The sequence below is a fragment of the Zeus faber genome, assembly GCF_960531495.2.
Source record: "Zeus faber genome assembly, chromosome: 3".
In the NCBI taxonomy this organism is placed as follows: Eukaryota; Metazoa; Chordata; class Actinopteri; order Zeiformes; family Zeidae; genus Zeus; species Zeus faber.
The window spans coordinates 16982784-17054872 of record NC_137190.1 but is presented as its reverse complement, the minus strand read 5'-3'; the positions used below and the strand labels follow the sequence as shown (position 1 = coordinate 17054872).

General features: G+C 44.9%; 1 protein-coding gene across 1 annotated transcript; it reads right to left on the bottom strand.

Moving 5' to 3' along the window:
- Positions 1-17702: 17702 nt before the first annotated feature.
- Positions 17703-70021, bottom strand: kiaa1549lb (KIAA1549-like b; the record flags this gene model as incomplete). The annotated part of the gene is made up of 22 exons (XM_079997248.1): positions 17703-17987; positions 19755-19906; positions 20589-20728; positions 21187-21284; positions 21369-21752; positions 24568-24700; positions 26724-26950; positions 28105-28226; positions 29801-29928; positions 34070-34260; positions 37815-37850; positions 38216-38379; positions 39746-39917; positions 40586-40737; positions 44171-44230; positions 49000-49168; positions 49694-49827; positions 51850-52069; positions 56393-56508; positions 56644-57138; positions 61306-61635; positions 69967-70021. The coding sequence occupies 22 exons, from the start codon at positions 70019-70021 to the stop codon at positions 17703-17705; spliced, it is 3963 nt and encodes a 1320-aa protein (XP_079853374.1).
- Between the last annotated feature and the right edge of the window lie 2068 nt (positions 70022-72089).

Here is a 72089-nt window from a genome sequence, read left to right as displayed (position 1 = left end):
CAATTTGACAATTTGTGTTTGTTCAAATAGTCATTTCAATATGGAATCGATTAACCATTCAGCTCGAGCAGCGTTATACTTTCCGGTCCCCGCCGGCTCCTGTGGCCAAAGAATAATAACCTGAGCAGCGTCGTCCTAAGGGAGCTACAACAGACTCGGTCCCCACAAAAAGGAAATGCCCCAACACTGTCTGAACTCGGGTGGAGGGTCCACACGTGTCAAGCGGTATCAGAGTTAAAAAAAAAAAAAATACAAGTTATTGATTGTAAGCATTTGGCCTCGGCGCCATCAATCTTCATTCCTCCAGGAAGCTTTGTGCTGAGGGAAGATCAATCCCCTAAAAGAGGGGAGGCCAATAATCTGGCGTTGATCCGAGGTGGACCAGCATGGCAAAGAAGACTGGGACACTGCAACCTCTTGCATTTTTATGCTTACGCAAATCTCGTCGCAAGTTTGGGAAAATCTCAACCAACCGGCCTGCAGGTCGGCTGGAGCAGGGTTATTACACTCAAGAGCAACATTACAGCCCTGATCTGCTGTGGAATCTGCTAAGGACTGTGGTTCCACTCGTCCAATCCCTCCATCTTTCATCCATGTGCCGATGTCAATTTTAAAAACCGGCAAAACTGCTTCATCTGACACTTTCCAACATCCCACCACTGCTGTTTAGAGCTCAAATCTGTCTTTTAAAATGGTATAATTCAAAAGGGGCTGTATAAGCACATTAAGTGGAGCACAGTCCAAGAGAGTGGTTATAAAACCGAGCTGGTGCAGGACAAAATCTTCTCAAAACGCTAAAACAATAAAAACTTGTTGTCCTGTGTACGCACCCATGCATCTTGTGTCTGATTCTTAGGTAAAAACTCTCCAGACATTATGGAAACCATGTGAGCGAACGCACGATGCCATTCAGCGAAAGGAAAGGTTCCCCGTCATTTTAATAGGGCCCAGGTTGAAAAATAACGAACTTACCCTTCAGGCCAGGCGTGATTCCTGGGATTTCTATATTTAGAATGGCCGCCTTAAATCCATTCTTTATGTGACCACTCTCTCTATCTAGAGTAGAAGAGACTCATTATAAAGAATATTTTACCTTTTCAAATTGCGCCTTTATTTGCACCATTTCTTCTCCCCAGCGTGATACTGGCATAGAATAATGTAAAATAAATCGCGAGCCCTCCGCTGTTTTTTAATGATCACTAATAATGACTTCCCCACTCCGTTCCCTCCGCCATTAGACTTAATCCTCAGCACATCCCGTCCGGTTCCGCTCCCTCCTCCTCCTGCCTCCCCCCTTCACTCTGTTATCACCCTCTTCCCCCGTTCCTCTTTCACCCAGAAGTTCTAGGAAAGTCTAGGAAATGTCACAGTCACATGCAAATGCCCAAAGTCCCACTTTTAAGGTGCTGTTATGGACAAGTTTCCTCATGTCTATTCATTCAGCTTGTCATGATCTCCGCCTTCTTCTACTTTCCCCTCCCTCTCCTTACCTGTCCCATTAGTCCAACTCCATTCACCTGCGCACACAGCTGTTCCCGATCTGTAATCTAACTACTATATATGCCTCTTTCACCAGTCACCCATTGCCAGATTGTCTTCGATGCTTGCACCAGACTCTCCAGCGTTCTCTGGACTGATTCCCCGCTACCGACTCTGCCTCGCTCCGACCACGTATCCTGCCTGCTCGTTATCGAGCCTGCCTGTCCCCGACGACGTATCCTGCCTGCTCCCTGCCTGTCTTCCATCTGCTCTACAAATAAAAGACATTACCAAATATCCCTGACTGTCTTTGCTGCAATTGGGTCCTAACCACACCCGTTACAGTACAATCTGGCCAACAATGGACCCAGCACACAACCCCAAGTTGCTGGCACGCCTGGGACGGGTGGAGTCACAGCTCCAACACCAGGAGGCTGTCCGAGCCTCCACCTCAGCGGACGCTCGGCTAGCAGCAGCTAGCCAGGAGCAAGGGCTCGCCACGCTAGCCGCCCAGGACCAGCAGCTCGCATTCGCTCTCGGTCAGTTCATCCCGCCGCCCGCTTCCCCGGACCCACCTCCACCAGTACCCAGACTGGGTACCCCCTGGAGCCCCGGGTGGGGGTTCCAGAACGCTACGCTGGAGACGCAGACGGCTGTAGTCCGTTCATCACGAACTGTTCCATCCTCTTCGCTCTGCAGCCCCACACCTTCGCCTCCGAGGATGCCAGGGTGGCGTTCGCCGTAAATCACCTGACGGGCAGCGCTCGGCTATGGGGAAAGGCCGAGTGGGAACGACGCACACCAGCCTGCTCCTCCTTCCACGCCTTCGCTGCCGAGCTCCGCAAGGTGTTCGGGTTTACATCACGGGGTCCCGATGCTACTGGTGGTCTCCTGGGTCTCAGTCAAGGGTCCCGCTCCGTGGTCGATTACGCGATCGACTTCCGCACCCAGGCTCGACTGAGCGAGTGGAACCCGGCAGCCCAGATTGACGCATTCCTGATGGGATTAGCAGAGTACGTGAAGGAAGAGCCAGTTTCCCACGACCTGCCCACCTCTCTCGATGGCATCATTGAGCTTGCTTCCCGTATCGACCGACGCATGCAGGCCCGGCAGCGAGAGCGGCGTCGAAGCCAAGTGGAGCGCCGCCCAGCAACCTGTCTCCCAGGTTCCTCCGGGCCGCCAGCTCTTCCGGCCCGTTAACCCACGAGTGAGGCCCCTCCCATGCAGGTTGGCCGGGCCAGCCTCACCCCGGAGGAGAAGGAGAGACGCCGGGTGGGGAACCGTTGTCTCTACTGCGGTCTAGCTGGACACTACATCTCCGGGTGTCTGGTAAAAGGCCGGGCTCACCAGTGAGGGAGGAGGTCCTGGTGAGCCACACCTCCAAACCCTCCTGAAACCCATGCCCCCTGTGTCAGGCTCAGCTGCTGCTGCCCCAATGCTCACATTCCCTCGCCATACTTATTGACTCTTAACATCATCGACGATAACCTAGCACGGCAGCTGGGTATTGGTCGAGTTCTCCTGCCTTCTCCGGTTCCTGCCACTGCCCTGGATGGCCGCCTCCTGGGGACAGTCACCCATCAGACGGTGCCGATCCGCATGCTCCTGTCCGGCAACCACCACGAGACGATGCAGTTCTGCATCCTGCACTAACCTCGTCACCCCCTCCTCCTGGGGTTCCCCTGGCTCCGGCGTCACAACACCTCGACTGGACCACAGGGGCTATTCTAGGATGGGGTCCTGCGTGCCATCAGGTCTGCCTGAAGCAAGCCGCCGCACCTCAGCCACCCACCAGCTCCAGCTCTGCACCTGACATGTTGGGGGTCCCCGCCAAGTACCTCAACTTCAGGGAGGTCTTCAGCAAGGCCAAGGGGACATCCCTTCCTCCGCACAGGCCATACGATATTGCCATCGACCTCCAGCCCGGCTCCACCCCCCCCCCAGAGGCCGCCTGTACTCCCTGTCCGCCCCGGAGAGAGAGGCCATGGACACCTATATTTACGATGCTCTGGCGGTGGGCATCATCCGTCCCTCCTCATCCCCGGTGGTGGCTGGCTTCTTCTTCCTGGAGAAGAAGGACAAGTCGCTTCGCCCCTGTATTGACTATCGCGGTCTCAACGACATTACGGTCAAGAACCGCTATCCCCTCATCTCATCAGCATTCGAACTCCTGGAGGGGACCACGGTGTTTACCAAGCTCGACCTATGCAACGCCTACCATCTGGTCCGGGTTCGAGAGGGAGACGAATGGAAGACGGCGTTCAACACTCCCTCCGGTCACTACGAATAACTGGTGATTCCCTTTGGTCTCACCAACGCCCCTGCGGTCTTCCAGGCCCTGGTCAATGACGTGCTCAGGGACATGCTCAAAGAATTCGTCTTTGTGTACCTCAACGACATCCTGATTTTCTCCCGATCCCAAGCTGAGCACGTCCACCACGTCCAGACGGTCCTGCAGCGCCTCCTGGAGAACTCACTCTTTGTGAAGGCGGAGAAGTGTGAGTTTCCCGTCCGTCTCCTTCCTGGGGTATGTCGTGGGGAGGGGGACCATCCAGATGGACTCCACCAAGGTCTCCGCCGTCACCACCTGGCCCGCCCCGGACACCCGCAAACAACTCCAGCGCTTCCTCGGTTTTGCCAACTTCTATCGGAGGTTCATCCGAGGCTACAGCACGGTGGCTGCCCCCCTCACAGCCCTAACCTCCTCCAAGGTGCCGTTTCTGTGGTCCGCCGCCGCCAACGGCACCTTCCTGGCCCTGAAGGCACGGTTCACTTCAGCTCCCATTCTGGTATTGCCTGACCCCGAACGGCAGTTCGTGGTTGAAGTGGACGCCTCCGACTTGGGAGTCGGAGCTGTTCTCTCCCAGAGAACCGCCTCCGACCAGAAGCTTCATCCCTGCACCTTCTTCTCCAGGCGTTTGACCCCGGCCGAGAGGAACTACGACATCGGGAATAGGGAGCTTCTCGCCGTGAAATTAGCCCTGGAGGAGTGGCGACACTGGCTAGAGGGAACCCAGCTGCCGTTCCTGGTGTGTACTGACCACAAGAACCTGGAGTATATTCAGTCCGCCAGGAGACTGAACTCCCGTCAGGCCCGTTGGGCCTTACCAGGTTCAATTTCTCCCTCTCCTATCGGCCAGGGTCACGCAATGTCAAACCTGACGCCCTGTCCCGGCAGGGCGTCAGGTTTGAACTCCAGGAGGAGGAGGAAGACGCTGCTGACCCTGACACCATTCTACCGTCCTCCCGTCTAGTTGCCACACTCACCTGGGAGGTGGAAGAGAAGGTCAGAGCCGCCGCCCAGGACCAACCTGGACCCAGCGCATGTCCGCCCGACCGTCTGTTCGTCCTCCCTGACCTCCGAGGTCTGAGGTTCTTCAGTGGGCCCACAACTCCCGACTCACCTGCCACCCGGGGATCCAGCAGACGAAGGAGGTCGTCCAGCGTCGCTTCTGGTGGCTCTCCCTGGGTGAGGACGCCCGAGGGTTCGTCAATGCCTGCACCACCTGTAACCAGCACAAACCCTCTCTTCTTGCTCCTGCCGGTCTCCTACACCCACTGCCGGTTCCTCATCGCCCCTGGTCTCACATCTCCTTGGACTTCGTCACCGGTCTGCCACCGTCTAGCGGCAACACTACTATCCTGACCGTGGTGGACCAGTTCAGCAAGATGGCTCACTTCGTGCCTCTACCGAAGCTCCCGTCGGCCAATGGCACCGCCAAGCTACTGTTGTATCATGTCTTCCGCCTCCATGGCATCCCGGTAGATGTGGTATCCGACCGGGGTCCCCAGTTCGCCTCGGTCTTCTGGAGGGAGTTCTGTTCGCTCCTGGGGGGCCACCGTCAGCCTGTCCTCAGGGTACCACCCCCAGTCCAACGGCCAAACGGAGCGGAAGAACCAGGAGATGGAGATGGCCCTGCGCTGCATGACGTCTCAACACCCGTCTTCCTGGTCTGAGCAGCTTTTGTGGGTGGAATATGCCCACAACACCCTGACCAGTTTGGCCACAGGCCTCTCCCCCTTCCAGTGTGCCTACGGCTTCCAACCGCCTCTGTTCCCGGCCCTTGAGAGGGAGGCTTCCTGCCCGTCCGTCCAGGCCTTCATTCGCCGCTGTCGCAGGACCTGGACCCGGGCCCGGGCCGCCCTCCTCCGAGCCGCTGGCTGCAACGACTCTGCCGCCAAGCGTCGCCACTCCCAGGCCCCGGAGTACCAGCCGGGCCAGAAGTTCTGGCTCTCCACCCGGGACCTCCCCCTGAAGGTGGACGCTAAGAAGCTGGCTCCTCGGTTCATCGGCCCATTCAAGATCGAGAAGGTCGTCAACCCGGTGGCAGTGCAGCTCAAGCTCCCCAGGTCCATGCGAGTCCATCCCACCTTCCACATGTCCAAGGTCAAGCCAGTCCGGGAGAGTGCTCTGGTCCCCTTGGCGCCTCCCCCGTCTACTCCGCGCTTCATTGACGGGGGTCCTGCCTTCTCTGTCCGCCATCTCCTACGTTCCCGCCGTCTCCTACGTTTCCGCCGGCGTGAAAGAGGCCTGCAGTACCTGGTGGATTGGGAGGGTTACGGCCCGGAGGAGAGGTCCTGGGTTCCTGCGAGGCAGATTCTGGACCACACCCTCATCAGGAAGTTCCATCAGCGCCATCCTGACCAGCCCTCCAGACCGGGTCAACCCTCCCGACCGCAGACCCCACCACCTCTATTGTTGTCTAATGTTTCAGAGGCGGAGGATGTCGACCCTGGGGGTCCCTGCTCCGATGAGGACGTGGCCCATTTAGTGGAGGACGAGGAGATGGACGGGGTCTCCGACGTGTACTAGCGTTCTCCGGACTGATTCCCCGCTACCGACTCTGCCTCGCTCCGACCACGTATCCTGCATGCTCCCTGCCTGTCTTCTGTCTGCTCTACAAATAAAAGACATTACCAAATATCCCTGCCTGTCTTTGTGCTGCAATTGGGTCCTAACCACACCCGTTACACAGTTGCCATTATCCTGTGTGTTTTTTTTCGGGATACAGAAACAGGTCTGACTGTAACATCATTATAAACAGTATATCAGGCACACAAAATAACACGCCAAACACGCTCTCAGCGTATTTTCCTCTCTCACATAGATGTTCCTCCGTGCTCTTATTTGCAACGACCCCGCGCCGTCTCATTTCTCCTGATAAATTAAACCCCCACCCCTCCTGTTAAAAGGCTGTGATGAATATCATCATCATCATGAATATTAGTATGGGAACGCTGGAACGAGAGTTTCAGAGAGGGAGAGAGAAAATGAGTTATTGTTGAGAGAAGGAAGCAGGGACATTTTGCATCCTCCCGGCCAGCGGTGCTTTGATGCCGCAGAGACTAGAATGGTTGTGTAAAAGGAAAAAAAGGTATTTTACCATAAAAAAACAAAGGTTGACATTCGAGGAAATATCGCTGAAATCGCCCTTTTATATAGCCTCGGACATTCAATACTGTGTGGGCGGTCATTTTGTACCAGAAACCCCACAGATGTACAACATGTGAGAAAACAAAAGCACCTCAAATTCAATTCAATTGAAATGCTAATTTATACCAATTCTCCATGTTCAGATGCCTTGGGTGGAGGACGCCACGATGTCCGGGCACGATCAGATGAAAGAAACCAGATTTCTGATGAAGGACAGTTGTAAATCGGTCAAATTTGTAGGGGTTATAAATTATTCTGGAGGATTGCATAATGTTGATGAGCGAGTGGAACCCGGCAGCCCAGATTGACGCATTCCTGATGGGGACGCAAGTCATTGCTCAATAATAATCTTTGCTGCTTGCAAGGATGAAATGCAGGAATTTCTATTTGTCTGTGTGTGCGCGTGTGTGTGTGTGTGTGTGTGCGCTCATCTGTTTTGAATCTAGTCATTCCAAAGCAAAAGAGGGGAAGTCTTGGGGCATTATGGGTATTTCTTCTTGTATTTTTTTCATGCAAATTAGCCTCTGCAGCACACCTAAACATGATGAAGTGCGTGATTATGGCCATGAGGAAGCCCCGTTTGTCCTTCCCCCTCGACCGAGTCGCAGCAGAGTCAACATCCAACGGCGGACGGCTCGTAAATGACCGAGTAAGGGGTCATTAACGAGACGCAGCGCGTGACGTGGGCGAGGTTATGTGTCAGAAAGAGATCTTCCGGCGGTTCCGTCTCTTTAGGTGACAACCGGGGGGGCTGCCGGAGAAATCCTCAAATTACCCGAAAGGATGCGAGTGCATTCCAGTGTGGAATTCAATTTAAATTGGGAAATCGGGAATTTAATGGAAGCCTTTTGCTCCTACATTTAATATCATTCAAATATTTACAAATGCAGCAGACGACAAATATAACGCAATAGATCATCGTTTACAAATATTCAAACAACTCGTGTAACGTGTCATCCATGGACTGCGTTGACTGGGGCCTGTATTGGCGCTGCATGGTTTGTACTACGGCTTTTATTTTTTGTTTATACCTTTTTGTTTTCCTGTGAATTTCTTATTACAACCGTGGCGAAGCTGGAGGGAAAATTGCCATTGGAGCGGACGGACGGCCAATCCGTCACCGCCGCGGACGCTCAACCTCCGAGAGCTTCAAGGCGGTTTGATGCTCCACAGCGTACGGGGGAGGCAGCGAGACAATCAATAAAAATTGAAAGCCCGCCACCCCGTGGGACATTTTTATTTACAGCTAGTTTGGGCTGAAAAGAAAGTTGAGCCGAACAGCGGTCGCTCAGATAATCTCCGCGTCTCGTTCTGCTCTTGTTCAAAGGCGCTTTTTGATAACGAAACCGCCGGCACCGCTGGGAAAAAGTTGGACGTCATTAAAAAACGATGTCTCATTCTGGGCCGCGGCACCTGACGCGCATGTGGGCCAAACGCGGCCCACGCTTCGGTGCAGACCGGCCCTTTGAAAACATCGGAGGCCGGCAATGAGGCGCAGCCACATTCATTCCAGCGTCTGACACACGACGGACGCGGAGGCAGCGTGCTTTTAAGAATAATGAAATGACACGTTTCGATTAAATTTCTTGTTTTTGTCTTTTTCCTTACGAGCGCAGCCACATCCTCAACAATGAGAGTTGCTCGTTGAATATGTTTAAGTCGGTAACTTAAGTTGAAATCAAGGCGTCCTCGGCTCCGGTTCCGGTCTCGAAGACGGTGGGAGTCAGACGCTGGAAGCAGGTCCCGCTGCTTATAAAGTTGGTGCGCTCCGACGCGTGCTTTTCCTCCCTTGACCGCCCTTGCGTTTGACCATTGTGCTAATTGTTTAATCTGGGAGCTGTCACCAGCTCAGGCAGCTGTACCTTAATTACGCACTTGCTAAGTAGCATTTATTAGGAGATAATGGACCCTCTGTTTGAGACCACGTCTAATTACTGCTGCTCATTTAGGGTTCCAGCCGTCTACACAAAATGGAAGACGGGACAATGTCAAAAACGACTTGGACAAGACTAAAGTATTGAGATAATATAATCAGTTCTATCACACTGATGCATATGTCTTAACAACACAATAAACGGCTAAAAAACAAACAATCCTTAATAAACAGCAGCAAATGAACAGCGGACCATCATCATTATCCATCGACTCAGTAGTGTGAAGTTGTCAGAAACTATTTATCACCTTTGCCTCTTGACGCTGCAGGTCTTTTGGGCTTTTGTTCCCCCGTGAGTTATGCAGAGTGCGCCATTATATTTTATTCATCCTCATCAACAATTCATGACTTGAACGGCAAATTATATACAAAATAGAAAAACACAAAGCCGCCCCTTGGCGAAATTGAGCTGGAGCAGTGTTTTCAAGTTATGCACAAACCTATTTTTAGACAATTGAGTAGAAAAGATATCGCAGCAAAACATTTGTTATGCCGCATCAAGATTTAAAGCTGATGGCAGCTCTGAAATCCTTTGGACCATAGAACAGGTACATGCAGCGTATCACAGGGGTTCCCAACCCCGGGTGCCAGACCCCCACCGGGGGTCGCCAGAGCGCACAAGGCCTTGGACAAATTGAGGCGTATGTTTCCTCGTGGTGAAATATTGATGTAAAAAATCAACATAACGCATAAATACAGAAATTGTAACAACCTCCATGACTATATGTGCTAATGTATTGTTAGCCTCCAAAACCCCTGCTCCCTCGACTACGCAAATAGAACCAATTCAGACAAAAATGACCAGAGTGCTAATAAATATATTAAGAAAAATATAGATTGCATGCTGCACATAAGTGTGTCTCAGATTGAGTCAGGTTTGATTTAAAACAGGCACTACAATGTATAAAGTACTACATTTAAGTCCTGCAAGATCGTGTACAATCAAAGATTAGAGTTCTGTAGAAACTCTGTAGAATTCAGTTTTTAACTCAATTTTACTGCCAAATAAAGAGCAAAAAACAAGTGCTAACCATAGTGAAAGATATGAGCAGGGGAGAGTAGGAAAGGCTAAAGACTATTGAAGGATTCATGAAAGGAAGACAGAGGCTGTTGCAATGAATGTGGGTTTAGGCGTTTATAGTGCGTGTGTGTGCGTGCACGCCCGCACGCACACGCCAGTGAATGCATTTGAATACGTCCTTGTCCTGAGATGAGGTTTGTCGTGGATGTGATTGGGGGCGAACCTGTGGAGCCTGAATGCGTGGTCATTAAGTGCCAAAGTCAGTGAGGATGCAGGGATGACAGGGGCTTTGTGAGCAGATGGGAGAAGGTCGCCAGGGTCCGTCGGGGGGGGGGGGGGGGGGGCGGCCTTTCTACGCAGTTAATTTTGGAAGCAAATAAAAAAAAGAAGAAAGAAGAATGAAAATCAAAAAGGAGAAAATAACATCATCTGCGGTTGGCGTGGGTAGTTGGAATATGTGTTTGTGTGTGTGTGTGTGTGTGTGTGTGTGGTGGGGGCGTCAAAGTGAAGTGTGGGAACTAGAGTCATTATCCAGAAATATCATTTTGGTTTCCAGTTGATGGAAGTGAAATCTACCGTGCAGAGCCTTATTCCAAATGAGTTCTTGGCGTGGCGGGACACACGGAACGTGTTATCACAAATTTGCCCGGAGGAAGTTGCCATCGGTGACTGAGCTCCAGTTGAACGATTCGGTTGCTGGCAATAAATTGGAATGAATAAACCCCCCCAAAAAATGGACCGTTACCGTTATTCTTATCACTGGAACTTATCACCGTCAAAACTGGACTGATAACTATTGCGCGGTCGCTCCCTGGGCAAAGAGGCGTCGCGGTGCAATCGGCCCTCAGAGCGCTCGTAACTGTAAAACTAAAAACCGCCCCTCTAATTTGCTCTTCAGTCCCGTCAATGACCATTTCATTTGAGCCCCAGCTGCGAGTGCAGGGGTAACGTCATTCCCGGAGCCTTTCCTGCCGGGGCCGACCGAGCATTTAATTTGCTAAAATAGGTCCTTCAACCCCTTTGCTTAAAGAGGCAGTGATCACTGGAGCAGCTGTGATGGATGGCTCAGCTCAACGGCCCTGCCTAGTGTACGTTATTACAGTCTGAGAGCGCCGGGTATAAATCCTTCCCGTTCGTAGCCGTAGCCCCGGCTCCGAATTGTCGGAGTGCAATTTGATTTACGCTGATTATACTCAAATTACACAAGAAACAAACGTTGAGGTTGTCAACTGATTCATCTTTCCCAGTAAGTTGTATCACGCCAACACAGGTTTACTGATTCTTACTGCCAATGCAGCCAGGCGCCAAATATTACCAATGAAGGAAAATTCATGTTTAGTTGTACTTCAGTCGTTGGCAGGCACAATTCTTGCTGGCCAATCACCCGCAAAGAGGCTTCTCGACACGTTACGCTTAGACCAGGGCTGGAGGATAAATCAGCCTCATATTGTGACTTGAACTAAAATGAGCATGTTATGAGGTCTGAAATTTAACCGGGCATTTTCTTTTTATTTCACTTTAATTTACCGTGGAGCTTGATGATAAACATCCAGACCTTTGGATTTTCTGCGCGGTGCTTTGAATTCACGAGCAGATACTGTGATTAATCGTGTAAAATTGCTGATGATTGGAAAATAGCGGCCAAAGCAGAGGTGAAGAACTCGCAAGAATCCAGCCGTATTTCTTTTACTCCAGCTTAATCAGTTTATTAGAAAGGGAAAAGTCTTTGTTTTGCAGTGAAATAACAGCAGATTTGATATTCGCAGGTGTCTCTGCCGCCGTAATGGCTCCATGAAGTTCTGCAGGAGGTCAAAGACGATGTCACGCATTGAAGAAAAATATTCAGAATGTTACTTGGAACGTGAGTGAGTACCACGGAAATGAGATGTAGAAGTAAGAAAGAGAAAATCAACGACTTAAGTGAGCGAGGCAGCGGCGGCGGCGCCTAAAACGGACGGAGCAAAAGAGGAAGAGAAAAGACGAGGTTCAGAGGCCATTCAACCGCCAGAGCGGCAGCCAACATTTCTAAGGTCAGCGCCGTACGCTGCGAGGAGTAAAAATAAGTTCTTATTTATAAATGTCCATTCTAGAATGCACAGTATGGGATTACATATTCCGAAACTGCTGCCGAGCTGAGGTACAGAATGTACACGTTGAAGACGTGACTCAACCAAACCAAAATAACTAAAAAAATAAATAAATAAAGGCCTGGGACACAAACTCAAACCCCGCCCAACATATAGTCCTATTTATACCATAATATATGGTATTAAAAATAAAGAGTTGCACAACATCCATAATATGAATGTATGTACAGTGGTATTTGCTTACTGCTCATTTTGAGGTTTAGGTTTTGCCCTTCTGTTACTACTTAATTTGGGTTCATGGTCTATGGGTTTTTGTAAAAAAAATAAATAAATAAATAAAAATGTGGCTTAGGCTTAATGTTTTACTCTCATGTTTGCTTTAGTGTTCCGGTTCACTGCTAGTGTTTTAGGTGTAACCTAATTGGAGAGGGCTGGCGCCTAGGGACATCAAATGTTGGACGTGAGGCACCGGAATTAGGGAGAGAGAGGGCGGCAGATTCCACATAAAAGAACTTTATTCTGACATGAACGTCCCCTTGAACTTTGTCAAGCGCTGGGTCTGTATCAATTACACCGACAGAGGAAGGAGTACGGCATAAGAGATCAGTTCCATGTATGTGCTCATCTCAGTCCTCTCAATTATCAAACTCAAATTCTCATTGGCTCTGAACAAAGTGAGAGTGATATTCAAACACAAACATCACATCAGTTAAACACTGGTATTAGTCATACATGGAACTAAAGAAACATGTGGCAATACCAAACTGATAAACCTTAAAGAATAACTCACTTTAGACACCTAACAAGCATAAGGGGAGCCAGGTCTGGCTGGCGGCGCAAAGAGAGCAATGGTTCCTCCTCCTAGTTATAAGAACACCGGTTCAGGGCAGACGGATTCTCTCTCTCTCTCTCTCTCTCTCTCTCTCTCTCTCACTCTCTCTCTCTCTCACTCTCGTTTTTCTGTTTTTTTTTAGATTATATATTTTGTTGCTTCCAGTTAATTATTTTACAATTATAATACAATTATTTATTGCATATTTGCAAATGTTCTATATATTGCCATTTTCTTTACTTTATTATTGTCAATCTGTCTATCCATGCATACAAATGCAATGCCCAACCATAACCCTTAATGATAACTACTGTATGTTGTCGAGCACAACAAGTCTAAATTGATATTGTACATGTAATGTCATTGTATAATACAATACACAACATTGATCATTAAGGTTCAAAACCCAAATCCAGACCCTAACAATGTAAATAAAACCTGATCCTGCACATAACTGTCAAGCAGTAGACACATGCAGATCACAGCCCAAAATGGCATGAAAAGTGTCCTACCTGCACCATATCGCCTACTTCAACAAGTCCGTCGGCTCATCGAAACGCATCTCTCAAGCCTTCCGGTGCGATTCAGATTACATGACTCGCTGTGGTATTCGGGCCCTTCAGTTTATTTTTCATTCTTGACATTGGTGAAAATTACGTTTTTCCTCTCCCTCATGATATCTTTGTGCAACGTTCTGTCAAAGTTACTAAGAACAAGGCTGGCTTTTGGACTGGAGTCAACATTCCAAGTCAACTTGGATCACCAGCACCACTTTCCACTGGATTTTTGGGGAAACATGCCATAGATATGAGGCACATTTGCTGAACCAAAGCCATTTCCTTTGCCTTTGTGTGGTTCTCTCATAAAGTGTATAAAAAAGTGGAGGAGCCCTATATATTTTGGCAGTGGGGCGGAGTCTTGCGTGATGGGGGCGTGGTGAAGAAAGAGACACGCCCACCCCTGTGGAGCGAGAGACCTGTCAATCAAGGTAACCCCTCAGTGGAATGATCATTTTCGTTAAGCTCAGACATCCATTAATTTATAGTTTGAAGAGGTTTTTTTTCCCCACTGACATTTTCTGGAGCAGCACCTAGTGGCCATTAGCTGAACTGCGGTTCAAAGCACTTCCACATTGGCTTCAACACCTTGTGTGCCCCTTGGTTTGACCTCATTTCTGCCTATTATTATTATTATTATTATTATTATCAATAATAATAATAATAATATTTATATCAGTTCCATCTACTGTGAGGATTCATCATGTTGTTACATTAACCCCTCGGGAGATAGGGGTTAAGGTAGGGGATAGGTAATTCTGAAGTGAGTTGTATGTATTGCTTTACCACGCATGCCAATTTGACATTATATCATTCAGCAGACTGTCACAGTCACAGCCAGCTTAACATTCTCCAGAAACAAGCAGCACTAGAAGAGTTACAGAGAAATTCTTATATATATTTCTTTGTAATGAAAGTATGTTAGATAGTAATGGGAAAGGACAAGAGGACAGACAGGTCAGTGACTGAGAAGAGGGTCCGTGTCCAGACGTTAGACGCCAGGTCTAGGGAGGAACCTAGGTCCGAAGAGATGGACCCAACCAGGGCAGGTACGGTAGACTCTGCTTGGTAAAAAAAACGCGATAAAAATAAGTCTGGAGAAGTGGCATCTCAGGTAGATTACCAGGGCGATAATGCTCCAATACCTTATTGTTTAAGAATGGATAAACGGCCAGAATGCCGTGAGCTTGGGGTTGGAGATGGCACATAAGGTTCAACCGAGTCAGATAAACCCGAAGGTGCCAGACCGTGCTGCATTCTAAAGGTAAGCTGTAGGACTTTGAAGTCACAACTGAAATGAACCGGGAGCTGGTGCAAAGCGGCCACGATAGGAGTTTTATGGGTAAACTTGAGTTTTATTCAGGATTGTGGCCGCCGCGTTCTGCACCAAATGGAGGTGTTTAATGCTCGTCATGGCGAGTGGCAAGGCCAGAGAGCAGCGCATTACAATAGTCCGGACATGATGTTACAAATGTGAAACTAAATTATGGCCACTCGCAGTTTTAATCATTTTACAGGAAGCAAAATCAATTCTTGGAACCAGAGACAAATTAATGGGCGAGGTGGGGGGGGGGGGGGGGGGGTGGTTACACGTTTTATTGAGTTAAATTCCTCTTTCTCTCTTTCAGAAACATTTCTGAGCGGCATCAAGTAATTGCAAAGTAGCGAATGAGAATGAGACGAAAATGGGGAGACCATTCAGGAAAAGACAAGAAAAGACATGAATAGATTAAGATCACTTTATATGTCAGTTTCTAGAATAAATATTGGGTCAAACAGTCCTTAAAACCAACGCCAAATCATAATTAAATTTTATCTCGTTCCCATGTTTCGTTTCTTGATGCTGCGTCCACCATCCTAATGTGGACCCTCCATGTTTTGCTCCCAAACTATGAAGGAACTTTTTCCCGGTCCATATTTACACACACCGGTCATCAACACACACCGCGGCTTGAGGACAGAACCCTTTTGAAGAGCGGGAGTTTTGTCTACGGTAACTGTCGACGCGTTTCTTGGAAATTCGACTTGACCATCCTGATCCTCAGCGTCTGCAGGATTTTTTGTGCAGATGTACAGTGTGAGGCTTCCTGTTCCCCCTGCGGTGCATATATCTCAGTCTGTCACTTCAGCCACTGCATGAGGAGATAAGTTAATGACTTAACATATCCAAATATCATTTGGTGAGTTACGTTTGGTGAGTTATATATATATATATACACATATATATATATATATATAGCGAATGATATATATATATTTATATATATATAGCGAATGATATATATATATATACATATATATATATATATATATATATAAAGCGAATGATATATATACACACTGTATATAGTTTTAAAGAAAATCATGATCAAACTTTTAAGAAGGGTGACTAAAGTATTATAAAAAGAAAGCGCGGGCTTGGCACCTTAAGGGGTGGATGGTACACGGGGGCAACAGACAGCGTGGGCAGGACTCGGACGACAGACGGAGTAAAGTGCGTCTCGAATAGCTCTCGGAGAAAATCAATGTACAGTACAATCAGCGGGAATCAACACATAAGTCAACAATCACAATGTACATTTTCACCGCCAGCTCAGAGTTCGACCATGTGCCCGGAGCGTCTCGGAACACCGAGTGAAACGACCGCGTGAGGTTATGGCAAAGTAAAAGCATCGAGTAGAAATGTACATGTCTGAAGGCGCATTTGTGGTGGTGACAGATTTCCGTTTTCCTTCCCAATTTGTGTGGATTTTCACATGAAACCGGGGAAATTCAAAGGTAAAGTTTAATATATAATGATACTTTTACTTACACATTTATTTAGACGTTGACTCGGTAAAAAGAAAAATATATCAAAAAAATGATTGAAAATTATTTTCACAATACATTTTGTAAATGTGGAGTGGAGTTAGGGAGATTTGTCTCTTCATACAGTATATGCCTTGTGCATTCAACGTGAAAATAACAAAATCAACCAAAAACAAGAACTATGGGGCCAAAACTTCCTTAGTCAATCCTTAAAAAAACAAAACTGGTCCCTCACTATAATCGGTCTTCATTTTGTATTTCTGAAATATTTCTGTCTCATCTACTAAAGCAACCTATCTAATAAACAATAAAAATGTATATAAAAATTACTGTTTTAACAGTGATTTAGTTCAGTTCATGTTCAAACGGCTTTTGTCGTTTTTTCCAACTCTGTCCCCTTAAGGCTGAGTGTCTATATTAATATTATAGTCTATAACCATCCAGCAAGCCCCATTTGAAATGATTATACTCAAAGAACCATAAAATCACAGTGTGGTGTGGGCACGGTGCAGCCACACCTGTCATGGGTCTAGGTCATTGGGCCCAGGATCAGGGTGGCTGTACGCCTGTTGCTCGTTACAATAATCATCGAGCAACGGGTAAAACATGCATCCCCCACACACACGGGACAGGAGCCCCATGATGTCCATCTGCTCCGGGCTTGTTCCACTTAGTCCACGCGCTACAATAAACTGGTGTGTTTTCAACTCCATGGCCTGTGTCCCCGTGTCGGAGGTCCCTGAAAACACCGCTCGGCTGGCATCTGGCAGGCGGAACTGCCACACTCAGCCGTTCACATTTTATTTTGTGGACACTGGAGATAATTATGCTTCCATGAATTTTCAACTTTATTGACATTATCGCCCCTGCAGGGTGCTGCATGGTCGTGTATGGGTTTTGTTTTTAGCTGTCATTTCAATCTTACATCAAGTTATTTGATGGAAGGTGAATGAAAAGACTCTTCTATGGTTATGGAAGTATTAATGTCACCAACCAGGACCTGAATAGCTGGCTGACTGCACACTGAAAGGGCTACGTAAACCCATTGTGGTGCTCACAATTTAAATGCAATTAAAAACATGAAAGACACAGGGCATTCTAACACTGATATATTACTGTATTCTTTGCTTAACTTCCTGTTGTGAATAATTTGGTCCTAAGTACAAACAATACCCAAATCACCCAAATACCCAAATTGTATTGATTCACATAGTTGAAAAAGAAAATAATCATCTTTATCGTGACAATATTCCCCGGTGAGCTCATTGACTACTGACATATTTAATATGACGTGTTAAATATAATTCCTTAAGACATCGTTGATAGAAGATGACTGACAGCGTCATTCCAACAACCATCAGCCTTTAAACCGAGAATTTAAAAGACCGATAGTGCAGTGAGCGAGCAGAAAAAGGAAATGACTTAGTAAAGGAGAACATTGATCAGTCCTATAATACATACATCAAAAAGCAGTCCGGTCTGGTGGAGTTCCACCCGTTTTTGGGCAACACACCTGCAACCCCCCATCTGACCAGCAGGGGGCAGAGTGGCTCACATGTGGAACTCGAACATGTCGCTCTGCTTCTTGGCCAGCTTGGCCACCTCTTGGCGGATGGCCTGGACCAGTGCGGAGGTGGAGAGGCTGCTGAGGGGGACGCTGTCCATGTCCGTGCCGCCGCGTGGGGGGCTTTGCTTGGATGCGGGGGCCATGAGGGCCATCGGGGCCGGCGGGGGCAGCGGCTCCGGGCCCTGGTTGTACTGCAGCGGGAGCCGGGCGGGGCTGCCCGCCGGGTAGCGGGGGCGGGGGAAGGCCTCCACGTACCCCGGAAGGGGATCCTGAGAAGAAAGACCAAACAAAAACAAACAGTAGTAGAGGCATTAGGAAATAATTAAAGTAGGTTATCACACACTATCACCGCATTGAAGGGGTAGCTGCCAATAATTGCCTTTTTTCTCAATTTGTAAGATGATAATTGCATCATTCGCACATTAATTAGATTAAATTAAATCATTAAATGGGTGACAGTGAAAATAATGTGTATACAAAGACAGACTTGAAAATGTTCTGAAATGGAATGAAAATGACGAGGTGTGTGTGTATGTCTGCGTGTGTGTGTGTGTGTGTGTGTGTGTGTGTGTGTGTGTGAGAGAGGGGAGGGGTGTTGATAATCTAGGATTTCTAAATGACTCTTGATTCAAACAAATAGTTTGAATTCCAATAAATGGAGCAATTAATTTTATAAAGTGGATATAAAAGATTTGTAGCTGTGTAATTAATACTATAATTATAATAATAAAAAAATATGTATAATAATAATAATAATAATAATAATAATAATAATAATACTTCAAAATCACACTTTAAAAAAGTGAAAGGAAAACACAGTGGGTGTTCATTTAGGAAAATGTGCTCAACTACCCCGGTATTTTGCTGAGTCCACTCAACGGCGGCCATAAACTCAGTTCAGCAAATGGTTTCTAAATGAGCCTGGTTCTGTGTGAAGGCATCTGGCTGAAACAGGCAGACAGACAGGGATAAAGACAACATTCCATACAAACAAGGAGAATCCAGTGCGGGGAGGGGGGCTGCGCATGAGGGGAGTTATACTTGTTAGAGCAGATCTGACAGACGAGATGTTTTTATGGACGACGGCGGAGGAGAAGTTCAGCACAAACAAGGTCCGACACCCCATCCTGCTCAAGGGTCGAAACGATCACGTTTTGGACGAGAACAAAGTGCTTTCGGATTTTAGGTCTTCCGCAAATGTAACTGAGATTTTTTTTTTCAAAGCAAGTTCAAAACACATTCATTTAGCATATTGTGTCATTTGTGAGTTTTGTCCATATAGGACTATAAAATCGAGTTGCAGGGCAGTTAATAGTCTTACAGCCTGAGCATTTTCCTGATGATAGTTCACTTTTTAGATTTTTTAAATAATGTTTCCTGTTTTGGAAAATTGGAACGATATGGTGAGAAGAGAAGCCTACCTCAAAATGATCTCCTGGTCCCGCTGACAATTATGATAAGACATACCTACAGTGATTTAAATTGTATTGTGTTAATGCCATTAGAAAAGGCGGAAGTGTCATTGATTCAGATACAAAATATGGCAAAATGATGTGTAGGACCATTGTTAGGAGCGTTTTAAGTTGCGTTTCACACCATATCGGTCGAATTTTCCAAAACCGGGAAATAAAGAAAATTTCTGATTCAAAAATCTAAAAATGTGAGATATCACCGTCAGGGCCCAGGGGTAAAGTAAAAACATGTGTGCTGACTAGTAAATAAAACTAAATTTGCCACCTGTATCATCCTTAAAATGTTTCCATCTTTTATTTGCAGTCGTGTGATTATAAGCATGTTTCATGTTTGTATGCCATCGTTCTGTGTATGTGACACAGCGAGACGGACGGGGGCCTAGTTTACTTTTTCAACCTTTCGTTCTGTGAAAGCATATTGAGATAGTTTGTCATGAAATAGTCTTCAAATATCAACTTTTTTTCTCCCTCTAACTTGTGTTCCTATCCCTTGAGGAGGACCGGCGGGGGGGGGGGGGGTGGTTTCCTCAGCGGGCGTGGCTCCAGGGAGCCCGGTTCTCTTACAGATTCTGCCCACTGCGACGGCACGTCCTCGGGCTCGGGAGGGTAGGACATCCAGGACGGGCTGCGGTAGGAGGTCGGAGGCGTGGACACAAGGTACTCTGAGTAGCCGGGCCGGCTGGCCGGGATGGCGTACACCGCTGTTATGGGGTTTCCTGGTGGAGGACACAGCGGAGACTAACACTGATAAGTGCACCGCGGGAGGAAGGAAGAGCTGGATCACAAAATATAATATCAAATCTGGGTTACTGGTGTTTTAACGGCACATAAGATGGTACAATGATGATATAATCACTATGATTATGTAAATATGGATTTTGGGGTTGCATTGCTAATATAAGTATACATATCTTTTGTTTCAATTGAAAACTCTATTTTTACAACTTTTTTTTTACCTGAAACCTCCTGCACAACGGTTGCGTTTGCCCCAATGCATGTCTATCAGCTAAAGCTATTCTCTCAACACTGACTCAAGTTAATAGATTTTGATCACTTGAACTGACTCCCAATAGTAAAAAAAACACAAGGCCTAGGTTTAAAGGTGCAGTCTTCTAAATTTAGTGGCATCTACAGCAGCGATGAGGTCGCAGATCGCACGCGCACCTGCTCCCTATGCGGATAAAAAAGGGCTCATTCTTAGGTTAAAAAAAAACCACAATGATTCTTATTTTCATGTCCATTATACACTAATTAAAACAAAATTATGAATATTGTATTCCATCTCTGCCAAATCCGTTCTGTAAATTTTACACACCGCACCTTTTAAGGTTGAGTTTTCATTCAATAGGCGACACACTTTCTAAAACATCATTAAGAATCCCATGTTGTCCCTCTCACCTGAGTAGTGGGGCTGCTCTGCAGTGAGAGATGGTAGTGCTGCACTTGGTGTCGGGCCATAGGTGTTATTTTCATGTTGACCCTGCATATCAGCAGCCGCCTCAGAGCTCCTGCCCTTTGGCCCAAAGTCAGATGATGATCTGAAGTGGACAAAGATTTTAAATGTGTAGCCGTAATCATGTAATGCTGAGTTTCTGCCACCAGGGGGCGCAGACACTCCATATAAGAAAGTGCATGGCCCCTAATTCACATTCTCGGCATCTTTCAATGCACTGGCTCAATATTCAAATTTATACAGGGCCGAAAATCACACAACCCACAGCACATTACAGAGTGAACGTTGTCCCTGAATGTGAATTTGGATGTGAATAAATAATAGCACTGCTTATGCGACAGAGAGTGAGAGAGTGTGACTTTAGCGAGCGTGAGGGAGGATTATAATGCTTGGAAATTTTTTATATTAATGTGTGAGCGTATGTGTGTATATATATATATATATATATATATATATATATATATATACATACACATATACACACACACACATACGTATATACACACATGTACGAAGTCGTATGTCTTATTCGTCAGCCCGTACCGCCTTAAGGAAGTTCCTGGAGGCGGGCCAGCGCGAGGAGGAAGAGGAGGTGGAGGAGAGCCCACGGCCATGTCGGGGAGCTGGGTGAAACGAAAGGCCTTCAAAAGAAAGAGGAAGTCATTTCAGGATGGGCAAGTCACATATGAAACGCTACCCTAGACTTTTCGTATCCTCCCACTCACTGGTTTGGGAAGGCTGCACTGGTACACGTCGGCGCCGTAGGACGGCACCCACTGCAGGCCTCCCCGTCCGCGGTTCACCGTGCCTGGGGCGCTGGTGATCACATCGGTGTAAGGCAGGGGCGGAGGGGCGGGGCTGTAGGGTCCCACGTTGGCGGACGGGTGGTGGTGGTGGTGGGAGTGCCTCCCGGACGTGGAGTGGCCCCCGGAGGCCAGGCTGAAGGCCTCCTCCAGCAGGAGGTGCATCTGCTGCCGCACCTCGTCTATGGAGGGCTGCGAGCTCAGCGTGGACGTCTCCGAGTGGCCTTTCCCGGCCCGGCCGTACAGGAAGCCCCGGGGCCCCAGCAGGCGGTCCACGTTGGTCTCCTCGATCAGCTCGGGCTCGGTCTACGACAAACGCAGATGGCAAAGTCCGTCGGTAACTTATAGCCGTCACGGGAAAAAAAGGTTCCTCGTTGGATCTCAAGCCATGTAGAAATACGCCGCTGGGCTCCCCGACAGGAAATGAAACCTCCGTTTGCCGACCTGATGGAATGCTGCACATCGTGTTCACTCTGAACACACTTATGCAACTCAGACCGAGATCAATTCCTCCACCATGAATGTGAGGTTCATGAAACAAGCGTTGCCCCTCGATTTTGCGCCCCGTGCCCTTGGTGCTCCAGATGACGGACACAAATGGCTCCTAGTTTTGCATTGATTTGCAGGGGGTGGACGCCCTGTCGTTAAAAAAAACACGTGCAGAAGTGCCGTGTGCAAATAATACGATCCCAGGTGGAATAACCCCCCTCAGCAAACATACCTCTCTCTCTCTCTCTCTCGCTCTCTCTCTCTCTCTCTCTCTCTCTCTCTCTCTCTCCCTCTCTCTCTCTCTCTCTCTCCCTCTCGAGTGCGCGCGCAATTGGCCGAATGCCCATTTAAAATGCGCTTTGCCGTCAGAATTGGACAGCACAGTCCCGGGTCTTTCATACCGTGCACCATCATTAATCCCCTTTGAACGAGCTTTGTTAATATGGCTTTATAATAATCAGTGGCTTATTGGGTCTAGGAAACACGCTGACGGGAAGGTTTTATTGTTAATAATGAGGTTTGACGGCGGCGTAATGGATTTTTCTTAGCATCGAAGGAGGCGTTCGTCTTGTTGGCGGGATGGGGATGTGATACCGAGACTAGTTGTTTCCTCCAGGAATGAGCGTGGTCGGGATTGAAGGTCGTGTCGTAGAAACGAGGGGAACAATAAGGTATTTATTCGTTTTTTTTCCTCTGTCTGGGAAAATAGTTGCTAAACGATCCAACGTTACCAGATACCAATGCCATGTCCACGCTATATCCCTCATTATAAAGATTTAAAAATAAATAAATAAATAAATAGAATCTACATCCGTGTTAAGTCTTCCACACATTTCCAAACACGGTAAGTTCACGTAAGCGAGAAAGGGATGAACGCCGCCATGCCGGCAGGAAACAGCGGTGTGCTCACCGCCGCACCGCGGTGCTCAGGTTGGGCAGCCGCGCCTTCTGGACCCCGCGGCGCCCCACACGGGCTCCGAGTCCGAGCCCCGAGACGCCGCGCGCCGAAAGTGAGCGAGCTTTAGTCGTCGGAAAAAAATAATCCGTCTCCGCTCCCCTCGTCTCGCTCTCCAGATTAACTGGCGATAGGGAACGGCGGGGGGGGGGGGACACGTTACAGGCGAGTAATTAAGCACTGCGGCAAAGCGCTCGAGGTCCAGCGCCCGTGCCTCGCGGCCCCGACTTCACCGTGAAATATCACCCCCCCCCCCACTCCTCGAACTGAGAACCTCCACCCCTTCACCCACCCCCCCCTTCCGACCATTTATTTTCCCCCCGTTCCTATCCCGCTGCCCCTGTCTTCTTCCTGACCGCCGTGCTCAGGGAATGCCCTACTTCCTCTGTGAGTAACGCGTAGCCACAGGGAGACCGGGAGGAGAGCGACTCATAAATCAGTCCCCGCTGCAACATGGCGGCGGGGACGGCGCTCCCGCCGTAATCCGTTTGGCGAGGACGCCTTTCAGAGGGAAGGGCAGCGGGCAAACCACGACCAGGCCTTCACTATAATTTAAACACGGCGTCAAAAGCGGAGTGGATTGAGCCGCTTTCCACACTTTCCATGCCTCGATATAGATAATCTGATTATCTGATCATCTGGTAATATTTTTGCGGATGGCTTTCGGTGCTTCCATCAGATATGTACACACACAAAATATTAGAGAACGAATCATTTGTAATGTGGATGCTACGGACAAGCAGGTGGAGGTGTTGGGTGGATCAGTCTGTGACGTTCCGGAAACAGCATTAATTTACTGTGATGCTCCTTAAAGAAAACATTGAAGTATATTAGCAACATTAAATTATATGACACGATATTACTCGATAACCAAAATCCCAGACAATATCTCTATCTGATATTCTATATTATATTATATTATACTATATTACATTATATTATATTATATTATATTATATTATACTATATTATATTATATTGGTATTATATTATATCGATATTCAATCAATATATTGACCAGCCCTAATATACAGTATATATACACACTACAGGATCAAAACCACCCTGCTGTCTTTGAAGTCCTTTCATTTTTTAAACATTTACAAAATTAAGTTTTAAATTATATGAAAATAATAATTTGGTATATTTGAGTAGAATGCAACAATATTTAAGAAGCATTTTTTCTAAAGGAAGCCTCTGAAAGGTTCACGTGTTCCGGCGCTGGAGCACTTACAGCCTGAGATGTTCTGAGGCGTCTCAGCGTCCACTACAACAGCATCAAACCGGCGGATATAAAAAGTTAAAAAAAAAAACGGAGGAGACACGGGAAGCCCAGCGATTCCTGAAATGCATTATATATCAATACCACAGAAGCCAATCAGCCCCCGCACTAAATTATGAAGGAGGCTCTTCTCCTCACTCCTCCATCCACACCTGGGCAGCGTGTGTCAGAGCTGCCTCGCACACACATGGCTGCACAGAGACTCAGCGGCAGCCATGATCGATCCTGCAGGGCGCACGTTCTGAACCCCGACATCCGGACGCCTCCGGAGGGTTTTTTCGACAAATATGGCCGGACGCCGCCGGCGCCCACGAGTCGGGGTTTTTTTTTTTTTAGTTTTTGTTTCGTTTTCGTGATTTCAAGACGGCCGAGCGTGGCGGCGTGGAGGGACTCACGTCGTAGCCGCTGTTGGGGATGCCTCTCCGGGGCCTCTCCCTCATCACCAGCAGGTCGATCTCCGTCCCCCCGGGGCTGGGGCTGTTCAGGCTCTGCCCGCTGCGATACGCCGGCTGCCCCGCCTGGCAGCGCCTGCAATGGCAGCACAGTGTGACGCTGTGATGGATATTAACGGCTTATTGAGGAAAGGTATTGAGGGAAACCTTTTTTTTTTTTTTTTTTGCATCTAATACTGTGTTAAAACACTGTGTCACAACAACTAGAGTCTATTCAGGGAGTTGGAATTTGCATTTTATTTCTTTAAATGCAGTTCAGTGGGCAAATGATTTCATTCATTCATTCTGTCACCTTTGTTTAAATCCTCGTAAAAGCCCCTCATTTTAGAAATGGAAGAAAAAACGAGGGACAAAGATATTGCTTTCTGAAATGACATGACATGATAGGTTTAGTAACAGTGTCTTCAGATAATTAACAATCAACCAGGTTGTGTTTTAAATGTGATAAATATCGGCTATCGCGGGGGAACTACTTTTAGGAATAGCTCTAACTTCAAATATGCAACTATTATCCATAAACTTTGACACCCTGCCTCTCATTACGTACATGACACGAGCATCAGCCAGACATTTCGGCTGGTTTTTGGGTGTTTTTAAGGGCATGGTTTAATTCAATCGTTTTTTTATTTAAATTCCATGCCTTTCTAAGACCTCAACAAAGAAAGAAAATACCCCACCGAGTGGAAGTCAAGCAGCTATATTTAGGCGGGGTTTAATCATCTTGAATAATAATCAGTTTCCTGTTACTGAACGACTAAGCACATAATAAAAGTTCTGGCGGAACATCATTTTGGATATTATTTTAAAAACTGTACTAGACGAGGCAAGGCGGTGTGGTACAATAAAATGGGATATTTAGAAGCAACAAAACCATTATGGAAATGAATGTCAATTAGCGAGCTGTTTACTCCTCAGCCGTTGGAGGACGCTCACACGTATCTCATAAGATCTGCACATTATTCAGTATTTAAACGGTTGGAAAGTGCCAGATCTGTCTCACCAGATGGTGGATTACAAGATAAAAACCTCATTCATCCCTTCACCGGCCAACATTCAAACGCTGATTTGGACAATGGGGACGCCCAGCGTTTGGACCATCGACCTTCATTAGTGATAAATTCAAACTCTGCCCAGTTTGGAGTGGATCATCTTTTCTCTTATTAAGGAGGAACAGGGAGAGTATCACGCCATTCAGACAGGCTCCTGCAGATATCTCAATTAAACTAAACATATAATACAACTTATTGAAAGGTAACTTCCGTATACATATATATATATATATTATACAGTACTATAGCAGCATGTTATATAATACCACAGCATATTTCATGACATATTATTGCTATTATCATTATGCACTACTTACTTTATAAATTAACTATACAATTGACTACAATTTATTTAATATTACTATATACAATATATTTACAATTTACTATATACAATATACATACAGTATACAGTATACTGTACTATATACTATAGAACAAACTGTACTTCTCTTATTGCACCCGTCAAACGCAGAAGTGCGGCTCCCTGTTACTTCTGTTTTTATGTGTGTATGTATAAATATATAAATATGTAATTTTATTATTATTATTATAATTATATTTTTTTTTATTGTTTTTTTGCATTGTTCTTCTTCTGCTGCTGTAACACCTGAATTTCCCCCGGGAGATTGATAAAGTGATATCCTGTCTTGTCTTGGCAATATAAAATACACCTTTAAAAACACAGTTTACAAAGTGCTTTGACAGATGAAATCAAAGCAGGGCGTTCCGATCATGAATTCAAAAGGCAAAGGAACATTAATAAACAGGAATTCAGCAAAATATTTGAATTGAAAAAGCCGATTAAGCCGACAATAAAAATAAAAAATAAATAAAAATAATAGAAAACTAAACATATATATATATATATATATATATATATAAGTAAGTATAAAATATATATTTATATAAGTATAATCTATACATATACTGTGTGTACTGTACCAGGGTGGAAAAAAAACAAACAACATTTTACAGTTCTCCAAACCCCACATTCCCCTCGCTGCCCTCTGACCCCACCGTTGATCCCCGACCCCCCGGGCGCCTCACCTCCTTTGGGACTTGACGTACGTGGAACCCCGCTCGTCATCGGGCTCCAGCGTGCGGCCGCGCTCGCCGGGCGCCCGCTCGTGCACGTGCCGCTGCTGCTTCTCCAGCGCCTGGCTGCTGCTCACGTCGGCCGAGGGGAAGTCGTAGTATCCTTTCCTCTTCGCCTTCAGACGCAGCTTGTTCCTGTAGTGCTCGATGTCCGACTTCTGCTTCAGGGCCAGGTTCACCTGCGCGGAGGGTCCAGCAGAGGGGGGGATATTACATTACATTAGGTCATTTATCATAATTATTATCATTATTATATTTTTTAAACAGGAAAGTAAGTTAGAAAGTAAAGGGGAACGGCTTGAGATAGACAGGTCAGTGCAAGGGGTAGCCGCGGGAGGGTTGCATAAAATATAAAAAAAAAAAAATGCATTTGAGCTAGTGGTAATGTTGCCCAAGGATTTTAGAAAGAAAAAAATAATTCTATTGAGGAAAGCGTTTTGAATAAAGAAAATCTGAAACAAAACAATTTGCTTCAGCATCATTAAAACATGTGTAAAAGAGATGCCTAGATATAAAAATCACCAATAAGCGAATAGAACCCTTGGTTGAAAAAAAAGGAGAAATACAGTAAAAGTGTTTGAATAATTTAAAGGTTTCTCACCATATCGTTCAAATTTTCCAAAAATCGGAAATAGAGAAAAATGTATTTATCAAAAATGTAAAAAGTGTCAGCAATCATCAGGCCAGGGTGATGGCCAGGGGTAATGTACTGTGTAAATGGGTGAACTTTAAAAATGATGACTATCATTTTTTCCTGAAAGGTTCCTCACTTTTTGACAGGATAATAATTTGGGACTTTAAGGACAAAAATGTTCTCTTACAACTGGTCTGTCGTATTTCAAGGTATATTCCATTTTTCCAAAGCAATTAGAACGTTTGCTGTGCCGCAGAACACCGTCATATTAAAGTTATTCAGATTACAGTCACTCGACGCCTTAAACGCAGCGAATCGACGGGCGCTAAAACTAGATCCTCGACTTTGCTTTCAACATTTCGGAGGACAGTCTAATGGAGGAGTTATTATTCATTCAACACAGCGTGGAGGTGCAGCAGGGTTCACCTCCTGGCCAAATTAAGCACAGATCCAGCACAATACACTGGAGCCAAGGACCTTCCTGCAAGGAAAATCTTATCTTCTTACGGCGTCTCCTTTCCTGCCATTCATGACTTTTCAGATAAAGCGCGGAATAGAGACGTATCCATGCAAGTTTGTGAATCTGATAGGGAGGTGTGTGTGTGTGTGTGTGTGTGTGTATGTGTGTGTGTGTGTGTGTGTGTGTGTGTGTGTGTGTGTGTGTGTGTGTGTGTGTGTGTGTGTGTGTGCGCACGTTACCTCTCCATTCACGATGACCGAGTCCTGGCTGCGGTCAGAAGACGCGGGGTGTGAGTAGCTGGGTTGATTCGTCTGCTTTATAGAAATCAGCTGGAGGGAGCCGGACGAGGTGTCGTACGGATCTAAGGAAATTTCAGATGTAGTTACGAAACACATACGGTACATATACACTAAACAAACTGATACATGGAATATATTGACAATAATTTATCTGTCTTTGTGCCTTTCTTCTTCTGCATCCGCTTGGCCGGTCTATGAGGCCGGCGATGCAGGATTATGCTAAAGAGCCGCGGTGCTGTCAGTGACTGAAGCGCCGGACGGGGGATATTAGATCACACGGACGGCATTGACCCCTAACGCTCGGGGGATGTATCTCCGAGACGGATGAGAGGAATCTGCCACCGTACTGTCATTCCTGCTCCGAGATCAGACAAACCAGAGTTAATCCAGGTTTCTCCTGAGCTCTTCTGATGAATCATGGAGTATACGCCAAATCTGAAAAAAAACCTTATTATTCACTGTTGTCTGTCTTTCTGTCCATCTATCTGTCCATCGATCTATCTATCATCTATCTATCTATCTATCTATCTATCTATCTATCTATCCATCTATCTATCATCTATCTATCTATCTATCTATCTATCTATCTATCTATCTATCTATCTATCCATCTATCTATCATCTATCTATCTATCTATCTATCTATCTATCCATCTATCTATCATCTATCTATCTATCTATCTATCTATCTATCCATCTATCTATCATCTATCTATCTATCTATCTATCTATCTATCTATCTATCTATCTATCCATCTATCTATCATCTATCTATCTATCTATCTATCTATCTATCTGTCTATCTATCTATCTATCTATCTGTCTATCTATCTATCTATCCATCTATCCATCTATCTATCTATCTCTCTATCTATCTATATTTTTTTTTTCACTCTGTCTCATTTATAAGTACTTGGGTTTAATTTATATATGTTTTCAATGTTTTTTAATACCTATGGAAAGATTTGGAAATGCACTGCACATGTCAAGAAATTCCGTCTGGACGTTAAAGAAGTCCATTAATCTGGGAATATGACTGACAGGAGCAAATTATAATGGAAATTAAGGGCTGCAAAGAAAAGCGAAAATGGGGAACTGCTTGAAAAATTGTTTTCAAGAAATCCTACTTGAGGTTTTCAAATCATACTTTCGGTGAAGCAAATGCTCAATGTGTCTTTTCACAAGACCGCATGACCTGCATCATCATGACTGTGTGTGTGTGTGTGTGTGCGTGTGTGTGCATGCATGCGTGTGTGTGTGTGTGTGTGTGTGTGTGTGTGTGTGTGTGTGTGTGTGTGTGTGCTTGCGTGCGTGTGTGACTGTATTTGCCAAGCTGTCACAGTCTCCCCAGCTGTGATCTACTGTATAGTATCAGCAGTGTCTGTCTCATTCATATTCACTACATTCTCCCCTCGCTGCCGAGTGGAGACCACTGGGCCGGCTATAAAAAATTAATTAATTAATTTTAAAAAGGGCTGCAGAGGCAGTCGGTGGGTTTCACCCAGGGTGGAGTGCAGGGTGCACCGGGAAAGACTGTTGCTAAAAAAAAGATTAAAAAAAAAAACGGATTTGTGACCTTGTGGTGTTCATCCCAAGGATCAGGGGGGGTAAGTGATTTGCGTCTTGCGGCCCTCACCGTCCCGCCTGCTCCGCGGCTCCTTTGTCACTTTCTGCTGCGCTGTGACTTTCTGCACCGTCAAGCTCCTGCTGGAATTCAGCTTCTCTGATTCGTTGCTGATGACGGAACCGTCCTCGCTCGGCAACCTGCTGCAAGTAGCCATAGCAACAGAAGAGGCGGTGAGCTTTAGGAGAAGCCTGGCTCGCAGCCTGGTTATGTCATCAAACCCTGCTTTAAACAGCCTCACCTTCCTCCTCGTACCTTACTCACCCCTCCAGCCTAGACGTACTGCGAGACTTGGACGTAATAATAATGATAATAAAAATAAAAATGAAAATAATAATATTAAAACAATTATAACAATAATTATTATTATTATTATTATAATGACAAAAAAATATACAAGTGATTGTAAAATAAAATAATAATAATAATAATAATGTTGAAAGTCTGCAAGTACTGTAAGCCCTTTGAGGTTATGATTATTTCTGCCTTTGTTTTTAGTCTTAATTTCTATATATTGACGATCATATCACTTCAAAGCAATGGTAGAATAATCCATTCATGAATATAAATGGATTATTCGCAAAGAAAGTCTCAGGACATCACTTCTACAGAGGGGCACATAGCATTTGATAGTGGGCCACATTAAAATGAAAAGAAATCGACCAGTTATCTTTGTGATGAAGAATAAAAGTGTCTTCCTAATGTGTGTGTTTTTTTGTTTTTTTTGGAATATTCATGCACAGCAAAGAATGAGTCGTTTACCCCCCAATTAATTATAAAAAAGACAGTGGCTTTATCAGGCCCCCTGCTAACCAGCTCCACAGTTGTACTATGGTTGACATAAAAGCTGATCAAACCAAAGCTCAGAACACTAAGAGGCTGTCAGTAACTTCAAAGCGCCACGGTTGGCCAACTAATTGTCTGGTGATTACGATAACGGCGCGAAAGACGAGAACAGTGACTATTCTTTCTTTGTCTCCGCGTCTGGGGCTCTGCAGAAACTGAGGCTGCGCTCGGGTACGCCCCGTGTAAACATTTGCAGACTCGGTACGTGATGTATTCAATGTTGGGGTTGTGCTGTGTTTGTGTGCGTATGTGACTTTCAGGATGTAATATTTGACTTTATTTCCCAACATGCTGTGTTTGCCGGCGGGAGGGAATAGTACCCCCAGTAAGAGAGTGAGCGAGGAAGTGTTCCCGATGAGCACGGCGTTTTGTTTGGTTCCAAAAGGAGCAGCGCGGCGGAGTGCAGATCACACCCGCGACGGTGCACATCAGGGCGCCCGTGATCTGCGCTCCGCCGCACGCACGTCGCAGGCGCGCCGAGGACGCGTTCCTCATAAATACGCATGTATTGCCCAGACAATCCGCTGCCTGGATGCCCATTCACGCTTAAAAAAAAAAGCGAGAGCAAGGGTGAAAGATGACTCATAGTCCAACCACATGGCTTTAGACCTTAGCTAGGGGGAGAAACATGGAGGTAGCGAGTCCAGAAAGGGATTGAAAAACACTGCAGGTATTTCATCATGTACATATAAGAAAGGGACATCTATGAAGGGACACGGAATTCACCAGAGAAATGGAAAATGGTATCTGACTGAGGGAGAACAGGGGCCCACAATGATCAATACTTGTTGCGAAGTAGGTCAAGACAGTCCAACAGTAGGTCTCACACCAAAGTCCACAGGTTCTGATTACCCCTGTTGCAGAGGACTGTGGCGAGCAAGGGATACCTCAGGATTGTGATAGGTCATTATTGCCTGGTAAACTGTGACTGCCTGCCTACCTAATATGGTAAAGGATATTTGGAGTTGCCGCTGACTAGTCTGACAAAGAGATTCAAGTGTGCTAAGGTGGGTGAGATGTGGTACATGGGATATCTTTGTACAGGGTTCCCGCTGGGAAGGGTGCCCAGGCTACTGTGCTAAGGTGGACCTGGACCCAAAGTCACCTGTAACCTAAGTGACTTTGTGTCCAGGGACAATGCTCTTAGGGGCTTGCTGCACTGCTTCAGAGAGCAGGGAGAAAATGGAGCCCAAGGGAGGCAGTCCAGTGCGCCCAGGAAGCATTTGAATGTATTGACATAGAAGGTCAGGTTCAGAAGGGGGAGGAGCGGGGCTTGGGTCAGGAAATCCATGGAAACCTTGGAGGGAGGCTCGATGGTTGTTGAACAGAAGGTGTAGGCCGGTAGGCGTGCAAGGTCAGTTTCACGAGCAAAACAAGGTCAGTGAACGGATTGGGAAAAGGCCGGTCGTATTATATTCCTCCTGGAGCGACCATTGATGTGCATCCAACTCTGCAAAATCTCAATCAATTTTTGTGGTGAAGGCGAAAGTTGTCAATGTGTGCTGTAGGCACAGCCGCGCCGGAAGGAATTTTGTCAGGATGAGGCTGAGTGTTTAATGACACCTACCATCATAACCAAGTTTTAACATTGTGAAATTGGGTGATATGAAGGAGTAGAAATGTTTGGCAGGTGATGGAACGCAACTCCAGCTTTCACAGATAGTTCCACTACCCTGAGACCTGACATGACACCTGACATCGTTCTGTATTCAGAGAGCAAGTGAATAGTGTTCGAGGATGTGGTGGAGGACGCCTCTGAAAGGAAGAGGTACTGTAAGCGGATACACATTCAGTAGCTGAAGTAAGGGATTGTGGCTGACAGTGGATATAGGTTTTGCAGCCAAATCAACTATGGAATTCCTTTTCGGATTTGGAATTCATTCTCTCATATCAGCTCTGTGTGACACAGCTGAAGAGTCTCGTCAGAGGCTGTGGATGAGGAGAAGACAGATCAGTTGGACCATTATTCCAGTCCAATTGGTGGGTCCCCATCCAAAACTGGGTCGAATGTCCATGTTGTTTGGAAATGGACTTTTCTCAAAAATGTATATAATATATTTTGAAAGTGCCCAGAACAACCTTTTACCTTTTCCCAACCTCATATCAGAAACAACCCACACCATCGTACAGCTGCTGCCATGTTGACTTAAATTAAACACCAAAGCTACAGTAACATTTAGTCATTTACATTTAGCAGACGCTTTCATCCAAAGCGACTTACAATTATTCAAACACCGACGGACACAGCCATCAGGAGCAATTAGGGGTTAAGTGTCTTGCTCAAGGACACTACAGCATGCTAGCAGGAGGAGCCTGGGATCCAACCAGCAACCATTCGATTACGGGACGACCAGCTCTACCTCCTGAGCCACCATCCCCCCAGCACAGCACAGCACAGTTATGTTTGGGTCATGACTTCAGCGTTAAGGACAGATGTGAATCCTGAGTTGAGCACCACTGGATCAGGTGGGGTGGATGGTGGCCACTGAGGAGGCCCCGTGGGTTGAGCTGAGCTCAACCGCTGAGCCCGCCTGAACAGTGATGATGGTGCGGGGCATCATTCAACGAAACCTGGAGGAAAAACAGTTGGCCACTTGATAACCTCATGCACTTGGGCCAACTAAGACACTTGCAGCAGTTTTATGGAGATTGGCACTGCCTGCGGTACTCTCCTGAAGCCGAGGGATGAGTGTGCGGACAAGTTTGTGTTTAGCGGGGTCATGTGTGTAGGTCCCAATTTATCAGCACGAGGGATTTCAAACTACATTCTGTGTATTGTTCGAGGTATCTATCATCTTAAAACCCGGTTTAAAATTCAATTTTCAAGCATTACTTTGCTGCTTTCACAATGCACCATAAATATGGTCATGGATACTATCACCCAAAGAGGTTATTTCATTATAAATACGACAACGCACCTCATAAATCGTACATCCTCATGAAAAATTACGCTCTCGTGCGTTTCTTGGAAAAACAATTGATCATAATTCAACCGGGCTATTCATTCACAATGCCTTCACTCATATTCCCTCCCTCTTGGCATAAAATGGCTTATTCTACCGCCCGCACAGAGCCATTGCAACGCCGTTAACTCCCTATCAATCAGAACGCAGAGGTAAGAGAACTCAGTCTCGAGAAAAGGTGCTTTGGAAAATGTCTTCACGCTTCCACGTATCACACCAAATAGTTCGTGCTTCAGTATGGGAGGCTTTCGTCACTAAAATACATTTTCACCGAATAATACGTAATAATAATAATAATAATTAATAAAAAATAAAATAATAAAATAATAATAATAATAATAAAAATAATAATAATAATAATAATAATAATAATAATAATAATAATAATAAGTAATAATACTAAATAATAATAATAATAATAATAATTATAATAATAATGATAATGAAGAAGAGGAATAATAGTATAACCTACCTTTTGCGCGTGTCGATGGTGGGGTTCTTCTTGATGCTGATGCCGTCCTGCTGCAGGGTCTTCTCCAGAGAGCGCTGAGCATCCCGGATGGGCAGCGACATCATCAGGGTGTCCTGGGTGACGGGCAGGGTCTCCTCATCGCCCCCCTGCCGCCCCAAGTGCTGCTTGGCATAGTCGAAACCCTGCACCGGCTGGGAGGAGTTGGGAGGGAGGGTGGGGAGGTACGGTTCGGGTTTCAACGGTTAAACGTCTTGACCGAGCGCTATCCTGAGATGTGGTGATAGGTATAAAACTAGCTCGGGCTGGAAGATACATCGATATAATATCTATAACCTGATATGAGACTCAATATCGTCTTGGGTTTTAGTTATTATAACACTGCGATTTAGTTAAATGTTGTCTTTAAGGCTGCATTACAGTAAAATTATGCAACTTTCTGAACTCCATAGACTGTTCTAGCTGTTCTAATCAAAGCCATAATTACTAATGATTGTTTCTCAAATATTTATTGTAAATAACTTATGAAAGCACCAATAGTTACCCCCCCCCCAAAAAATATTGTGAATTTATTGATATCGAGAATTAGTCCAAAACAAAATTGCATTTAAATTTTGTCGAAATCTGCCAGCCCTACATCACAAACTAGACAAAAAAAAAACACAACGGTTCTCATTTCAATCCTATAACTGTCACTTACACAGCCATGCTCATTTTCTTTATTTAAATGGGGTTTTTTTTAAACGACCAAAGGAGTTTGGAGCGGAGCTGGGATCTCTGTGCTGCTGGGCTGATAAGCATTACTTTAATTGAAGCCCTTTTCATCCTCTGCCCCAGTTCATGTCAAATAAATGACTCACTGTGGGCAGGCGCAGGATCAGATTGGGGGGAACGTTGTAATGAAGTTAGATGTTAAGAAAGTGCCCCAGTCCAATGATGGAGAGGAGGGGATGAGCCACGCTGGGTCCTCCCCTGTTAGCACCGACTGTCCGCATGATTGGAAAAACCAGGGGGGGGGCTCAAGAGGGTTCATACACACACACACACACACACACACACACACACACACACACACACACACACACACACACACACACACACACACACACACACACACACACACACACACGCGCACACACCCGCACACTTTCTAAAAGATTTAACACTGCTCTCCCCATGGCGTCGTAAATTGTCAGTCACACATCAGTGCCTAGCCACACTCAAGCCTCGTTCGAATCAATATGTGATACATCCTCGACACACACAGATATGCACACGCGCACGCACACACATATGGATGCACACACACACACACACACACACACGCACGCACGCACGCACGCACACACGCACGCACGCATGCACGCAGCAAAGTGTGTTTTGTGGTTGGGGGTTTTCACACAAACTGTTGGCTGGCTTTACGTGCGCTATCTGGATTTCTCAGAAGAGCCCGGTTTGGCCGACACACAGCGGAGCTAATAGGGAGCGGAGCTGGGTCGTTTAACACGGACGGAAAAAACAAAACGCTCCAAAAGACTGAAGAGACTCATCAGCGTATCTGTGTCTATACATTGTTTGCCGTAAAACTATGTAAAATATGGTTGACCAAGGGAATGACCAACGGAACTGGGAAGTGTCGTTGGGCCTCGTTCCTGAGCAGTGCGCCGCACAGATTTGGGCTTAAATCCTGCGTACACTCTATTTAAGCAAAAATTCGGGATTCAACAATAATGTTTGGACTTACTTTAGAAGAAAACGTGTAATTGCCTTGGACCATGGCTACCATGCATTAGAGTCCTGGAAAATTATATTGCCATATGGGCATATTGGTGTCATATGAGAATCACAATTAGTAAAAAAATTGTAAATATAATTAAAATCCTTGGCTACCAATCATAATCCGCCAACTAATATTTATCTTCTTTGCGTATCTTGGTTTTTGTGTGTGTGTGTGTGTTTTTCTGTATGTTTAAGTCTAGGATTCTTAAATGAACTTAAATGAACTGCTGTATGTGCGGTTGGTTAACTTTACACAAACTCCTCATATGGAGGTGAGGTATGATTCACGTTTATCAGCATACGCACGTGTTCAGGAACAAATGCTGCCAGGAACGCAGGCGTCATGAATCCGGTGCTGACTTTGCGTATCCAGCCCTTTTGCACACAAAGTGAGAACGTTTCTACGCACACAATCATTGATGAGGCCCAGTGTGTATCGGTTCATATCTTCGTGGTGTTGATTATGGGATTGCAGGGTACGTAATACAGTACTGAGCACTGATACGGCTTTCGGGCTCCGGCAAAGCAACATAAAGCTCAGTTATCTTAAAGTCATGTGCACGTTGAGATAAGTGTGCGTGCCTTTTTCAATCTTTCTGGCCGACGTCCTCAAACAATCACTTCTTTTCATGTGTTTCTTTATGTTTTCTGCACCGACGTGCATTTGTCCGGTGTCCGTCCGTCCGGCGCTACATTCGCCCACCGAGAAACAGGAGCTTGTAAAAGAAACCTCGGTAAGTGGATCATGATAGTGCTGGTGCACCAACAAAGAAAACGGGTGTCTATTTTCTGGTGGTTGTCTGTGCAGAGATAACATGCCAGCGGGGATACTCACATGCGCGCACACACACACACACACAAAGAGACAAAAAAACACAATTACAGTACATACATTACGCAATACAGAAAGACAGCCGCACGAAAAAAAGGCACTCGACACACACATCTATAGACAAACACAGGCTTTCCCAAATTCAACCTAATCCCGATTTTTGAAGTGTGTGAGGAAAAAAATGCCCAAATCGCCCGTTCCACCGGCAAAACCTCATCGAAGAAAAGCTTCTTAGACAAAGTGGGTCAGGTTAGAGGAACAAATAAACCATTAATCGTGCATATTTAGCTAAAACAGAGTGTTGGGACCCACAGCACGACCCAGTATGCAGCACAGAATAATTTGGGATGTTGCGTGCGGCGCTGCTACAGACGGACCAGCCCCTTCCTCCAGGCAGCCTACCCCCTGCTTCCTGTCTTCATACCTTCATCCCACAGCAGAGGGATACACCAGCATGTGCACATGCCTCGGCTCAATAGGGCAAAGCAAACAGTAAAGTGTAAATCCATAAATCACAGCTTTCCCATACATATCGTGTCTAATAAGCATCTGAAGCACCATCCAAAAATGACCCCCGGCTGAAGTGTATCTCCAGCAAGTTGATTCCTCAGCTATTGATCCAGGAGCAGAGCTCATCGTATCGATCAACAGGATTAGGGACCAGCGTTACGGGATCGCGGGGGCTTTCATCAAAAAACAAAAAACACGTTATTCGGTTTGTGCCGGGCGGATAAGAGAAAATAACATTAGAAATGGGCACCAGCCTCAAAAACCTTCCTAAGGAGCCTCACGACTTAGATCCACGGAGGCTTAGGTGGAGGGTGAGAGGAGCAGTGCGGCTAAAGAAGCATCAAAGGTCGTTCCCTTTAATGGCACTGGTGATCGTTACAACAAGAGGGAACATTGATCAGGCGACGTGTGAACATGTGACCGAATGTGAATTATGTTTGAAGAGATTCCATCAATTATTCTCGCGTCTCTGGTGTAATTGAAAATTGAAATTGATCTCATGTGCACTACCCGATTAAATAAAAGCTTCGGTATGTGTCCACCCCCAAGTCAGCGCCAGACCAGTCCTCAAACGAAACAGATGCTGTAGATAAGTACAAAAACAAGTAGGTAGATAAAGGTAAATACCTGATGGTAATAGCCCACATCTCTCCGATACGCCATCTGAAAGCAAGGGAAACTGTGTCACACGCACATTATTTTTTAAAATGTGTTCCTAAAAAAGGGTAATACAGCAATCATAATAATACAGTAATACAGCACTGTAGTGTTTACGTACTGTAGTGTCTGTGTATATATGTATACATAAACACTAGACATACAAAACAAAGAGATATATGATGACACAAACACAAAAAATATAAATATATAAAAAAGAGGAAAACATATATTAAATGAATAAAAATAAATATGAAAAATATATAACATGTATAAAATATATAAAAATATATAAATTATATTGTTTATTTTATATATATATATTTATACTATACATACAGTGTATATACATACATTTATACTGTGTGTACCTTGGTGCGAGGGTTGAGGTTGCCAATTGAATCAGCTTTAAAATCATTTTTATTCTTCCTGCAGAGCACAGCTGTAATGATGATGATGATGAGCGTTACCACGGCGATGGGCGCCAACACCGCAGCTAAGATCCAAAGGTTATTCGGAGGGTTCTTGACCACGGCTAAAATAAAAAAAAAAGGCAAACACATAATAATCATACATGAGTTGTGTACAGTGTCTGTATGTATAAAATATGTCATTTTTTATGTGTCATGTGTGAAGGAAATAAACGAAACAAAGGTTTTAAAACACTGCGGTGCAAATTCACAAAAGGATTGTGCGGCTTTTGCGGATTACAGAAATACCAGAAAAAGCGAATTCACAAAGCACCCGCAAATGGTGAAATGCACCATTTTCACTACGGCACCGCCTCGCAAATAGCATCTCGGTGCGCCGGTGCTATTTGCGCGGATTTAAATGAGGAATTATTCATACATTCGGTGCAAAATTGGCCCTTCTCTATGCAAATGAGCCACTTTGCAGGTAGCATCCAATTCAAAACACCAGCACTAACAGCCACACGCGGTTAGAGTGACGCTGTCACCGTCTGCAGAGACCAGGTGGTGACTGCGCAAACTAAAATAAAGACAGCGATGCCGATCTGCTCCCTGTGCGGTCAGAGCGTATATACCTGTCAAGTTAAACATTGGGATTTGAAAATAATTGAAATGGGCCGGCGCATAACACATGGAGAGACCCCCAATGGAGTACGCGTCTCACGCAACAGGGATTTTGCTAAGATTTTGCGCAAAATTGGGTATCACGTGTAACGGGGAGACCGTCTCCCCGTGTGTCTGATAGCAAAATCCCCATTGCGCATCCCCGGGGGATGCCGGACTATTTCCATCATCTTCAAATCCCAATGTTGACACATATGCTTATTGATCGCGCAGCAGAGCGGACCGAGGCACCGCTGCCTTTACTTTGCCTCATGGATTGCGATAAGACGCCGCAAAACATTAAGGCCGTGCTTGTGCTGTCATATGATGAGCGAAATATCTTTTGTGAATCGGACGCAAAAACGACTCAGATACCGGCCGCAAGCGATGCGCAATTCGTGGTGCTATGAGCGGCCTGCAATCCATTTCTTTGTGAATTCGCTACTAGGGGTGATTCAGCTCCAGTTAACAGGAAAGTAATGCAATGCCATCTCCCCTTCTCTCTCACTTGACCATTTTTCTCTCTCTCTCTCTCTCTCTCTCTCTCGCTCTCTCTCGCTCTCTCTCGCTCTCTCTCTCACTCTCTCTCTCGCTCTCTCTGTCTCGCTCTGCACGGAGCAGAATTGCAGCTCAAACAAACAATGTTCTGCCCGGAGCGTTTCGGGCAGAGATTAGGATGGAAATACATTTTTCCCTCTCCTTCCTGTTACTCTCGCCCCAGACACCATCTGCTTTTTTGCTCCTTATCGAACGGCTGGGAGTCTTGTATTCTGTCCACCTGTCTGTCTATCTTTGGGTATCGATTGGAAGCGCGGCACTGGGGCATACGTTCGGCCTGCAGCTGGACGAAGTATCCCAGCGTGAGCGCCATGGTCTGGGAGTCCAGCGTGTTCAGCAGCTTGGCGGCCGACGTGCCGGCGAGAGCGACGCCGTTCAGCTGCACGTAGTAGGTCATCTCCGTCGGGCTCTTCATGCCCGTCAGCCTCCGGATGCCGACCATCTGACAGAGGAACAACAGGGTTTTTATAGGATGTGTAATTCACTTGTTAGGGACCGCGTGCTGGGGGAAAAGCCATTTGAGAAATCACCCGATTGCCACAGAGAGAGTGTTAACTAATCTGTTGGTAAAACATTAAATTTGGAGTTTGTTTTCCCAGGCAATTTGCAGAGGAAAAGCATCAAATATCCCTAATTATCTGCGCCTGGCTTTGCAGAAAGAAGTTTTGTCATTTTGTTCAGTTTTAATCCTAATCTGAGTTTATTAAGAAACAGTCTGATTTCATGATTATCTTGCTGTATCTATTAGAGCAGGGGCTCTCAATATGGGGTCCATGGACCCTCCCAGGGGCCCGTCAGGAGGTCACACACCATGAGAGAATTAATAATGATGGCTGTTGTTGTAGTTTCACTGTATGTCCCAAACTATAGCGTAGACAGGTACAATATACCATGTACAGTATAAAAATAAGATCGAGGGCCTGGAGACAAAACCTTATCAAATGTGGTCTGTGGCCGAAGGTGGATCAAAATTGAGGCTACTCGATATGAAAAATATTGAGAATCCAAGCACTAGATGAACAAACACGGGCAGGTGCATGGGCATTCAGGTTAAAACATAAATCTAAATCATGTAAAGAACATTGGAATCCCCAAAACACTGTGGCTCACCTGCACGGTGTAACTGCCCACTGTGGTGGCCCTCCTGAAGCGAGTGCCCTGCTGGCCGGCCACCACAAACAGCTCCGCCAGCCGCAGCTCCATTAGGCTGGCAAAGCTCTGGTAATGTCCCTCCAGGCTGGAGTTATCCACATCCTGGATCACTGCAGAGAGATGGAGATAAACAAATAAAAAAACAAGGAAAATGACCAGGTGAATGAGCAATTTAAAAATACAAAGGTAAAATGTGCAGTGTAGTGCCATGGGTACACAGGAATGCTGTGGTATTAAACTGGTCAAATATCACTATTATATTACAAAATGGTAACAAAACATCTGTGGTGTGATTTAGGCAGCCACAACTGTCTTGGGTCGAGTTAATTGCCAGGGCTGTGCACCTGTTGCTTGTCAGAGCAATCGATGAGCATGGGTTGAATCACCCATCCCCATAGACATGGAAGGGAGCATTTGTCATGACCCAATTCCATCTGCTCCTGGTGTATTACATCGTGCCAATAAAAAAGTTTGTCCTACTCATCCTGAATATCATTGCTCATCTCTTACCAATGGTAGTAAGTGAACAGTCGGTTCCTGAAGTTTATGTGTAGGAAGCAGGAAAAACAGGCAAGCATTAGGATCTGAGCGGTCTTTGACAATGGCAAAATTGTGATGGCTAGACGGCTGGGTCAGAGCATCTCCAAAACAGCAGGTCTTGTGGTGTGTTCCCAGTATGCAGTGGTGAGTACCGAGCAAAAGTGGTCCAAGGAAGGACAACTGGTGAACTGGCAACAGGCTCATGGGCACCAATGGGCTCAATGATGTGCGTGGGAAGTGAAGTCTAGCCCGTCTGGTGCAATCCTACAAAAGAGCAACTGAAGCACAAACTGCTGAAAAAGATGATGATAGAAAGGTGTCACACAGTGCATCACAGCTTGCTGCGAATGGAGCTGCGTAGCCACAGACCGAGTCAGAGAGTCCATGCTGTACACCGCCAGAGCGCCTACAATGTGCAGGTGAGTATCAGAACCATGGAGCAATGGAGGAAGGCGGCCTGGTCTGATGAATCACGTTTTCTTTTACATCATGTGGATCGCCGGGGTTAGGGTCTGATCCGATCTGTGGGATGTTCTGGAACAACAAGCCCGATCCATGGTGAACCCACCTCACAACGTCCAGGATTTATAGGATCGGCTGCTAACGTCTTGGTGCCAGATACCACAGGACACCTTCAGCTATTTTGGCGGCACAAGGGGGAACTACACAATATAAGTAGTTATGAGTGGTGTTATTAATGTTGTGGCTAATTGGTGTACATATAACAACATGTCACCAAAATATGCTGTCAAAAGCTTTGAGTATATATGCGTGAACTCAAGTCAGAGAAGCGTCACATATTGGAAAGGTGGAAAATCTGGGTTCGGAAAATAGAATTCAACTCCAGAATTTGGAGGATTTGACTTATTAGCCTGCCTCAAGCCGGTAATCCAACTAAGGTTCAGTGCAGGGCTGGAGCAAGAAAACGGCAGGACTTTTACTTTCTGGACCTGGAAATTTCCACCTCTTAGTATTATTGCTTTATTACTTAAATGTAATTGTTTTGCTTTTAGACTACTTGTTGTATGTATATATCGTGAATTTGATGTTTATTTTCCTGCTTCTGGACTTTATGTTTCCCCGTTGAGCTGCTGCAAAGCCTGAACTTCCCCTTCAGTGCATCAATAAAATACCATTTTATCTTCTTATCTCAACTCAAACACGGTCCAAATGTGAAAGTAAAAAGAGAGGATGAATCAAAGGAAAATAAACAATTTTATGAAGAAATTCTGAAGATACAGGATCCCAGCTTGTAGGTAGAAGGTTGATAATGCGAAAGAAATCCGGGCAGAAGAAAGAATGAAAAAGAAATGAAGAACAAAGAAGAAAGAATAATCCCATGCCTCCTGGCGCAACCATCCCTGTCCTTGTGCTGGAACAAACCACGTTACTCCTCTGAGTGTGTGTGTGTGTGTGGGTGTGTGTGTGTGTGTGTGTGTGTGCGCGCTGTTGTTTACTTTAATCTCTTTGTCCCCTTAAAAAAATAATTCTCTCCTTGTTCCCGCAAAGAACGTATCCGTGTGGTGCCGAGCGCTTGTTTCGATACGTCGGGGCAGAGAGGAACACAAATCTCCATCGTCCATCGTGTTTGGAGCGACTCGCCCTTGGAGGGATCAGCCACTCATCTTTGGGAGTGCAGCGACACAGGACTTCATTACTATGCGTGTGTGTGCGCGTGTGTGTGTGTGTGTGTGTGTGTGTGTGGTGGAGCAGGTGCATGTGGTGCATAAAATTTCTTTCCATGGTTTAGTCTTTGTTGCGGAAACAATAAGCCTCACTAGGTACAGTATCATGAGAATAATTCCTGTTTTTGTTCTCAAGAATGATATGATTTTGACTCCAAATAGTTACCATCAGCTTGAAAGGAAAAATCTGTTATAGTGTCAAACCGCAAATGTGGTACAAGATACTGCCCTAAGTGTTTCTCATAAATTAAAGATTTTGTGATCTGACTTCCGTCAAGGAGAGCTTAGGTATTTGTTAATACAGTTGATTTCTGTTTTTTAGGTTTATTCTTCATTCTGTTTCTACTGTTTAGGTATTTCAGGTTTATTTTCCATTATCCTGCCATATTTTTTTCAATTGTGCTTTATTCATAGTTCACTGAGCTTTAATTGTATAATTCACTTTTTCACATACTTTATTTTTCATTTTCGATTTTTTTTTAATTTTATGGTTGTTACTGTCAATCCATCTATCTATCTATCTATCTATCTATCTATCTATCTATCTATCTATCTATCTATCTATCTATCATCCATCTATTATATATATAACTGATGAATATTGTCTATTTTACTTGCAGTTAAGAAAAAGAATCACAGTCCTGATTGAGGAGGTTATTATGTATTATATTGAGTATTATGTGATGAAAAATGACAATCAATCAAAAGCTATGAGCTAAAATGAACTTAAAATGCAATCTTCTATAAGTTGGGACAGGAACACATTGACTGTACGACACGATGTCTGTGTGTAAAATCACCTATTTTGAAAGGACCATACCGGCATGAAATTGATTTGCACCCAATTTACGATCCAGCATACATATTTTACATGACCTCTGAGCGCTTTCCTGATGATAACTCACATTTTTTGATTTTCAGCTTTTGGAATTTTAACAATATGGTGAGAAACCTTAAAATGATCTCCAGGTCACATTCTTTTTTCAAAGTTACTATTGGATAGATATTTTACTGTATTTTGCTTTTGTTAATTTGGCGTTTAGCCATTCCACATTTTCGAATGTAATTAACAAATACAACACATTACAGGAAATGAATGTAACATGAGAGAGAGAAGATAATTGAACAGGATTTGGAACCTCTCTCAGGCCAACATGAAAAACATAACCACATGAAAAACATACCTACGTGAAAAACATAATCACATGAAAAACATAATCACATGAAAAACATAACCACATGAAAAGCATAATCACATGAAAAACATCACCACATGAAAAGCATAATCACATGAAAAACATAACCACGTAACCCTTACCTGTGATCACCCAGAAGTCTCTGGTGGCGATGGAGGTGTTCAGATTGTGGTACTCTAGTGCTGAGAGAAAAGAAACATCATTCACATGGAGGATAATAAAATGCTGCTGGATAGATAGATAGATAGACAGATAGATAGATAGATAGATAGATAGATAGATAGATAGATAGATAGATAGATAGACAGATAGACAGATAGACAGATAGATAGATAGATAGATAGATAGATAGACAGATAGACAGATAGATAGATAGATAGATAGATAGATAGATAGATAGATAGATAGACAGATAGATAGATAGATAGATAGATAGATAGATAGATAGACAGATAGACAGATAGATAGATAGATAGATAGATAGATAGATAGATAGATAGATAGATAGACAGATAGACAGATAGATAGATAGATAGATAGATAGATAGATAGATAGACAGATAGACAGATAGATGGATAGATAGATAGATAGATAGATAGATAGATAGATAGATTGATAGATAGATAAATAGACAGATAGATAGATAGATAGATAGATAGATAGATAGATAGATAGATAGATAGATAGATAGATAGATAGTCAGAAGATTAAATTAAGTTATTGTGGCAGTTCCGCCCGCACGCCACCCAAGTGGTGTTTCCAGGGCCCTCCGGCACGGAGACACAGACAGCGATGGGTTGTAGACATCAGTTTATTGTAGAGGGTTGGCCAGTTGGAATTAGCCGGGAGCAGATGGAACGTGTCATGACAGGGCTCCTATCCGGAGTGAGTGTGAAGATGGGGCTTTTAATCTGTTGCTCGTTAGACCAACCACTGAGAAACAGGTATGCAGCCACCCTGACCCAATCACCTAGATCAGGTGTGGCTGCTCAAACCATCCCATCTCCACACCACAGTTATACACTAGAAGTTTTTTAGATTTTTATAGATTTCTTGCTGTTTTTCTTTCTGTCTCTCGTTTCTTTCTTCCTTTTGGGGGTTCTGGGAGCCACTTCACCCCGGTTTGGGATTTGAAATGTCACAACGGTTGTTCTGGTTTTGTTGTGTGTGGTTGCTGTTTGATCAATCCGTAGTTACATACTGTATTCCACTTGAATATCCTCCTTGTCGAGCGGCCCTGATGATTCATCATGAATCAAAATGTGAGTAAGTTGTCCAGAAGAAATGTCATAAAACAAATGAAATTGTCCAAAGTGTCCACAAGTTGAAGAGGATTAAATGAAGTATGAGTCATGATGCTCTAAATTACAACCGTAACATCAAATTTTAATCATCGCAAAACAATCATCACAACATTGTTTTATATAGTACATTACGTTTGGGTCTCCTGACAACCAGAGAGCAGAGTTTTTTTTCTTTTTTTAATCCATATGGGGTAAAGTCTGGCACATCATCCCAAATGCCCACCTACGTGTTCCCCGAAACCGAGACGAAGGGGAGACGCAGTTTCTTTCAGAAGCAAACAGGGTGTAGACTAGAGGAACACGGTACCACCGGGGATGGAGGTGGTGTACTCCCTCCCTCCTGACAGGACAGGGCCTGGGGTGAAGCGAGAATCTCACCCCGCTGTTAATTATTTACAGCGATAATTGGATTTGAAGTGAGGAAGCGAGCCACTGCCAACATACTGTATGCCAGCAGGCGCTCTTATGGAGCATAAAAGTGTAATATCATAATGGCAGAGCTACAACACAAATAGGATGAACTTTGCAACACACTGCCTCTCTCGCTCTCTCTCTTCCCAGGAGCGCCCACTCCCCTCCCTCCATCTCTTCCCCTGTTGATCTCCACCCTGTTGCTATTTTGTCCTTTCTTCTCCACCCGGCGAGCAATTTATCTTCCTTGGGGTGGATGGGGAGAAACCCCGGGTGCTCTGTGGTGTTTAAAATGTGTCGTGTGGAAAGTAGAAAAAGGGTACAAGGCAAATCAGATCAGTCCAAAGAAGGTCTTGACGGGCGTCCTAGGCTCACAGGACGTCAACACAAGGTTGGATTAGAAAAGCCTTTATAAATGCGGCTGAATCTGTGTCCGTCGTTTTCCGTCGGCCTTTCTAAGGGCCATGATCACACTTTTTGGTCAACTCCCCTCCTGTTGATTTCCACGGTGTCCAGGGCGCCAATAAAGAGCTTCTCCGGACCGATTATATTATATAATTGATTATTGATTATTAATTTGCCTACAGTTTCAATTATTACACAAAAAACAAGCTTTAACGTAACTCTTATTGCCATTATCATCACTGGCCTGATTCCTTTGCTCTCCCTGTAAACTTAATGACGCTGCACCACAACTTGTCTAAACGCGACCCTTCAAGCTCCGTGATCTCTAAACCTTTGTTCACTTCATATTCGCTGGGGGAGGTCAGCAGCAGGGAAAGGGAGGGGGGATTGAGGGAGGAAACGGGGTCAGCAGCAGGGACACTGAGGGGGAGGAATGACCGGGGTTCACAGAGAGCATCTACCGTAATGACGGCAATTTGTCCTTGAATAGGAGCGCTAGTATCTACCAGCTACAGGCTTCTAGAGGGGTGCCACGGTCAGGTGACTCACATTGTACACGACGCCATGTTGTCCGTCAAAATGATCGGTTCCCACAAATTCAAACAACCTTTGCGAGACATCGGACTTCACGAGCCACTTCGCACCGCTGGACATCGACGGATACGACCTGAAGCTTCAGGAACTTGACATCAGGGACCCCTACAGGGGGCCGGAATTCATTTTCACAAACCTGAAGGCTGTTGTGTGTATGAGGCTGTAATTACAGTAGATAAATAATAGGTTTTACACCAAGTTCAACAGGATTCAACAGCTTCTGTTTTAAAACTGTCATGCTTTGAAGGGAGGAAATACTGTATAAACACCGCCGAGTTTGGAAAAAAATTGTTAGGTACACTAATGTAGCGAGGGCGGCCGGTGACTAGTAGACTATTGACGAAATTCGACAATCTGACGTCAGCTGCAACGCGTCTATAGATGTTGAGGAACAATGGCGTTCTTTCGGAAATGGCGAGTTTCATCTCCGTTCCCGTTTTCAGGGACACTATTAGGAGCATTCAGGCGCACACCTGCAGACGCTTTGCATGATGTACCCTGCCCTGACGCCCCCATCTCCATTTCTTCCCTTTGTCCGCTGCTCTGTCCACTCCTAGTCACAGCCTCGTTCTCAAGCCCTCTGGCCACCTGTTATGTACTACCTACTCTGTGCTGTCTATTGTGCTGCCATTTGCCTGTTCATGTGGTTTGTTACCTCATATCTTTCTGTTTTTAATCCCAACACCCGTTCCCACAGGAGGTATTTTGCTTGTTGCCGTTATTATAAATAAGAATTTGTTCTTTATTTACTTGCTTGGTTAGATAAAAGTTGATGATAATGATGATGATTCTGCTTTTGTTGAGAGAAAAAATGTCTCCTTTCCAACGTTAATAGAATCTGAGCTGTTAACTCAATTATTATGGTGTTCTGTGTTTGACTCGTCTTTGTTGAAAGAACAGAGTGGATTCTGACTTCCTGACTGTGGGAAGGAAACAGGTCTGAGATGCTACTGGGATTCTCTTCTGTTTCCTTGTTAGACCGACTACGCCTGGAGACGGAAAAGGCTCGGGCTTCGCTTTACCTCTACATCAGATTTCAGAGCGGCTTTGTCATTACTACGGCGGTGGACGTAGGGGAACGGTCACAGACATGCAATCATTTAATGGTTGGAGAATGCTGCTCGTTTTTACAATTCTCCGACTGGCTCAGGAGGACCCTTTCATGTAGTTCATTTCAATCAACCTTGTATTTAGAATATATCTGTTTGAAGCTACAGTCAGCGATGCATATATAAAGGTGGAATAGCATTGTTCCAAAAAATCTAAGCATTTTAAGAACAAAGGGTACTATTTTGTTATTTATCCCAAATTTGCTTTATGTTTTTCAGCCACAATAAAATGGAATAGGCTCTACAATCTGGATGTATAGTTGGATGGATGAATGGATGGATGGATAAATTAATGGATTGAAAATTGGATGAGTAGCTGAATGGATGGATGGTTGGATGGAGGGATGGATTGTTGGATGATTAGTTGGATGGATGGCTGGATGGATGGATGATTAGCTGGATGGATGAATGGATGGATGGCTGGCTGTCTGGCTGGATGGATGGATGATTAGTTGGATGGATGGATGGATTGTTGGATGATTAGTTTGATGGATGGATGGATTGTTGGATGATTAGTTGGATGGATGAATGGATGGATGGATGGATGGCTGTCTGGTTGGATGGATGATTAGTTGGATGGATGGCTGACTGGCTGGCTCGCTGGCTGTCTGTCTGGCTGGTTGGATGGATGGATGGATGAATGATTAGTTGGATGGATGGATGGATGATTAGTTGGATGGATTAATGGATGGATGGCTGGCTGGCTGTCTGGCTGGCCTGATAGATGGATGGATGGATAGATGGATGATGGATGATTAGTTGGATGGATGGATGGATGAATAGATGGATGATGGATGATTAGTTGGATGGATGGATGGATGGATGGATGGATGGGTGGATAGATGGGTGGATGGATGGATGGATGGATGGATGGATGGATGGATGGATTTTATAAGTGAATTAGGTCAATTGCATTTGTGTCTGGACAGCGTTAAGGGACGGCGTTAAGGGAAACCCTGGAGAAGCTGCTCTGGAAGGTGTAGAAGAGCTTGAAGCACTGACGCTGCTTGATTCAATATTGGATTTGGTTTCTCCTTGGTAAACAGCTTGAGATCCTCTGGGAACGAGAAAGCGCGTTGTTGTCTCCGAGGAGAGAAGATGCGATGCAAATGCGAATTTGAACTCACGCTCAGCAATGATGAGAGGTGGGTAGAACAGGTAGTAGCCCACCAGCTCGGCGGTCAGCTGACCCAGAAGGTTGGAGGCCGCGGTGCCGTTAAGGAACACGCTGCCGTTCCTCACGGTGTAGACCAACGACACGGCAGGAGAGCCTGCTACCTGGAAGACACTCAGCAGCTGGGAGGGGCCGGGGCATCACATCGAAACGGGAGAAAAGTCACATTAGGTGCATTGTAATAGCGTGATAATGACTCCAGGAACAGAAACGTTATGTAAGATGAAAGCTGAAAAGCGAGCATTTTGTTGGATTAGCAGACAATTTGGTGACACTAATGAAGTGCAATGCTGAGGAGAACGGCAAGACACGGCGTTTGAAGTTGGATTTTGTCTTTAAATCAAGCGTCCAATTAGCCTTGACAAAGGCTGTATGCTAAACATGGCAGCTCATTCAAAACCTAAAACAACAAACACTGCCTCACCAAACAGATGCACTTCTGAAAAAGCAGCTTTTATTGCAAAATGTAAAAAAAAAAAAAAATCGCACAAAGATGTTTTTGTTGTTTTCTTTGCTTGTGCTTGGCAAACAGCCAACATCACTTATGTAACCCAAGGTAGCAGGAGGCCAAATTGACAGTGAGTCACTCTATTACAATGTAGATATTAACACAATGAACACAAGCGGTGTACCGCGGGCGCCAGTACCTGAACGGACAGTTTGCTGTGGCCGTTGAGCATTTTGGTTTGTGCCTCGGAGAAAACGTTCTCAAGCCTCTGCTCCATCATCTGAGAGAACCTGCAGGAGCGAGGATCGTCTCCCACGCCCACAAACCGCAGCACTGCAACGCCGACGTGGTCAGCGTGAAGACAGGGACACACACAGGTGTATTGTTTTAGATATTTTTTCATAAATCCAAGTGTCACTGTCCTAAATGTTGCCAGCCACGGGTGATGGTTCCTTGTGGCAAAATATTAGCTGTGGATTGCGAGCATGAGTATTGGAAAGGGGAATGTCGCAACAGAACTGATACTTGGGACAGGGTGACCACATTTTGAAACCCCCAAACCGGGACCGTTAAAGTGCACTGCACGCGTGTTATGCACGGTGCTTTTTTGGTTTTCGTTCAATAGGGTAAGGGAGAGGCAGGGGGACGTGCAGCGGAGTCGCCTGTAGGAAGCGCCGGCCCTACACCCACGCGCGCGCGCACGCACACACACACACACACACACACACACACACACACACACACACACACACACACACACACCCATGAAAGCATACAATTCAAAGCGAGCGAGTGGGCGTGTTGATGATGACGCCCACCTCTCCGGTGCATGCTCTTTTCTGCTTGCCTCTATACAGTATATAATAAGCGCTGAAAACAAGTGTAATATTATTAGAATTATTTTAATTGTTCTGAAAACCCGGGACAATTTGGTAGTGAATGTGAAAACCGGTACATTTTAGTGTTTTACACATATCTGTCGGGACTCTGGGAACACCGCTTGAGGCCAGGACAGTCCCGGACAATCCGGGACATCTGGTCACCGTAGTTTGCTACCAAGTTGAAAAAAAAAGAAAAACCAGCAGGAGTTGTGGGTTGAAGTTTTTTGCCTTCCACGGAGATGAACAGCAGATAGAGGCTTTCAAAAAGAGCCGAAAAAGGTGCTGTTGAGGGTTTCAAGCACCCGACATGCTCACATCCTGGTTTTATTGAGAGCTGAAGCAGGTGTCAGTGAGTTTCAACAACTAGCCCTGAAATGTATCATCAAAATGTTCCCATCCTGATGTAATGTCATTAATATATTTTGGCATTGCTGTGTAGCCAACGACTGGAATGGCTAAGTGCTAAATTACCTTTCTTGTCCTCACCGTTCAGTCAAATGACTCAAAATCTAAAGTTAGCCTTTTCAATAGACGATACTCAATTCAAAATGTGATGTAATCTGGTACAAGCCACTTTTGGAATCATCTGATCCCTGCAGAGTAAGGTATCCTGTGAAAAACCGTTGAATTTAAGTATACCGAGCCGTAGGAATACCCTTAGTGCCCTCAGCCTTCCATTTACAGGCCTCATACATGAAGTTCCTAATTACATCCAAGGACTTTCAATCTGCGTCCATTACCCAGCACTATTGTTGCTGAGGAGTTCACAAAATGGTATGCCAACCCCCACCTCACCCAAGGATCCTTAACATCCCAAAAAACACTTATTTATGATCAGTCATTCAACCATTTGAGTAAATACAAGGGCATTTCCAAGAAAAGCAATGCTACATGCTGGTAAATAAACTTTCTGAAGAATTTCAGATTTTGTTTCTCATTCCTGCTTAACACTGCAAATATCTTTACTTCATTATACTTACACGGAGTCAAAAGCCAATCCCAAAAAACGTTCCCTCTATTGCCAGCGTTCATTGTCTTTTGCATGCTGAGGACAATGAATGAGCATTTGTCCAATCTCAGCAATTCAGCAAAATTTGCAGCAGCGACAGCAGCTCTCAATAAAATGATGATTTATTGTTAAGTATTTAAGCGCTTATCCACATGGATATGGAGAGGCTGGTTTTGCATTTGAAAAAGTTATATTGAGGTACTTGGCAGCGTATCCCTGCCTTAAGCCAATAGTTCATATTTATTTATTTATTTAACTCTGAACTGCAAACTATTTCTTTTACTGAGCATTAATTGCAATTATTGTCAAGCTCCTGCAGCTTCCACTAAATGTGATACTATAATTTGCTTCACCTCATAAACACAGCCTCATCATTTAGGGAATCAACCAGCAAGACATAGGTCCTTTATGAATCTTGGGGGAAATCATATTTTTTGTGTTCATCTTGATTCTCACCTTACTGACCTGTTTTAAGCTGGAAGCCGGTGTCTGGGACGGATCTCCATAACACGGCGGGGCGGGGCAGGGCCGTCACCATGGGTAGGTACTGCCGCAGATCTGCGATCAGCCTGTCGCGGCCGTAGGAACCCAGGACTTCCAGCACGACGGAGGGATGGTACACCATGTCCCCTCCGGTCACGTGGTAGGCCACCGTCATGTTGGGAGAACCAAACACAGTCTCAACCTGGAAGCATGGAATGAGGGAGAAGGAGGAGATGTTAAATACAATTTTGCATGAAATAGACAGCAAACAGCAAAATGGAAAAAGTAGCTGGAATGGATACACACTGCATGCAACCAGGTGCATCACCTTCCAGGGAGCTCACTGCCATGGGGGCTTGGCATTACACAGTGCAAATGAGTTTATTCTGCCACAAGATAACTCTATCTGGTTAATATTCTGGATAGTGATTTGCCCTCTTTTTGGAGCACGAGGTCCCACCTGCATGGAAGGATGGGGACAACTTGCCCAAGTTCATGACCTTCCACCTTCAAACCAGACAAGTCAAAAGATGTCTGATGCTGTGGTGAAGGTTCCAAGGGTTTCTATGGAGGCCACAGTGGATCTCAATGTAACATCTGTAACATCAAGACTTTTTATATAATGTCAATGCTTCCCACTCAGCTACCATTGCAGCCTGGCCGTCATGGAAGGGGGATCCCCCTCTCCTTCTTTGCAACCTAAGGGATGCCATTGATATATATGTGAAATGTGCATGTTCCTGTGAAGCCCTTTGAGACGGCACTGTGATTAAGAGCTATATAAATAAACTTGACTTGACTCGACTAACTCGCCTTGCACTTACCGTCAATGTCAAATACCATCTAAACTACCATTTGTTATTACCAATGAGGAGATTTTTTTCTGTAAAAGCCCACTTACAGATCCTCCAAATGAAATGCAACCTGGCGGTCTGGCAGCACTCTCTTCAACATCTAGAGTCAGCATTGCATGTTCTTAATGACTGCAGGTCCAGAACCACACATGACCGGCTTGTCGTCCGAAAAGCTGCCCAAATCATGCAAACACTGGAATAGGAAAATCTACAGTATGTACTCCACAGTCAGGCCTGAATATATTTTGGCAAATACACTGGCAACAAACACTGGCATTGTTTCATTTTTTTAAATATCCTGCACTTTTTTCATACAAATCAAAATCACATATTATGTTGCATTTTGCACTGTATTGAATCATAAGCATTGTGACCGTGACTTGTTTGCTCCCCCTGCCCAGGGAATACAGATGCAAATGAGCTTCCAGCCAACTCTGATGCAATTCCTTTTAAATAATGCAATGTCCCTGTAAAAATAAGTAAATAAATAAATAGCAAAAAATAACAACAACAACAAAAAAATATATATATATATATAAATAAACAAACAAACAAAAAATAAATAAATAAATAAATAAATAAATACATAAATAAATAAATACATGAATACATAAAATACCAACCTTTAATTGAAGCCTTTAAAACGTACACTTAAAAAGTTAAAAACTTTGCCTAAAGCCTTGAAAACTTAGGATGTAAATGTGAAGTTCTTATTTGAGTTTCCGATGTGTACTTTTTCCCTGAAAGTCAAAAACCATTATGGACTAATGATATAACAATAATAATAATAATAATATTTACATAATTTGACTTGTGGTTATAGTTGTCTTGTATCTGGAATCACTTGAAGTATATAAGGAAAATGTGTTTACATTGTAGATTTATATTTGGATTTAAGATTTATATATAAATTCAAGATTTAGATTCAGTTTTAACATTTAGATTTAAAATATAATTCTTAAATCTATTTCAAAAAGCGAGAAAGTTGTTGCGCATTTTTGTGGGCTGTTATTTCGCGAAATCCGCAGAAAACGGTGCTACATTTGGGCTGAATCCGGAAAAGGTGAAGCACATTTTTGAGCGGTGGAAGTTAACAAACGGCACCCCATAGCATGTGTGCGTTTGTGTGTATGTGTGTGTTCAAATCTGTCATCCAAATGCATACAAACACAAAGGCTGACAGAGAGCCCGTGGTCTATGGTGAACTGGGAGCTGGAGGCTGGAAGTCAGGAAAACTATTCCTCCTCCACACAATTCATCCTTGTTATGAACTCTGAACGGAGCCTTTTGTTATCAGCACATCCTCTCAGCCTTTACCCTTGTGAAGGTGTTATTAAGAGATTGAGTTTCACGAAAGTCTGGTGCTGGGGCACAAACCCTCAATCTCTCTCAACTGTGTGAAAGGCCGCTTTGGGATTATCTCAGAGGATCTCAGTCATCTTCTACCAACCAACTGTTTCCTGTCACCGAAAAAGCCGGAGCAAATCACACTGTATTTCACGTTGAAAAATAGCCTGACATGAGCCTGACTTTTTGGGTTTTTTTGCATGAATTTATTTGCTTTACATCCTCAACAAGCTTGAACTTACTTTTCATTAAAAGATTGCTCTGAAGTGAGCTCCTTTAATAACAGCGATCTGGTAAAGTCAAGGTAGAACACTATGAAGAGCAGTTTCAGCTCCAAACCATGTCTGTGGTTTCAGACTGTACGACATGGTGACTTAATTACACATGACATTACTATTGCTCTGATGCCGTATTTTGACCTGTTTAATGTGGAGGAGAATGTACAAATGAAGGATTTCAAACACAGTTGGGAGCTACCTCAGAGAACACTCATTGTGTTCTCCCTCAAATAACTGCAACATCTACCCACTTTCCCCCATACATCCATCTTCTGTTAATACATTATTTACCTTTTTCCACTTTCCCCTTCCACATTCCGATAATCCAAAAGAGGATTGGGGAGGAATAACCTTGAAATGAACTGGTCAAAGTTATGGGTGTCACTTACGACAACATGATACCTCAACATTCAGAGACCTTCTGTCCTGCACACTGACCCAATTCATTCCCAATCCAATTCATGGCAATGCAGCGCCACTATGCTGACACATACACATGCACACGCATGCACGCACGCACGCACGCACGCACGCACACACACACACACACACACACAAACATACGCAGCTACAAATATCAATACAGATGAATTGCTCTCAAGGCAGTTGGACCCACTGCAGACTATGCAGACAAAGAATGATTTATTCACACTGTAATTCAGTTGCTGGGCCTTTCATTTAGGTTTAGCCCTGGTTTTACACCAAATTAAAATCCAAGCCCCTCAAGAGGGAATCTTATGGGGGATGGACGGCAAATTGGTTCATATATCACCCTCATATCAAACTCTCTTTCCTCCTCATCTCAGTTCTAATTCTTACACACACACACACACGCACACACACACACACACACACGCACACACACACACACACACATACTTGTGCACGTAAAAATTTCCGCTCCTGATTTCCGACGTTTCATCTCAGATTCCCAAAGCCAGTAGGGGCGCCTGATTCAAGTCATTCTGAAGAGCCGTGAAAGGCTTATTGAAAGGAGAATGTTTTTTTGCACAATAGGGACCACGGCTGCTTTAACGAACGGTTAATCCACAGACACAGGGAACATTGTGTTTGTATTAGATGCGCTTGTGTTTTTGGAATATCATCACTGCAGCAAAATGCTGAGAGTGGGTTCCCATGGGGTCATTAGTAATCCTGGTGTGGGGATTGCTATGACATCTCTAAAGAAAACGCATTTTGTGCCATGGATAAGGTAACGATAGCGTAATTGGATTTGCCGATTACCCCACTCAATATATCTCTACACACCTAGTTTAACTGTTAACACCGGGACGGCACTTCAAAATTGTGACATCAACCATCTGGGACAGATGCTTTCAACCTAATTTCTATATTTGTCCTCATCTCTCCTTGCGTAGCCTACATGAGGGTCCTTGGTTTATATGTGTAAATGTCTAATACGCTCAGAGAATAAGCCGTCAGATTAGCCATGCTTGTGACAGAACGGCAGTAGATAGTGAGACATCCACTTATCCCTATCGCTGCATCTTTTATTTGACAACCTCATTGGAGACACCGGCAGTTTCACTACCAATGAAGGAGGTATGATAGCAGATCTTTGAAAATAAACTATATATAAAATTAAACATTGGTTGTTTATTTTGCTCCTTAAAATTACCAGTGGTTGAATGAATGTGCATACTTTTTTATTACAGTGGTCTACTTTTCCTTCCCCCCACTGAACTGCAATGTCACCTCCACTGTCAGACGTCAACATACTTGCCATTCATCCTGATCAGACTGTTCATTTGCTGCCGTTCAGGGCTAAAAGATCAAAAGTAATAATTTGCTATGATTTATTTTCTACCCATAAGATCATTCACGCATACTTTAGCGCAGGTCAAAGGGATTCATCTCTCTGGCCATACCTCACCTTTGTCAAAAGTTGTTACACTACTTGATACCACAGGTGTTCGCTTGTATTTCTCTATCCACAGCAGGTGGGCGGCCCATTCCAATGGATTATTTCAGAAAAATTATTTCAGTTTTTGTTACGTGTATGGCAAAGGGAACTAACAATCCAACCTGAGCCTGGGCCGTGCTGTCATTCAGAGCTTTCCGGAGACCCTGGCTCAGCCCCCTGCGCAGGTTCTGCCTCTGGATGCTGTCCAGCCGATTTCGTCGCACATAAATGGACACAACTATGAGAGAGCGAGCGAGAGAGAGAGAGAGAGAGAGAGAGAGAGAGAGAGAGAGAGAGAGAGAGAGTTCATATTATACATAAAACAAGCGTTGACAGGGGAATCCGTATTATAAGGGTAAAAATGGTATTTTACCTGTTTTCACCCACATCCTCTCTGTGATATTGCACCGCTGTGGTGGAGCTTCTGTTGTGGTGGTGGTAAATGGGGACAAAATGATGGTTGTGCCCCCCCTGGGTGGGCTTGTCCTTGGGACAGGAGGAGTGAATGTTCTCCTGGTGACTGGAGTCCTGGTGGTTATAGTGGTTGCGGTTCTTCTTGTCATGAGTGTGGGCTGTGGTGTGACGGTGGTGATGGCTATCTGTGTGGCTGCGGTAGTAAGTTTAGCGGAAGGCGTGCTTGTTGTTTTGGCGGCTGGAGCTATTGAGGTTGTGGTGCTGGGCTGTTGAGAGGCTGTAGTGGTGTCCTGTTGAGCAGACAGGGGTGATACCTGAGATGTTGTCTCGATGGGCCCGAAAGAAAAAGTATTGTTGACTGATTGCAAAGGCATCACGCTGGTCTCGTTTTCTTTGGGGAGGGTAGGCCCCGTCTTTCCGGATGTCCCTGTGGTCGACTCCCCCATCCCCATCTCTGTAACGACAACAAACATCTTAGTTGCGTCCTGCAAGAGAGTGGAATTGACCAAGGAGGTTAAGCCCGGCGGCAGGGATGGAGGTGTAGCGGACATGCCCGTGGAAGCGGAGTGAGACGACAATGCAGCGCCAGCATGCGTGTTGAGGCTGGATGGTTGTGTGATGACAGCTGAGGTGATGAGAGGCGACGGCGACGACGGGAGCGGAGATGACAGTGATGATGAGGGCGATGTAATAGAGAAAGGCATCGGATTAGCCTGATTAATGTACAGTGAAGAGGAAAGTTGTGGAATAGTTTCACCCTGCGACAGCCCCGTGGATGAAGAGGAGGAGGATGCCGGCGAAGGTGATGATGACAAATGTGATGAAGATTGAGAGAACACCCATTTCAGCTTTGAATCCACCCGGTTACTAGTGATGGCAGTGACAGATGCGGCAGGTCTGTTTGGAAGTGTTATTTCGGTGGCAGATGGAGTCCCAGGTGGCACATTATGATGCTTGTTATTGCTGCTGTGCAGCGATCCAAGGGAGCTGGCTGGTGAAGATGTCACTTTACCATCAGTGGTGTGAGAGGGGGAGAACGAAACATCCAATCCTAATGTTGATGCTGCAGGAGAATCTTTTGTGGCTTGAGGTGGTTCACTGGAAGCCACGGGGGAGCTTAGACGGATGGTTGGAGGCGGAGTCAGGCCCCAAGTTGAATTCAACACAATAAATTTGGACATGGTGTGTTTTCCCCTTTCAGAATATTGAACGGATGATAATGAATTTGTCGTTGTGTGAGAATTAATGCTATCCACGACTGATACGCTTGCTGACTTGTGTGAACCACTTGGAAGGAATACCAGAGAGGTTGTTTTCCCTTTCTGTTGTGAAGATGTTAGTGTGGTGCCAGAGCTGAAAATAGAGTTATCTGTTCTGGCGGTTTCTTCTCCATTAATGGAAATAGTAGAGACTGCAAACAGTATTGCAGAGGAAGCTGTTTTTCTGCTTAAATAAAATTCAGATTTATCACTACTCCCACTGGGAAGAGGCTGCTGAGAGTGTGAGTAATGGTGTGGCCTCAGTGGTAAGATGCTTTCTGACCATTGGGACTTTTCCTGCCGACCCATGTGTGTGACATCATTTTTATGAGTGAGATGTTTAGGAGTCCCTGAGATATCCTCAGATGGCACTGTGTGAAAAGGTGGAAAGGTGGTGAGATACAGTTTGGGATATCTTCCAGAGTCTGTCTTAAATAATGAAAAGTCTTTCAAAGTATTGGAAGAGGTCAGCCGAGTTGTGAAATTCAGTGATGGAACGCTCTTCCTGTAAAATTTAGCATCTGTGGCCATATTGAGTTCTTCATGAACATTGGATGAAGTAACACCTAAACTGTTGATAGTATTTGTCCTGCTGCTCTTGGTGGGCTTGTCTGTATGTGTCTTATGCATAAATGAATTTGATAATAACTCAGTCATGCTCCGAGAAAACAGAATCTGGCTAGTTGGGGTTGTATAAAAACTGTGTTTGGTCTCCTCTTTTATCATTGCTTGAGTTGACGTCTCAGGTAAATGCATATATGCCTGTTCAACTGGATGGGGCAGTAAAGTTGGGCCAGTATTGAAAGACCTGCTGGGGCGCGTGAGGGGCAACCTTTGTGTCTCTGAAGGGGTCATCTGTGTAGAAAACAAGGTTTGGTCCAAGACATTAGCCTCTCTAGTGTCAAATGTGCTGCCAAAGCTCTTACTTAGGGGAGGAGCAAATGATGACGAATTTGATGGAATTATTTTAGATGAGTTTAGGATCGTCTTGAGCATTGTCCATCTTCGTTCCTGAGATGCTCCCCCTTGAGAAGGTGCTTGTGTAATAAATTCACGTAGAATAACTGAATGAGGTGAATAAAATGATTCCATTTGAGAAGTTGTGGAGGATTTTAGTTGGGTAGTAGGGGAGCTCGTAGTGAGACTAGCTGCCTCAGACCTTGTCTGTTTCCAAGAGGGTGAACTATTCTGTTGAGTTTGGCCAGACACAGAAATGAGTGATGGATTGCTCTTCCTGTAAAATGTGGTATCTGTGGCCGTATTGAGCTCTTCATGAAGATTGGATGAAGAAGCATCTAAAATGTTGATAGTATTTCTCCTGCTGCGCTCGGTGGGTTTGTCTGCATGTGTCATGTGTATTAATGAATTCAACAGGAGCAGAACCTTGCCTTGACCAAACTGAATCTGGCTCGCCGGGGCTTCAGAAATACCATGGTCTGTCTCTTTTATCATTGCTTGAGCTGACGTCTCAGGTAAATGCATATATGCCTGTTTAACTGGATGGGGCGGTAAAGTTGGGCCAGTAATGAAAGACCTGCTGGGGCGCGTGAAGGGCAACTTTTGTGCCTTTGAAGGGGTCATCTGTGATGAAAACAAGGGTTTGGTTTGGTCCAAGACATTAGCCTCTCCGGTGTCCAATGTGCTACTAGAGCTCTGACTTAGGAGAGGAGCAAATGATGACGAATTAGAATCAATTATTTTACCTGAGTGAAGGATCCTCTCTAACATCGTCCATCCTCGTTCCTCAGGTGTACCCTTTAGAGTCGCTGCTTGTGTGATAAATTGTTGTACATTAATTGAATGAGGTGAATGAAATGAATCCAATTCTGATGTTGTGGAGGACTTCAGTTGGCTTGTAGAGGAACTCATGGTGAGACCAGGTGAACTTTTCTGCTGAGTTTCGCCGGAAACAGAAATGACTGATGGAATGCTCTTCCTGTAAAATGTAGTATCTGTGGCCGTATTGAGCTCTTCATAAATTTTGGATAAAGGATCACCTAAGCTGATGATAGCATTTGTCCTGCGGCTCTTGGTGGACTTGTCTGTATGTGTCAAGTGTGTAAATGAATTTGTAGAACTCACAATGGGACTAGCAGACTCAGACCTTGTCTGTCTCCAGGAAGGTGAACTATTCTGGCGAGTTTGGCCGGAAACAGATATGAGTTCAGCTCCCACAGTACCTCCGAGGCTATTATTCATAATAGGGATAGGAGATCCAGTCCTGCCACCACCTGCTGCTGTCTGTAAATCAACGGGAGAAGATGCATTCTCCGAGGACACCACGCCAAGGTCCATAGCTGTTAGTTTAGTGATTGCCATTTCGGAAGGAGATGAATTACGTAGCATGGTCGACAGGGTCCTCCATGGAATTGTAAAAAATGGACCTGAGAATCTTGATGTCATAGCTGGTGTTGTACCAGGATTTATAACATGTGAATGCACCGGGGGCATAGTTCCGACATTAAAAGTTTGACTGCCTGGCCGTGTCTTGTCTTTTTCTGCCCTGTCTGGTATTTCGTTCCCCTTCTCCCTTGTGATGTGACTGGAAACCCAATAGTGTTTAGCAGGCATCAGCAGCATTGCTGATGTAGGATTTTGCGATGCTCGCTGCTGGCTTTGATCTCCCTGAATGTTTTTATCATACGAGGAGAGAATGTAGGTGCTTCTCCCATTACCATCGGCCAAGATAGTGTTCATATCTCTCTGGGTTTGAGTGGCTTTTCCTGAAAATGTCACGGGAATTTCACCTTGGTGTGATGTAAAAGGTGAACTTGTGCTCCTAGTTGTTGTGCTTTTCAGTTTGGCACTGTGACTAAGGATTTGCTTCACAGTTCCGTCGAGTGTTGTGCTCACCCCTTGAGAGGAAGCCCATAATGAAGATAATGAAGGTGGTGTTTTATCCATGCTTTGACCTTTGGGGGAAGTTTCCCTGATGTTTCTGACTGTTTCTGGGGGAAATGTGGGCGCAACAGTAGCGTTTGAGCTGAACAACCTTTCATTAATCGTCGGTAAATCAACTAATGGACGCAAGGTGGGACGTGCTGACGTCACGTCATTGGTCCGATGTTGGGATCCTGCTGGTTCTAATGCTGCAGTTGCAGATGCAGATGATGATGATGATGGTGAAAACATGAAAGAAGTCAAGGCTTTCAGTGAAGACTGCCTTGATTGTGATGATTGGTTGTCAGTAAACATGCTGAGGCTGGATGCGGACTTTGTGCTATTAAAGTTGAATGGAGCTGATGAGGATGATGCTGATGCTGATGATGCTGATGCTGATGATGATGGTGATGGTGATGATGATGATGATGATGGCGATGATGATGAGTGGTGTTGCGATGCTGGCATGCTGAAAGTCAGACCTGAGCTGGTGAATAGGTTCCTACTGGTTCCCAAAGAGGATGAGGAAGACATCTCTGAGCCCTGGTTGGCGTCCTCTGAAGGCCGTCGGCTGGTGTGGTTCTTCTCCCTGGTGATGGTTGGTGAGGTTCTGCTTTGGTCGAGGCTCGGTGGATGTTGGAAAGTCAGAATGGAGGCGAACGCAGGCCGCCCTCTCAACCCTCCTCCCTCAGACACGGCTCGCACGTCCGAATGGAGGACTGAAGAAGAGGTGTCGGCTGACGGAAGAAAAGAACCAGCTGTGTCTATGGGCTCAGTGGTTAAAAAGGAGGAGCCAGAGGCAAACGCTGGTTCTAGAAGAGAGCACAGAGTGAAATCACAAGTTAACTGGACGAATTTAACATATGACAAATGTTAATAATTTACAAAAAACAATAGTGATTCCTGGCTCAGAAGGGAAGTTCAAAATGAACACTGCATGAATGCATATCATCTGCCAATTTTTCTGTTTGACTAGTATGAGACTTTTTTTAAATAAAATCACAAAAATTACAAGTCAAGAAATGCAAAAAATACTTACTTATTATACTTAAATTATTTTCTCTATGACTAGTTGGTTCTTTATGTTGTTAACCATTGTTAGAAAAAGAAAAAAGAAAAAAAAATCTTGTTTTAACTGGTGGCGTATGTGTATGGCGTATACCAAAATATAGCGCAACAGCAGGAATAGACTAACAGTAATGGGACATCTCCTGTCGTTTTCAAGTGGAGTATTCTACCATGACATTTTAACAGTGTCAGGTAAGTCGTCAATGTAGAACACTGACTTTTAAAAACTTCCTTTGAGTGTTTCGGCATCCTGGTACTCATATTATCCACTCAATGCCGAATGTTTGCCGTGGGCAAACATTTGTATTCTCAGAAGAGAAACCGAGGCGTATACTTGAAAGTGGAACAAATGAAATTACTCAAGTTCTTGAGTCCAACTTGGTGCAGAAGCACAGCCAAGATGACTCCAGCTCAAAGAATGCACAAAGAAGGTTTTCGGGGCTTTTTTTCGTGGAAGACAGAGCCACAGAGAGAAAAACAGAACAAAGCAGAGATAGCGAGGCTGCAGGTAATAAAGGCACTAAGATGTCCAGAGTAGAGCTGGCACACATCCCAACCACTCCTCTCCTTTAGTGCCATTCTCAGCACAACCCACACACGTCCACACGCCACAACCATCGGGATGTGGGCGCTGGGTGATTTTATTCATCTATGAGGATTTGTAACTCTGTCACATCAGAGTTCATTCCAGCTAAAACAAATACATGAATGACGTTGAGGGAGCTGGAACTTGAGCCTTGAGTGAGCAACACAAACTGTACGTAAACTGGGTGTTAAGTACAGTAGATTATTAATGTGCAGCTCAATGATATGACCAGGTAGGAGAGACGATCATGCAAATATTAAATCAAACTAAGAGATATTGTGCACACAATCACACACATGGCCCGGCACTCAATTTATAGTAGAGAAGAATTTGCCGTGATTGATATAGTTTTCAAAGATATTTTCTGCCTAAGGTAATCTACATTAAAAAAAAAGGTTGTTTGAAAATGATTTGCCAATTACTTAATGGAACAGTAACAGCGTATAATATCTCACCATATGTTCATGAAATCACTTAAATGCAGGCCACGTACTCTGAATGGGCTACAGTCAATGTCACCACTATACTACATACTTCATACTATAACAGATTCTCTATTTGGAAGCAGCAAAGGTGGGGTTTTTAACTGGAGAAGATAAGAGCATTAACAAGCCATTTCGGTAGAACTGGATACTACCTGTTGACATGAGGCCAGCTCCATGTATCAGTGCGAGGACACTCACGGGAAAAAGGACCACTATAATGAAAATGTTTTCTTCCTTAGTGTGTTGAAAAGGATGTGGGCCAATTCAAACAAAAAGGTGAAGGTCTCTTACCCACTTGTCACTGGGGATATCCACAAACTCTCAATGTGATGCTATATCTACTCTTCAGATACAAGGTCAGATACACATACAACTACACCTCACAATATTTTTATTAATGAGCTCTGACTGTCATTTCAATTAAGTTCCTGTGTGTATAAATAGACATTCCGTTCTTCGTTACACAGTGCACCGCTCCTCGATGGTCCTTTCAAGTAGGTAATGGAAGGGATACACCAAAGGACTTTGAAAAGATTTTCAAAAGACACGTCACACATTTAAAGACCTTTTTGTCCATCCCAGCAGCGCGCGCACACTGTACTGTAGGATTTAAGCAAAGGACGGTGATCAGAGGGGATCTCTCACACATCTTGGGATTGGAGCACACACTGCAGGACCAAAGACTTAAGACTTAAGATAACATCAAACCAACCTGTTGGACTACTCAAATCAAACGACTGCCGCCATAACGCCCCTTAAGACAAGAGATTTCCTGATGGCTTTCTTGAGATCTTAAGAAAGAGAAAGGCTGTCTCTTTGTCATGCTGCTCATGTTTTTGTTTGGGCACTGGAGGAGACTGGAAATGACGCCGGCGTCAGCCATGGTTTGGGATGATGTTTTGACTTTTTGCTTTTGCTTTTTGTAAGATAAAAAGAGTGCGTATTGCATCGATTCCATTGAGTCGCTGCCCTTCCACGGCCCACAGATCGATGGACGGAGATGGATCATCACACCACTGCATGTCACCGGCTCTAAGATGCTAAGGCTTTGGGATATTTTAGGAATGGACTAGAGAGTACGAGGTTTGAAAATAACAGGGAGAGAGAGAGAGAGAGAGAGAGAGAGAGAGAGAGAGAGAGAGCGCAGCGTGATCCGTTGGCCCTTTTTTTTTTAAGCGTCTCTGCAGCCCTCGTTTCCACAACCTCTGCAGCCACCAGGACACACACACTCTGTACGTGACTCCAGCTGCTGCCCGCGTATTATTCACCGCTTCGCCCGTTGCTCTGAGCTGTTTGTGTTCTTTCATGAGAAAATATTAAATAAAGAAAAAATAAAATGATAAATAACAGGATAGATGTGAGGGAGGAGAGAGAAGGTTAGGTATTTGAAAGAGAAGGTATTTGAAAATTCATCACAATTTTCAACCATACCAATAAACCATCCTGGTTGTGCATATTTTATATATTTGACTACTGTTATTTTTCTTTTTTTCAGTTATACTTTATACATATATATATAATATTATATGATATATATTAATTCTCAGACTTTTGATCGTTTTTTGGTAAAGCTTCTGGTGTGATGTATGGAGCTGGAATTCCCAAAGAAAAGGTTCAAGTCGAGAAGTTGGAGTTTTTTTGACGTGCTTTTGTCTATGGAGGTCACACACGTGCAGGGTGGAGGCAGGTGGATGCGCTGCTGAGGTGACAAGCTCATGGAGAGAGAGGAAGTCACACACACACACACACACACACACACACACACACACACACACACACACACACACACACACACACACACACACACGCACACACGCACACACACACGCACATACACACGCACATACACACACACACAAACACACACAGCAGGGTGTGACATGTTAACAGCAGGAAGGCAATGAACACTCCAGCATGGAAATTGCACAGAAACAGTTTGAGATCCTGTGAACAAAAGAAGAAAAGAAGAGAATACTGCACTCCTCAAAATGCTCCACAAATTAAAAAAAAAACTAGAGAAGTTATATTGTGACCAATCAATCTGGTCTCACGCTTTTCGTGCTCATAGTCACGAAAAATTAATCTATTGAATGGTGTCCGACGATTGTCTTTTTTCGTGCTATACAGTGCGGCAAAAAAGTATTTAGTCAGCCACCAATTGTGCATGTTCTCCCACTTAAAAAGATGAGAGAGGCCTGTTATTTTCATCATAGGTATACCTCAACTATGAGAGACAAAATGAGAAAAAAAAATCCAGAAAATCACATTGTCTGATTTTTAAAGAATTCATTTGCAAATTATGGTGGAAAATAAGTATTTGGTCAATAACAAAAGTTCATCTCAATACTTTGTTATATACCCTTTGTTTGCAATGACAGAGGTCAAACGTTCTCTGTAAGTCTTCACAAGGTTTTCATAAACTGTTGCTGGTATTTTGGCCCATTCCTCCATGCAGATCTCCTCTAGAGCAGTGATGTTTTGGGGCTGTCGCTAGGCAACAGGGACTTTTAACTCCCTCCAAAGATTTTCTATGGGGTTGAGATCTGGAGACTGGCTAGGCCACTCCAGGACCTTGAAATGCTTCTTACGAAGCCACTTCTTCGTTGCCTGGGCGGTGTGTTTGGGATCATTGTCATGCTGAAAGACCCAGCCACGTTTCATCTTCAATGCCCTTGCTGATGGAAGGAGGTTTTCACTCAAAATCTCACGATACATGGCCCCATTCATTCTTTCCTTTACACGGATCAGTCGTCCTGGTCCCTTTGCAGAAAAACAGCCCCAAAGCATGATGTTTCCACCCCCATGCTTCACAGTAGGTATGGTGTTCTTTGGATGCAACTCAGCTTTCTTTCTCCTCCAAACACGACAAGTTAAGTTTTTACCAAAAAGTTCTATTTTGGTTTCATCTGACCATATGACATTCTCCCAATCCTCTTTCAATTCTCGCTTCTCAGGTGTCGTACTGCTTCCTGCTATTTGGGAATCAACCCCGATCCCATTTCGTCCTCCCTCTCTTTTGTCCATTTTTTTCACTCTTCCTTTTCGAGATCAGATTTGAAAATAGTCCATTTTTATTACTATTTGAAAGTAATTGTCGTTTGTTTTGAAGTAATTCTTTGCCGCAAATAATGCAGGGGTCTGTCGTCTGGCACACTCCTCTTGACCAGGGCCCGAAATGGCAGAAGTCCAATAAAAACCCTGGACTAAAATGTCTTCTGTATTCCTCGATATATACTGTATATTTCATAATGTGCAAATCACCTAGATTTCCATCTGTGGCTTCAAACACGACGAGGACCGTGTCTTTATTTAGTTGCTGTGGATCCTCCTCAGTGGAAATCCTCCAGAGAGTGGGTTTTCACAGAGCTCTTTGGAAAGAGAAGGGGGACGAGTTCCCACTATTCTCCAATGAGGGATCAGATATTTGCTGGCTCGGGCAAAATGCAGGAGCGGCAGCCAAAACAAATTGACTTGTGAAGCATATTATGTAAATGTCCCAAAAAGGTCCCATTATAATTCATTTAAATAGCGAGACTGGTACAGACACTATTGTAGTGGACGGGCTTCCTGTTTTTATTTGCGCTATATCTCTGGGAAATGAGTTTCACTTATCTTTTCTTATCTTTTAAATGTGGCGATATTAGCCACAGTTACTTTAGAAATGTCCTTCACAATAACAACCTGTCTTCATGAAGTGACTTCAGTGGCCCTTATGCTTAAACGCCACTGAAAAGCATAAAAGCCGGTTAAAAGCATTAAGATTTAGACGTGACGCACACAACACAGGAAAAAAAAATTATATATATATATATATATATATATATATATATATATATATAATTTTTTTTTTATAATGCCAACATTGTCCCGGAGACGGGACAATGTTGGCATTTTAGGATGGGATGGATTGATGACACAGACAACACATTCTTGGCTTGTGGTCTCAGTGGAATCACTAGCGGGGTGCGGGGTGTGCGGACTGCACTGTGTGACACCATCTGAGGGGTAGACAGCAAAATAACTGTCTATAAAAATGTTGTGCAGTGTTTCAGCAGATGTTAATATTTTTTTTACAAAAATAGCCCTGTAGTTAGTTACAATAACTAAAACATTTTTCGTAAGCCCAGTTTACTTACTTATTAATATACCTCAGAGGCATATTGATACATAATGCGTAATGAAGAAGGAGCGATCCAAGCTCCGCTGCGCGTCCCCGTTCCTCCAAACAAAACAATTAAAACAGTGTGTTTTTATTTTAGATGTATATATTTTCCTTTTTTTTTTTTTAACCTGTGCTGTCAGCAGGCTGGGCATACAACACAGAGTATTTGACACCATTGCATCCAAGACAGAGTTCATCTGCAAGTGGAATTCAAATCTCAACCTGCAATGCCACTGTTTATTAATCATCAAGAAAAGCTGTAATAACTCTGTCCTCTGGACGACCTGAGAGATGACAAGAGCACAGTGCTTTGCTAGACAAGACCGCCACCAATCCCCCTCTTTGGAGAGCGGTCTTACCTTGTTTTGGTCTGTAAAGAGCGAATCATCATTACTTCTCCAAGAGGGGGGGGAACACCACGGGTGAGAACCATAAACATAGAGACAAACAACAATGTGTACTTGACAAAATATTGAAACGTCAGACATTGTGTATTTAACAAAACATGATAAAAATTAAGTCAAGGAAAATTGGAAAAGCAATTACAGCAAGTGGCCTCGGAACACGCCCCCAAAGGGGGTGTGTTTTGAGGCAGAAGCTGGTAGTGTGTGGGCCTGTGATGAGTCCACCTGTGTATGTGTGTGTGTGTGTGTGTGTGTGTGTGTGTGTGTGTGTGTGTGTGTGTGTGTGTGTGTGTGTGTGTGTGTGTGTGTGTGTGTGGGACTCAGGACTTGTCCCAATGAGTTCTGTTGTATGGGGTCAGAATTATATCATAGTGCCTTCAAGCAGCGGAAAAGGCCTTGCAGCCACCCACGAGTCCCGCGGCCGTATAAACACCCCACGACCTCAAGAAAGCTCTGAGCACAATGCACCAGAGCCACAGAAGGCCCCCTCAACCCACAGAGAAGCCGGGAGCCCGTGGAGCAACAGCCATGCGGGGCCCCCCACACCCACAAATGCCCCACGCAAAGGCGAGGCCCACCATACCACAACCTATGAGATACTCCACCCGGCCACAAGCCCAGAGAGCTCACTCACATAGCCAAGTGGGCATGGCGCGGGGAACCCCAATATCAACCCAGTCGGCATCATAGACAGCCAGATATGCTGCCCTCCACGACCGCCCGCATACGGGGCACCCGCCTTACCCGCCACAGAGAAGCTGCACAGCGGGAGTAAGGCCGACCCCCACCTCCCGCACCGCCACCCACATCCACGAAGACGAGAAGCCACCAAGGGGCCCTGGAAAACAGCCGGCCGGTAACCACCCGGCACCAGGGACAAGCCGCCAGGACCCAAACACCGCCGGCAGGGGGCCCACCCGGTCGCCCCCCCCCCCCCCCCCCCCCCGGCAAGCCACACCCCAACACCAAGCCACCAGTGGCCACCACCCCGAAAACCCCAGTGCTCAATGTTTGCGGTCTGTGTATGCAGTTAAAATTGCGGTGTGCAGGGGTGCGAGCCATCCAAGCATATCAAAACCAGAATCACTCGCACGCCTCCTGCCCCGCAGACCCTGGCCTGGTGGTGTGTTGTTTGCAGTAAGATTTGTGTGGGTGTGTATGTGTCCCAAGCTGGTATGAGTGGTATTGCAGGACAGTCGTGAAGCACGCCAAAGTAGGAGCATGACGGGCAAGATCACAGCCGCCCGCCACATCCCTAATTCCCTCCATTTCCTAATTGAACAAAACAAAAAAAGCCCTGTGCGTCCCATGCTGGCTCACTCGTGTCTCCCCGTTTGCTTTCCGTTGCTATGGGGCTTCATTTGGTAGAAAACTGCACTTTTTTATGTGAATACTATTAAATAACATATTAAATACTAGTAAATAACAAATCCTGCACTTCAGCACAAATCCTGCACTACAATTTTTAAAGGCTCGGCAGAGCCATCGTTACCACACACACACACACACACACACACACACACTGAATCTACTGTAATAAGTGCTGTTCAATAAGACCAAGCAATATTATTTCTTTTTGCGATGCATCACTCTGTCTAAATGAAAGAAGAGTTTCCATACGGCTGATGACAGCTAATTTCGGAGAGTAGACAATGCAGAGTCCAGATCCGTCAGCAGACTAGGACATGTCTCCGTCTATAGAAATGCCAGCTTGAAAGAAGAGAGCTTTCAGTCATTATCACACCTGTACAATGCAACGGAACGTGTAGATGGTATATGTTCCAGACTTACAACTTAAAACACCTTAAGGGCTCTAGTGGGAGAGAGAGATAGAGAGAGGGAAAGTGATTGTGTGAAAGTGGAGCACCCGGTTTGCTCCTGGGACGGAGGATAGAAGGGCAGGTGGAGGACACATGGAGGAGTTGGGGGGCAACTTGGCGGGTTCGGGCCCGTGGAAGAGAGCTGTTTGTCAGGTGGACAGTGGACCGTGGAGTGGGCCGGACGACTGCAGGATGTGGGTCATGGGCCCTGTTGTTGTGTGTTGTAAGCTCAGGTTTCTTTTTGAACATGTGTTTGGTTATTACGTTGTCTGATGGGGAGACGTTGGTGCTGTGGTTTTATATATCTGACTATTTCTGTTTTGTATTTTCCTTGTATTTCTTTGGGGCTATTTCTATAGTTTTCACAATTTCTTTTAAAATTGTTACTTCACCTTTTATTCTGTTTTATTTTATTATAATTTTATATATACTGTATATTTGATATAATTATTATTTTATATACATATATTATTATATTATTACACATATTATTACACACAACATATATATATATATTCTTTTTTTGAGACTGTTAAGGTTTTTTTTAATGAATAAAATTGTCTGCAGTGAAATTTGCACCAAACCTCACCAGCACTAAGTTCCTATAGGTAAATTTACCTGGCGGTATAAACTGATTCTGATTCTCAAACTTCTGAGAAGGGTTGCCAGGCATCTGTAAATCTACACACAGTCCTTAACTCTGTGGGAAGAAAAAAAAAAGCTTAACTGTCCAATGATTCTGCCATGAATAAATAAACACATTTCTGTATGTTTTCTGATTTCTGTTCTTCTGGGTGTTTTTCTTAACCCCCTCGAGTACTTTACTGCTGATCACTTTCCTCCAAGAAGGCTGCGCTACATTTTAAAAACACAGAGATGGACCAAAGCACCGCGGAAAATAAATAAATTGAGCTAGGTTGTTCGTCCCCGATGAGGTTTGTCACCACACAGCACGGCGGAGGTCGATGAACTTGATGATGACGGGCGTCGGAAAGGCTTTTCCACGACGTGCTCCGTCAAAAGCAGTCCCCTGGTCGTAGTAGGCCTGACTGAAATTTTTCACGAAGTTAAATCTTTCCATTCCCCAATTGATAGGATTCCCAAGTTCTCATATATTACCTCGAAAACACCTCCGGTCCCGTCGGCCTGTTTTCCCCAAACTCATGTTGACACGGCCATAAGTGTCCCTCTCTCTCTCTCCCTCTCTCTCTCTCGCTCCCCCAATCCCTTTCTTTCTGCATGACTAATGATGTAAATCCTGGCCTAATCCATCTCCTCTCTCATTTGGGCGGACGTCTTACTCATTTCTGACGGCGACATCTTTAACTCCCCCCTCCCCTTCCCGACACGTCAAACTGAAACTCAGTGACTCGGCTCCGTCAACACCGGTGTGTCTCCCCCCCCGCGGGGTTGAACGCTCCTCCCGGATCCATTAAGAAATATGAATTATTTTCCGAGCAAACAGCGCGATACAGCGGTTTTTCATTTTTTTTGACCGCTCAATTTAGAGCTGGCAAAAGATTTTTATGTTTCCCGTTTTTCCCCGCTCCTCGCGTCTATAAAAGTCCAGGGTGGATATAAAGAAATAAAATATGAAAATTCCACCAGTGACCCGTCTCTGGCTGCTGCACAAAGACCCCTCCACATCAATCTTCCAGCCGCTCTATGTGCTGTGTGGTGCAGAGCTCGTTGGACGGGGCGCTTCGTCAGCGCGGCCTTTCACTTTGCGGCCGATAAATTACGAAACCCCCCCCCCCCCCCCCTACATCCCATAATAGCCCAGCCCTTCCAAATGCGACCGGCTGGAGTTACAGTGGACATGAAGACACAAAGACAGAAGGGAAAGGGGGGGAAGCAGAGGTATGGAAAGAAAAGAAGAAAAGGAGTGCACGCGCACACACACACACGCACGCACGCACACGCACACACGCACACAAGCACACACACACACACACACACACACACACACACACACACACACACGCACACACAGGATAATGCCAGGCAGATGGTAGATGGTAATTAGTCGGCCTCTTTGCTTTTCCTCTATCATAACATCACCGTGGATCGTCCTTTTTTTTTACTCCAGTGAGGAGAGAGAGAGAGAGAGAGAGAGAGAGAGACGGCAGCACCTTGTAGGTTTCTGTGGCAAAAACACACAAAACATGAAGGCGGAACCAAAAAGATGGCGTCGCATGATGCATTGTGACACCCGAGGCTGCCGCTCATCGCCGCCTGTCGTTGGCCTCGATGGCAGCAAAGGTGTTTGCGTCGCACCTGCATGAAAATCCGCCTCAGCGAGTTCAAAGACATAGATCTGAGCGATATCGAATCAAATGAAACATCCCAAAAATGTTTCCTCGATACTGATCATCTGACGACACACGAGATATATTTGAGAAACAATCACGAGTAATGTGGATACTATATCCAAGTATCTAGTTTATCAAGTACCATCTGTGACCCCCGACGATATCGATATGATTGCGACGTCGATAATATAACAGTACGTCGCCCCGCCCCAAAAAGGCATCGATGAGATCGTGCACAGGAGCGAGGTTTGACATTTTTGTTTAACACACACACACACACAAGGCAGGCAACGTGGAAGAAGGAAACCTGGCTCTGCTCTGGGGAAGTGGGAAAACCCGTCGGGAAGAGAGGAAAGGCAGATAATGATAGAAATGTCATTCATAGCATGCACAGCAACACACACACACACACACACACACACACACACA